At 26.0% G+C, this 72,089-nt stretch overlaps 3 protein-coding genes and 1 pseudogene across 3 annotated transcripts in view; all 4 read left to right on the top strand.

Moving 5' to 3' along the window:
• The first annotated feature begins 31,892 nt into the window (after positions 1-31,892).
• Positions 31,893-32,390, top strand: LOC145839220 (protein cornichon pseudogene; annotated as a pseudogene).
• An 8,379-nt stretch (positions 32,391-40,769) lies between these two features.
• LOC145837877 (serine/threonine-protein kinase RIO1-like) lies at positions 40,770-42,549 on the top strand. The gene has a single exon (XM_082945359.1). The coding sequence runs from the start codon at positions 40,803-40,805 to the stop codon at positions 42,270-42,272; it is 1,470 nt and encodes a 489-aa protein (XP_082801485.1). The 5' UTR covers positions 40,770-40,802; the 3' UTR covers positions 42,273-42,549.
• A 319-nt stretch (positions 42,550-42,868) lies between these two features.
• LOC145838447 (uncharacterized) lies at positions 42,869-55,034 on the top strand. The gene is made up of 5 exons (XM_082946039.1): positions 42,869-42,931; positions 51,867-51,953; positions 53,306-53,382; positions 54,378-54,445; positions 54,516-55,034. The coding sequence occupies exons 1-5, from the start codon at positions 42,884-42,886 to the stop codon at positions 55,013-55,015; spliced, it is 780 nt and encodes a 259-aa protein (XP_082802165.1). The 5' UTR covers positions 42,869-42,883; the 3' UTR covers positions 55,016-55,034.
• Positions 55,035-67,845: 12,811 nt separating this feature from the next.
• The window catches only part of LOC145839443 (MOB kinase activator 1B-like), an 11,496-nt gene continuing 7,252 nt past the window's right edge, over positions 67,846-72,089 (top strand). Inside the window, exons 1-2 of the mRNA XM_082947011.1 lie at positions 67,846-67,993; positions 68,453-68,559. Of these exons, the coding sequence (XP_082803137.1) occupies positions 67,846-67,993; positions 68,453-68,559 (255 nt within the window). The remainder of the gene's footprint in view (positions 67,994-68,452; positions 68,560-72,089) is intronic.

Raw genomic sequence — 72,089 nt, 5'->3', positions numbered from 1 at the left:
ATCATTAATATAAATTAAAAAGAGAAGGGGGCCAACTACACCACCTTGTGGTACTCCACTGTAGATTGTTAAATAGTCAGAAAGCGTATTATTGATGAGTACTCTTTGTGATCTATTATTTAAAAAGTTATCAAACCAATCAATTAAGCTTTCATGTAGCCCATACTGATTTAAAATTTTTAATAATCTTTTGTGTGATACTGAATCAAAGGCTTTTTGAATATCCGTATAAACTTCTTTAGTAAATTCATTTTTGAGATAAGGAACTAACCAAGAATGTAAGCATGTTAACAGTTGAATGGTTGATGAGCGGTTTGGAACAAAACCAAACTGTTTGTTAGTTAATAATTTGTTATCAAAGAGGTGATTTGAACTCATTTTTGATAACTCTCTTAGGTTCATAGTACTTTTTCTTTGATATATTCTAAATCTAAACTGTACCGAAAAAAAAACACCTTTTGATTATTGCTTGACTATAGTTTTTTTATTCAAAATAATTTTTTTTTTTTGTAAAAACTTTGGAGGTCTTGGGGACGAATTTGAATTTGTATTTATTTTATGTATTTAAATTGTTAGCTTGCTATCTTACAGTAGCTTTGCATATCGATATTTTTCTTTCCAAAAAAACATCTTTCTTTCTGAAAATTAAAATGAATTCTAATGTTCTTCATAAATATATCAATTTGTTTTTTTCAATTTCTTTTTAAATGCAATTCTGCTGAGCAAGATAATGTCTTTTGTGCTCATTTGAAAAATACTCGAGTTATTTTTTCTTTATCTCGTTTTAGTTCTTGGAATTCAAGAATTTCAAGTCGGCTTCAAAGGTTTGGTAGATTCTCAATCTTTTTTCCTCTACTAGTTTTATGATAAAATTTTGGCGCTTTATGTTTCGTTATTTTGTTTCTGCATTTAATTTTTATTTATTAACTTTACTTTAACTTTACTGTCGGTCTAGTTTATAATTTTATAGCCTAGTATTTTTATACTAGTTTCAGCAAATCTGTTTTTTTCATTTAAGATTAATATTTTTTGTTTAATTAAACTTTTTTACTTTTAGATAGGTAAAAGTTTTTAAAGTACCTGTTGTTTCTGTCGGAAAAGCTTCTTTTTTAAAGCAAAAGTAATTTTTTTGTCGTTTGGTTTGATTACAGCTTACTTTTACATTTGTCTTCTAAACTCCATACAGAACTTTCTCAAACTTGCTAGCTTTGGTAATTAAGTTGAAATTTCACGAAATATTTCAGATTACACGTTTCTTAAGTTTTTTAAAAATGTTGCTTTTTTTTGTAATTCTAAAGTTGTTATTATTTTTACTTCAAGCATGGACAAAATTACTGTAATTTGTCAACTCACACTTCAAATAAGTAGACTACATTATATATCATTATAATTTTGTTAAGCATATTATTGAAAGCTCACAACAAATTGCATATTAAAACTTTTCCGTTAGAGTATTTAAAGTTCTGTGGTTTTGTTTTTACAGACTGTCCAAATATTTTATTGTTAAAAGTCGCTTACTTCTTTTGATTTTGTTTTTAGTGGGACTTAAAATATCCTAGAAATAGTAAAAAAAAACTTAAACGTTTATTCATACATTTTTCTTACACCTTGCATCGGAAATTCCTTTCGCAAGCAGTAAAACTTAATCTTGTAGTTCTAAAAACATTTATTTCTTAAATACTAAAACGACAAGTAATCAAGTAAAAAAAAATACATTACAATTCCAACTGAAGTGAGTGCATAGTGTGTTTTATTGTATATCAAATACAGATGTTAAAATAAACATTTGTTGATTCAAGGACTGATTAATTGGGAAATGATAAAAATCATAGCCAGACTTTTGAGTTTGTCCTGCTTGATACTAATTCTTATGCATGATTTCAGTGGTTTTGGCTAAAAAAACAGAGAAAAGAAAATGAGTAAGATAAAGAACTCAAAAAGGGAGTGGAAAATATTATTTCAATACCAGTCTAGTTTTTTCTAAATTCAGTTTTTAAAATAGTTGTTTTACTTTTTAATAAGTTCTTATATAACTTAAGGCGTTGAAACTATGTGCTAGGTGTTGTGTTGCATTTCGATGTTACTACTAGAAAATAATAAATTTTACGTGTATATTGCACAATTGTTTTCATTACCGAAACATTTTAGATTTAATCGTTGTAAATAAACAAGCAAGTCTATTTTTAATATGTTGATATGCAACCTTATTTTGTGTTATTAATTTAATCTAACATGAAATAAGTTACTTACAGTACTAAAACAAGTTATTTAGAAACTAAACGATCATTAAACTCGAGATCATATTTTAAGAATATAACTATAATCAAATGTATGTACACTAAATGTAATTTTTGTGAGTAATAACTTAAGTATGTATCTTGAGTTCGTATCTTATTGTTTGCTTTTAAAAAGCCCTGACGATAAGCAAAAAATATATTGGTTTTGTTATTATTAAAATTTTAAAATAACTAGTTTTGTATTGTTTGTACTAAACTGAAAAGATTTACTTTTAATAACTAAATTCTAACAAATCAAAAAACAATTTTTAACAACCTGAAAAGTTGGAGACACTTTAAAAGGTGATTAATTAGCAAGAAGTTGCTAAAAGAAAGTATATGAAAGAACAAGATTCAGGTATTTCTGTAGAACATTTTATAAAGGTGAATTTATCACTACTTTCGTCTGAAGAATTACCAAAACTAAGTATATAAGCACTAACTGTTTTTTTTTAAACTACTTCTTACCATATTATAATAATAAAAAAAAGATAAAAAAAATTGTTCGTTGCACGAATGACAATGAAAAATAAATGTCTTGTCCTTGTTCGATTCTAAATGCAGCATTATCACTTTAAGTTTAAAACAATTGACTGCAAAATAAAACTAATATAAAATGAATAAAATTCTTTTTGAAAAGAAAAACTTTATTTTATAGAATTAAACTAATTCGAACCGGTCACACGAAACTGTTACTTATGTTTACGCGGCCTGGCAATTAACTGACTTAAAGCACTAATAACAATATCGGTGACGGTTACACATGCTAATGTTTAGAATTGACTTAGCTAACTTACTTTGCTAAGTTGATTTATCAAACGCAAATTAAACTTATACTTTCATTTAAACTTAGCCTAATAAAGTAGTAAGATTTTTAGAATGCTTAAACTACTAGTATAAAGAAATCAATCTCAGAACAAATAAGTGTATTTACAATGAATAAAAATACGACAAAATACAACAACTATACTAAAAAACACAACACAAAATAAACGACTTTGACAAAAAAGTCACGCTGAAATACGTAACTCTATAAAAAGACATATCATAAATACATCACGGCGGCTATTAGCGCAACACAACTCAAAACAACTAAAGGACTACAACAAACGACTAACCAGCCATTCGAGCTGGACACAAAGTTCAATAGTCGTATTAATTAAGCCTCGAACTCTCTCGCTTAAGTGACTGCAAGAGTTTAGGATAATAAAAGTTAATCATTCGCATTAAAGCTAACGTACACTGATACTGTGTACTCTGTTGTACGGTAGCAAAACATGGATGTTATGTAGCGTGCAGGAGAAAAAAATCAACACCTTACATTTTCAACTGTAGTTTAATATTTTATTTTACTTGTAGTAGTCGCAATTTTTTGCCACCATGACCGGTCGTGAATAAAATATTTAATTTTTACACCTCTATTTAAAGATAAAACTTAAAAAAATTTACTTTTATGAATTTGGTGGTTGTATTGTTTTTTTTTTTTTCTTTAAAAGTTTAATTATACTATAATAGAACTTAACATATCAAGAATCTAACAAAACCTTTTACATCAAGTAAATTTTTTAAAGTTCAGGATTGTGTTAGATGCTAATTTATAATTTTTCGGAAACTATGTTTTATTCTAAAGTAAAAGTTTCAAGTGAAATTAACTTAAAACTATTTTTTATATTTTAAAATTCCGACATGATAAAAAAGTGTATTCGAAAACAAACAAGTTTAGTTGCTTACATGCCCTTAAAAATTGTGCTTATTTTACATATTAAAAATTCTAAAAAGAAAGACACCAGTATACGTTTTGCAATTTTATTTATAAAAAACAGGAGGCAATACTAAGTTAACAACCTAAGAAGTGCTTACTCAAGCAGAAGATAAGTACTTTATGTTTCACTCCAACTCAAAAACAATTAAGTAGGCTGGGACGAAATCAACGACTTTAATGATATTTCCGTCGTCTTTACAACAAAACAAACCTACAGCGGCCAAACTTCCCCTACTATCTCTGATGACTTTGCTATCTTTAAAATTGATCTTTTGGTACCTTTCTTCTGCACAAGCAGACACGAACACAAAAAGCAACTTTTTAACTTCGTTGTCAACCTGAAAATAACTGGAGTTTGTGTTTATCGAACCTAAGGAAGTGCTAGCTTTTACTAAACTGTAGTCTGCTCTATAGCAGATGTCTGGATCTGAATCTTCGCGGTCTTTGGGATAACCGATTGTCAAAATATCTTTTACTTGATCTCTTTCAACTACATTAAGGTAGAGGTATTTTTGTTTTAAATTGTCAACTTCATTTTCGTCATTTTGGTTAATTCTGTACAATTGTTTTATTTTCAACATATTTTCATTTTTGAATGAACGCAGAATAAAATTGTAATCATCATTATCTTTCTGCAGAAGTTCTGTACTAAATTTCCTTTTTTTGTCTTTCTCCAATTCAAAAATGGTGTTAAACTTAAAAGAGAGCTGTTTCAGGATTGAATCAATTTTATTTCTTAAGTCACCAGTTATTTTACTAAGATTAGCATTAAAGTGTGATTTAATTTCCTTCTTCAACTCTTCCGCTATCATTGTAAATGAAATCTGTGAGACATCATCTTGTATATTGTTTTCGTTGTTTGTTTCCTGACTTGATGTGGGAACATCTTCTTTTTTCAACTTTTTCAATTTTAAACCGGAGTAAAGAGTACCTTCAACAATGTCATCTACATTTGTTTTTTCTTCAATTTCAATTAAATAAGCGGGAACTACTAAACTATGGTGAGCCAAAACTATATTCCCGCCTAACACAGTTTGAAAAGTACCTTGCGTGATATTCCTGTTTCGGCTATCAAGCAAATCATGTGCAGTCTTTTTTGTTTTTTGTGGCCAATCAAAAATTTGTACCGATGACTTAGAATTAAGATAGTCCTGATAAGAAGTTGGTTTAATATGACCATCTCTCGACACATGTTTATTAGATATTTCAACAGCGTTAAGAAGAAAGTATCTGAATTTTTTAATCATACTTCCCTTTGTTGCAAAACTTTTACCAAAATCATATGCATAACTAAATTTATTGGTTAGATAAACTCCTGGACCAAAATATCCGTTTGAGATGGATTAAATCCTGTCTTCAAGATTCCTTCTACACTTGGTGCTTTTGTTCCGTGTAGCAAAAGAGTCTGAGAGCGACTATTGAACTCTGTTGTAATTTTTTAGTTGGCACAACTCTATATATTTTCAATTCTTTAGCATTTTGCTTTATGTCTACTAAATATCTAGAAAGTTCTTTTTCTAAATTATTGTTAATTTCAATTGAGTTTTCAAGAAGTTTGTAGTCTGGATCATTGGTTTTCAACAGCTCAAGTTTGTATTCAAAACCAGGAAGAACAGATTTTTTGAAACTTGCAACATCATATTCGCATAATGCTTTTGCTTTTTCAAATATATTTTTAGCTTGGTAATCACCGGTTTCTTTATTAATCATTTCGTCTTCATTTTCAATGAAATCGTGTAAAAATTTTCTACAGTCAGGATTACTTTTCAAAAATTCTTCAACATTATTCTTTGCAGATTGCATTTTTGTTTTATATAACTTTAAAACTACTAGTGAATAACTCATGTTAGTTATTAATTAGCTTAACAGGTTAATTTAAAACAATTTACATACTGACAGGTTTTATTGTTTATATAAAATATACTTTCTTAATATTTTGTCTAATTAAAGTAAAGTTGGGACATTGATAAGGTAAGCATTTTTAACAAAGAATATAGACCGTAATTTGCGTGAATTGTATTTTTTCAGTTTTGATACTAATTTTAACCTTTTCACGCTTATAAGTAGCTAATATCTACGTACAGATAAAACAGTTTTAACACAATTAGCATAATTAAAAAAAAAGAGTAAAATTTTTATTTGTCATTATTAGTCTTGACTCTCTTACTTTCTCAACTGTTAAATTATCAATGTTTTATGTAATTAGGTATTCCTTCAAGTGCGCACCTTATCAATTTCTCTACTGTATTTGGTAGATTGTAAATTCAATTTTTATGCTCCATATCTTAAGGATGGGCAAAAAAAAGCTTTACAACGTAAAATTAACTCAAGTATTTAGTTGAAAGAATTGTTAATTACACGAGAAATATTTTGTTTTTATTTAAAAAGTTCTATACTTCTTAATTTATAGACATATTCTTAGTTACAGACTGTTTAAATAGAACTAATATTTTTAAAGTTATTTTATATATAAAACTAAGAAAAAAAAACATAAGGTTTAAAAACATGAAATTGCTTTTAATTTTCTTTGCTGTAACTGACTTAATCGAGTGTCTTCTGCTAATATTGAGTTTTATTCGTACAAAATTTTTAGTTAAACGTGCTAATTTGAATTTTTTTATCTTTTAAAGTTGCAAATATTTGAACTTTCATCTCAATTATTTTTATTATATTATTAAGTATCAAAAAATTAAAAAAAACTTGTTAGCTGAGTATTAATGTTTAAAAAACATCATATACAAAAGCAGGTGTTACTCCTGGCTAAATTTATAATCTAGATTGACTTGATTAAATGCCTTTAAATAAAATATTTGTATACAGAATATTTTTGATTGAAGATCCTAATTAGTTCTAATTGATTATAATTTGTTAAATTTTTTTTTTATCATTTCTATCTGAGTTACAACTCTTTAAAGGAAAAAGGCTATGCTGATTATGTAACTGTAAAAATATTATAAAAATTAATAGACTGTTGTTATTTGAGCTTAAATGCTAAAGTAAAAAGTAATCAGTTGTTTTCAATATTAAAAACGACTAAAAGATTTGTAAGAATCAAAAATGAAATTTGTTTTAATTTAAAGTTAAATGTTACTTTTAGATTTTTACTGTTATTGTTCAGATAGAAAAAATAGTTGTAAAGGTAATTAATGTTTGTCTAGTTTTTTTTAAATTGTTAGTTTTAACAACTTTCTCAATTATAGATACGCTACTTATTAGTATCATATCGAAAAAAATTGATAATTTGAATAATAAAAAATAATAAACTTAATTTATTGAAAACAGAACTTTAACTCGATCGTTTTTTAAACATTTATTATTTTTAATATATTTTTGGTAACTTTTAATAGTGATTCTTCGTAAGGTGCCGGACTTAATCGATGCAGACTTTTGTGAAATGCTTTGCTTTTGTACAACCAAGAATTTTTATAAATTTAGTTATGACTATTGAGAGAGTTCTACTTAATTTAGGCAGTTAGTAACAAAGAACTACTTTACAATTAAATGCTTTTCATGCAGTAGACAAATTTAATCGGAAATATTCTTTACAAACACAATCGACAACTATACTCATGCTAAAAATAGAATGTTATTAAATAAATTTTATTTCTAAACATGATGATTGGTTACTTAAAGTTTGTATTTAAAATGCATTTTACTTTAATTAGTATTTATTCGATTTTTAAAATTTACTCATATCTTGGTTGTTTTGAAACATATATGACAAGCTAATCATTTAATAAAAAAAGATACATTTGATGGAAGTGACTTAAAGATTGATACAACACATTAAACATAAAAGAAGTTACATAGTTACAATTATAATTTCTGATCAAATTAGAAAATATATTTGCATATACTTATTGAATCAGATGAGGATTTAAGTGATGTTTTAACGTTTGCAAGCAATAGTTATAATTTTTAATATTACTTAAAATACCGACCCTCCTATTTTTATTTTAATTAAATGTACTATTTCCAATTTACACTATTTTTTTGTAGTATTTTTATTTAAAAATTTGCACTCTAGATACAAGAAAATACTCCACCATAATGATGTTGCGGTGAATAGTTAAAATGAACTACAGAAATAAGAACTTTAAAATTAGATTAAAAATATGGGTTTAAAAAGTAAAGATGAATCTATAGCACAGTTTCCCAAAGTTGGCCTAGTGGCCCCCTTGGGAAACCGTGACAGATATTCAGGGGATAATGAGCAGCAAATGGGCCAAATGGGGGCTATGAGGTCATAACTTGAAACTTACACTAGATATTCTTGAGTTGCAGATGAAGAGCAAAAAATAAAAGAAAAATGGTTTTATGTATTTTATATGGTAGTTTTATAAGTAATAGTGTTGAAAACTGGAGAGGGCCATAGCATTTTGATTTCTTTGAAGGGGAACTTTTGAAAAAAAGTTTGGGAAACTCTGATCTAAATCAATACTACCAAAACTTTTATACCTTTCTTTAAATTTTACACATGGTGATGAGTTTTATTTACATATAACAATTCGTTCAAGTCTTAGTAGTACAGTTTTATTTTGAAAATATGTTTATAAAGATAGACTATACTAAGTTTTTTTTAAAGAGCTATGTTTGGTTGATGAACAAACTAAGCATCAGATAGTTAGTTTTAGTTGAATTTTTTATTTTGTGATTTTGATTTTAAATATACCTGGTGATTTGCCCTAAATAATTTTTTCCAACTTTTTGAGGACTAAGTGAAACCACACTGAATGCTCTACATATAAATTACAGTAAAAAACACTTTAAACAAAATTTAGTAAAAACATTTAGTACCTTAATGCTTATTAAATGATGTTTTTAAATAGAAATATATATAAGTACAAAAACTTTCGTTAAATTTTAAATATCTTTTATGTTTATTTAATTAAACTGTAGATTATACAAAACAAAAACAAGTTTACAAATTTTTTGTGTTGATGGTATATGGTTTTATAAAAACTTTAATTAAAATCAAAAATTTAATGTCAAAAACCTAACCTGAGATTTAAAAAAAATTCAAACTAGCCTGAAACAGCTGAAGCTTTTCAAAAATTTTATTCTATCCTGTGTAGCTTAAATATGTCACAACCCTGTCTTACCCAAAAACACAATAAGTATAAATTTTATGATGGTAGTAAATGTTAATAAATACTGCACTAAATCATTAAGAATGCTTTTTTTTCTGCTTGAAACTTGTTTTCATTATAATAAAATAAAAAGAAAGTAAAGTAATATTAACCAACATAATGCAAGTTTTAATAATGAACTGTCAACGCAATAGTTCATTGCCCGACAAAAAAAGCTCTCCTAAAGATTTGGTCCAAGGGCCTGGTGTACGAAAATATTTGGTCATAGAGTTGTACACCATTAAGATTTCAATATCTTACGCAGATAACTTTAACTGGCGCAAAAGTGATTGTCGCCTTTTCAACCTTGCACGTCAGAGAGCAAAGAATGCTAAAGTTTTAGCCGTACAATAAGTGATAAAAAAACTTAAGACCTAAGTTAAAATCATACGTTCTTCCATTAATCAAGATTAAAAACAAACATATCAAAAATATTTCAAAACACTTTGTACACCTTTGGTAAAATGTTGCGTCAAACACATCGTTGGACACAGAATTCAATAGTCGTATTAGTTAACCTCGAGCTCTCTCGCTTAACTGACTGCAAGAGTTTAGGATAATAAAAGTTGAGCATTCGCATTAAAGCTAACGTAAACTGATACTGTGTACTCTTTTATACGGTAGCAAAACATGGACGTTTTATAGCGTGCAGAAAAAATCAACACCTTAATTTACAGCTGCAGTTTAATATTTTATTTTGCTTGAAGAGGTCGCAATTTTTTGTCACCGAGACCGGTCGTGAATAAAATATTTAATTTGCCTCTATTTAAAGATATAACTTTAAAAAAACTTACTTTTATGAGTTGAGTGGTTGTATTATTTATTTGTTTTTTCTTTCAACATTAAGTTAAACTTTATTGTAATTTAAAAAATTAAGAAATTAGCAAAACCTTTTGCATCAACTTGATTATTTTAAGTTCTGGGTTTTATTAGATGCTAATTTATAACTTTTTGGAAATTATGTTTTATTCTAAAATAAAAGTTTTAATTTTCACAACTCTATTAAAGATGAAACTTTTAAAAAAACTTACTTTGTTAATTGAGTGGTTGTATTATTTTATTTGTTTTTACTTCTAATGTTTGATTAAACTATATTGGAACTTAACAGTTTAAGAAACTAGCAAAACCTTTTAACTTCTGACTTGACTATTTAAAGTTCTGAATTTTATTAGATGCTGATTTATAACTTTTCAGAAACTGTGTTTTATTCTAGAGTAAAAGTTTCAAGTGAAATTAACTTAAAACTATTTTTTACGTTTTAAAATTCCGACATGATAAAAAAGTGTATTCGAAAGAAAACAAACAAATTTAGTTGCTTATATGCCCTTAAAAATTGTGCTTATTTTACATATTAAAAATTCTAAAAAAAAGACACCAGTATACGTTTTGCAATTTTATTTATAAAAATAGGAGACAATGCTAAGTTAAGAACCTAAGAAGTGCCGTCTGAAACAGAAGATAAGTACTTTATGTTTCACTCCAACTCAAAAACAATCAAGTAGGCTGGGACGACATCAACAACTTTAAGGATATTTCCGTTGTCTTTACAACAAAACAAACCTTCAGCGGCCAAACTTCCCCTGCTATCTCTGATGACTTTGCTATCTTTTAAATTTAGCTTTTGGTACCTCACTTCTGCACAAGCAGACACAAACACAAAAAGCAACTTTTTAACTGCGTTGTCAACCTGAAAATAACTGGTGTTTGTGTTTATCAAACCTAAGGAAGTAGTAGCTATAGAAAAACTGTAATCTCTACTATAGCAGATGTCTGGATCTGAATCTTCGGAGTCTTTGGGATAACCGATTGTCAAAATATCTTTTACTTGATCTCTTTTAACTACATTCAGGTAGAGGTATTTTTGTTTTAAATTGTCAACTTCATTTTCGTCATTAGGGTTAATTCTGTACAATTGTTTTATTTTCAACATATTTTCATTTTTGAATGAACGCAAAATAAACTTATAATCATCATTATCTTTCTGCAGAAGTTCTGTACTAAATTTCCTTTTTTTGTCTTTCTCCAATTCAAAAATGCTGTTAAACTTAAAAGAGAGCTGTTTCAAGATTGAGTCAGTTTTATTTCTTAAGTCACCAGTTAACTTACTAAGTTTAGCATTAAAGTGTGATTTAATTTCCTTCGTCAACTCTTCCGCTATCATTGTAAATGAAATCTGTGATACATCATCTTGTATTTTGTTTTCGTTGTTTGTTTCCTGACTTGATGTGGGAGCATCTTCTTTTTTCAACTTTTTCAACTTTAAACCGGAGTAAAGAGTCCCTTTAACAATATCATCTACGTTTGTTTTTTCTTCAATTTCAATTAAATAAGCGGGAACTACTAAACTATGGTGAGCCAAAACTATCTTCTCGCCTAACATAATTTGAAAAGTACCTTGTGTGATTTTCCTGTTTAGGCTATCAAATAAATCTCGTGCAATCTCTTCGTTCTTTCGTGCTACGTCAAAAATTTGTACCGATGGCTTAGAACTAAGGTAGTCTTGATAAGAAATTTTTTTAGAATGACCACCTTTCAACAAATCTTTCTTAGATATTTCCACAGCGTTAATAAACAAGTATCTAAACTTTCTAATGATATTTTCGTTTGTTGCAAAACTTTTACCCAACTTATATGCATATCTAAATTTATTGGTTAGATAAACTCCTGGACCAAAGGATCCCTTTTGAGATGGATTAAATCCTGTCTTCAAGATTCCTTCTACACTTGGTGCTTTTGTTCCGTGTAGCAAAAGTGTCTGAAAGCGACTATTGGACTCTGTTGTAATTTTGTTAGTTGGCACTACTCTATATATTTTCAATTCTTTAGCATTTTGCTTTATGTCTACTAAATATCTAGAGTACTTTTTTTCTAAACTATCGTTAATTTCAATTGAGCTTTCAAGAAGTTCATAGTCTGGATCATTGGTCTTCAACAGCTCAAGTTTGTATTTAAAACCAGGAAGAACAGAATTTTTGAAACTTGCAACATCATATTCGCATAATGCTTTTGCTTTTTGAAATGTATTTTCAACTTGGTAATCACCAGTTTTTTTATTAATCATCTCTTCTTCATTTTCAATGAAATCGTGTAAAAATTTTCTACAGTCAGGATTACTTTTCAAAAATTCTTCAACATTATTCTTTGCAGATTGCATTTTTTGTTTTATATAACTTTAAAATTACTAGAAAATAACTCATGTTAGTTATTAATTAGCTTAACAGGTTAATTTAAAAAAGTTTACATACTGACAGGTTTTATTGTTTATATAAAATATACTTTCTGAATTTTTGTCTAAATAAAGTAAAGTTGAGACATAGATATGGTAAGCATTTTTAACAAAGAATATAGACCGTAATTTGCGTGAATTGTATTTTTTCAGTTTTGATACTAATTTTTACCTCTTCACGCTTATAAGTAGCTAATATCTACGTACAAATAATACAGTTTGAACACATTTGCACAATTTAAAAAATAAGTTAAAACTTTTATTCGTCATTATTTGTCTTGACTCTCTTAAAGTCCGTACTTTGTCAACTGTTAAATTTTCAATGTTTTATGTAATTAGGTAGCCCTTTCAAGTGTGCACCTTATCAATTTCTCTACTGTTTTTGGTAGATTTTAAATTCAATTTTTATGCTCCATATCTTAAGCATGGGCAAAAAAAGCTCTACAACGTAAAATTATCTCAAGTATTCAGTTGAAAGAATTGTTAATTACACAAGAAATAAATAAAACTACTTTGTTTTTGTTACGAAAAGTTAAATACTTTTTAAGTTATAGACATACTCTTAGTTACAGACTGTTTAAGTAGAACTAATATTTTTAAAGTTATTTTATTCAAATTACTAAGAAAAAAAAACATAAGGTTTCAAAACACGAAATTGCTTTTAATTCTCTTTGCTGTAACTGAACTAATTGAATGTCTTAGGCTAATATTCAGTTCTGTTTGTACAAAATTTGTAGTTAAACGTGCTAGCTAATTACAATTAGTAAATGATAAAAATACTTATAATAATTCGAAGTTTTATTTTATCTTTCAAAATTTCAAATCTTTGAACTTTCACCTCAATTCTTTTTATTCTAGTATTAAGCATCATAAAATTAGTAAAATATTGTTAGTTGAGAATTAATGTTTCAAAAACATCATAAGCAAAAACAGGTGTTTACCCTGGCTAGATTTACTTACTATAATTGACTTCATTAAAGACCTTAAAGTATTAGTATACAGAGTCTTTTTGATTGAAGATCTTATTTAGTTCAAACTATTAAACTTGTTCAAAACCTTACGTTTTGTATTATTTTTATCTGAGTTAAAACTCTTTAAAGGAAAAAGGCTACGCTGATTATGTAACTATAAAAATATTATAAAAGTTGATAGACTATTGTTATTTGAACTTAAATGATGAAGTAAAAATTAATCAGTTGCTTTCTATATTTAAATTTGTGTATACTTATTGGAATGGATCATGGTTTAAGTGATGTTTCTAAAATTTTATTTCTGCCTTTATTAATTGTGTAGCCACCCTGTATTACCTAAAAATACAATAAGTATAAATTTTATGATAATATGTAGGTTAATAAATACTGCATTAAATCAATAAAATATGCTTATTTTTTCTGCTTGAAACTTATTTTTAGTCTAGTAAAAGTAACCTGATCTATTAGCAGAGTTTTCACTTTCCTGGATTTTTCATTCATTTTTGTACACAATTGTATTATAACAAACAGTCTTAAAACACATAATTTCCCTGAATTTTACTTTCTTAGCCTAGTGCTAGAAAAATAAATTAATTTGATAAAATTTTTATATTAGTGTTTATTTCTATTGTGAAAGTTTAGATACTGTAAACTATTTAAAGTGCTTATTGAAAATATAAGTTTTGTGAAATAAACTATACTAATAAGTCTTTGCACTGAAGTACAATAATATAAACTAATAAACTAGTGTTAAAAGAAAGTAATAGGTAAAAATTAAGAGTATCTGAAGTCAATGGTTTTTAACTGTTAAGAATTTGTGCTAATTAGATATTTAATGAAGAAGTCTGGGAGCAAACCGGACTGTTTCGTAAATATTTTTTAAACATCATTTGTGATAAATTGTTATTGAAAACCTTAAATGTATCAACAAAAGTAATGAATGATAAAAACCAAAAAACTTTTTTGAAACAACCTCTTATTTTTAATCTTAAAAATTTGTGGTCATCCTCGGTTTCAATTTTTGAAACTATCAAAATTTGTAATTAGAGTGTTACATTAATCATTACTATAGCAAACAATCTTGATAGCTTTGATCTTTTTTTAATGAGAATAATTTCATAACTTTTTAGTGGTTTATTTAATTTAAATTCTAACATAATGAAATGATTGAAACTAAATGAACAAGCTTGGTGAAATAACACAGTTTTAATTAAGTTATGATAAAATTATAAAATAAAGTTTGCACTTAAGTGTTATAATATAAACTCTATTTAGTATATAATATCTAAAGCAGTAATCTTCAGGCTAATCGAAATCTGTGCACCCTAAATTTAAAAATAAAAAACAAGAATATCTAGCATAAGTTTTAAAGTTTTCCGTAACATCTAGCAAGATTATTTCTAATTGGGCTCAAAATCTTATATATTTGAGTACACATGGCATAGTTGCTAATCTTATATTGAAAACTAGTTTACAACTAATCATGCATGTCATTTTTAATTAAAACCAAAAAAGTGTTAGTTCGTTTTTTGAATAAGGTTAGTTCTGTGTTAATAATGGAAAAACTGTATCATATTAATAATATATAGTAGTGTGATAAAAATTTGTTTTAAATAGCTCATTATTTATTATTAAAGCTGTAGTATTTGCCTTGATTTTAATTAATTATTGTAGTACAATAAAGTAACTTATTCATTCAATTGATTCAATACATAACAATATATAAAGTTATGACACCTCTTTTTAACTTTGAAATAAATGCTAATATTCTTTCAAATTTTAATACCACAACTTAATAAATAGTTTTAGTGTTTAACAATTTACTTAAAAAAAGCATATTAGATTTTTTTCCTTTTTTTAATGCCTTCCTTTTATTTGAAAATAATGCCCTGTAAAAAATTTTTTAATGGCTTTTTAAATTTTGATTTTAAAGAAACTCTCTACTAAACTCCTTATTTTTTCTTTGTTTAATTAAGGATGAATATTACAACCATTTTTATTAGTGAATTTTTTCAAAGTATTTTTTTACTATGAAGAAGTTTTAAAGCATTTTATAATGTTTATAATAATGTTTATTACTAGTATACTTAAGGGAAAAAAGTACAATGTTCATAACCTAGACTAGAACCATGGAAAATAAGAATTTAAAAATTTTGAAAATTAACCTGAGAAAAACTATACAATAAACTGAAATAGTTTAAGTTTTTGGCAAAAATTATGGGAAACTCGAAAGTTTTTAATATCTTAAGATAGGGGTGGGCAACATAAATATTTGACGGGCAGGATCCAGAAAAATATAGTCCTCAGCGGGCCGGATCAATTCAAGTTAGTAATCTTTTGGATTAAGCTGAAATCTTCAAATCTTCCTAATACCAATTTGCAGTCGTTACTGAGAATATCTACTTCGAATAAACTTCCAGATTTTAAACAGCTTGCTAAAAACTTTTATGATCCAAAAATGCCTGATTGACTTCTTTTTAAAGTAATTATTCTTGCTAAATTCTTTAAACTTGACATTTAAAGTATAATGTGACAGTTTTATGTTTTAGTTTTTTGTTTAGTAATATTTTCACTAGTGAAATCATTATTAATCTTAAAGTCTATCAAACTAAAAGGTTTGTTATGCTAAAGATACATATTAATTTCTTTTTTGTTTAAATATTTCGTTATTTTATGTTAGTACACTTATTAAAGTATTTTAGGTGCACTGTTTGATAATAATATTTTTAAAGTACAGAACTTGGTTAAATTTTGTAAGTTAATTATAACTATTTGATATTTTGAAAGTAGAAGTGTTAAAATTTCAAGCCAAAGTAATTTGTTATCTAGGCTTAACTGTTTTTTAAATAAGTTAATAAGAAAATTTGAAATCAAACATATAATTTTTGTTGCTTTTATAAAATTTATAGATAGATTTTATGTGTTATTTATCGAGTCAAAGTTTGTAAACTTCTAAAGATGACCATGGAACTAGTTGTGTTGTTCGATACTTCATACATTTGAAAACAAACATTTCCGACCATAAACATTAACAAGGATAAGCTAACTTCAAATGTAATCGGTGTTTTATCGCACTTGCAGATTTTCCAAAACTGTCATGCAACTAGATTTAAACAACTCTAATACATGATTAACCTTAAGTGTTTCATTGAGATCTTTTATTTATTTATTTTTTTGCTTTTTATGGTAAAACTGTTTATTATATCAGAATTATTTTTTTGTTTTGTTTCTTTTATACATGCAAAAAATGTAATGAATCTTCTTTAGCTTAATCAAATTAAATAATAGTAGTTTAATATTGTATTGTTTGTTAATTTTTGAACAAATATTATCAATATAAACTCCAGATAAGGATTTCCAAAATTAATTAATTTCGAATAGTTAGCATTTTTTTATGTTTTAGCTTAAAATGTTAGGCTCGAGTAACTTTTAGTAATCACATTATAAATTTTTAGGACTAACTAGTATTAATTGGGTCCAGAGCTATAATATATATAGAATTATGAATACTTAACTAAATTTAACATAAAATTTCATACTTGGGAACCTTGGTAACTAATATATTGATTCAAAATTCTGAAATACCCGATCAATAAGCATCTAACCGGATCCAAATCTTCTTGAAATTAGCTTCCATTCGGATCTAGATCTTTGTCTAAAATTAGTTTTTAGCCGGATCCGGATAATATGTTTAAAGTGGGATCCGGATCTCAAAAAAGGATTCAGCTGAATCCAAAAGATCACTAACTTGAATTGATCCGGCCCGCTGAGGACTATATTTTTCTGGATCCTGCCCGTCAAATATTTATGTTGCCCACCCCTATCTTAAGATATTAAAAACTTTCGAGTTTCCCATAATTTTTGCCAAAAACTTAAACTATTTCAGTTTATTGTATAGTTTTTCTCAGGTTAATTTTCAAAATTTTTAAATTTTTATTTTCCATGGTTCTAGTCTAGGTTATGAACATTGTACTTTTTTCCCTTAAGTATACTAGTAATAAACATTATTATAAACATTATAAAATGCTTTAAAACTTCTTCATAGTAAAAAAATACTTTGAAAAAATTCACTAATAAAAATGGTTGTAATATTCATCCTTAATTAAACAAAGAAAAAATAAGGAGTTTAGTAGAGAGTTTCTTTAAAACCAAAATTTAAAAAGCCATTAAAAAATTTTTTACAGGGCATTACAGTGCTTCCTCGCTAATCCGGTCCTCGCTAATCCGGTTCCTCGCTAATCCGGCCAGTTTTAGTCGAGAAGTCGACTTATCTACTTTAAAAGTTTTTAGCGTCTAATTTCATTTTACTTCGAAAAAGTATTCAATTTACGTTTTATAAGTATGCAAGCAATATATTGTTACGTCATAATAATGTATCATTTGTATAATCTTAAGTTTTTTTTCATACTTTTCGTGCTCAGTTGTAACAAACTTGTTTATTATTCATTTGCAATTTTTCTGTCTTTGCTAAGCAAGTTACACTTTAATATACTACAATCAACATATCTGGTTAAAAAATGGATAAGACAGCAAAGAAACGAAAACGCGTTCAACTAACAATTGAAAACAAGTTAAAAGTTTGCGAAATAGCAAACAATAATGTGCCTAAAGCTGTTATAATGAGCTGTTATAATAAACACCTGAAAATGTGTCAAACTCATCTAATTTCGTGAGTTTTCTGCTAAGAAACGAGAAAGCACTGTAAAACAATCTTCCATTCTTCCTTTTTTCAAAAAAATCTTAATTTAGTTAAAGTGTTAACAGTGTAGTTTTTTTTCATTTATTTTGAACTTTTAAAACTTCGTTTCGTTTAGTTTTGTCTGTTTTAATTTTTTTTTCTTTGAATAAAGTAAAATAAATTAAGTTAACAGAGAAATTTTATAGTACGTTTTGTTATATACACTCATAATATAACTAAGGTAGTTAATTTGTAAAAATAGCGATATTTTGTTCTTATCCGGCCAAAGGCAAATCCGGCCGTATTTTCAAAAAAATCTTGCCCAACTTGGCCGGATTAGCGAGGAAGCACTGTATTTTCAAATAAAAGGAAGGCATTAAAAAAAGGAAAAAAATCTAATATGCTTTTTTTAAGTAAACTGTTAAACACTAAAACTATTTATTAAGTTATGTTATTAAAATTTGAAAGAATATTAGCATTTATTTCAAAGTTAAAAAGAGGTGTCATAACTTTATATACAGTGCTTCCTCGCTAATCCGGCCAAGTTGGGCAAGATTTTTTTGAAAATACGGCCGGATTTGCCTTTGGCCGGATAAGAACAAAATATCGCTATTTTTACAAATTAACTACCTTAGTTATATTATGAGTGTATATAACAAAACGTACTATAAAATTTCTCTGTTAACTTAATTTATTTTACTTTATTCAAAGAAAAAAAAATTAAAACAGACAAAACTAAACGAAACGAAGTTTTAAAAGTTCAAAATAAATGAAAAAAAACTACACTGTTAACACTTTAACTAAATTAAGATTTTTTTGAAAAAAGGAAGAATGGAAGATTGTTTTACAGTGCTTTCTCGTTTCTTAGCAGAAAACTCACGAAATTAGATGAGTTTGACACATTTTCAGGTGTTTATTATAACAGCTCATTATAATAGCTTTAGGCACATTATTGTTTGCTATTTCGCAAACTTTTAACTTGTTTTCAATTGTTAGTTGAACGCGTTTTCGTTTCTTTGCTGTCTTATCCATTTTTTAACCAGATATGTTGATTGTAGTATATTAAAGTGTAACTTGCTTAGCAAAGACAGAAAAATTGCAAATGAATAATAAACAAGTTTGTTACAACTGAGCACGAAAAGTATGAAAAAAAACTTAAGATTATACAAATGATACATTATTATGACGTAACAATATATTGCTTGCATACTTATAAAACGTAAATTGAATACTTTTTCGAAGTAAAATGAAATTAGACGCTAAAAACTTTTAAAGTAGATAAGTCGACTTCTCGACTAAAACTGGCCGGATTAGCGAGGAACCGGATTAGCGAGGACCGGATTAGCGAGGAAGCACTGTATTGTTATGTATTGAATCAATTGAATGAATAAGTTACTTTATTGTATTACAATAATTAATTAAAATCAAGGCAAATACTACAGCTATAATAATAAATAATGAGCTATTTAAAACAAATTTTTATCACTCTACTATATATTACTAATATGATACAGTTTTTCCATTATTAACACAGAACTAACCTTATTCAAAAAACGAACTAACATTTTTTTTGGTTTTAATTAAAAATGACATGCATGATTAGTTGTAAACTAATTTTCAATATAAGATTAGCAACTATGCCATGTGTACTCAAATATATAAGATTTTGAGCACAATTAGAAATAATCTTGCTAGATGTTACGGAAAATTTTAAAACTTATACTAGATATTCTTGTTTTTTATTTTTAAATTTAGGGTGCACAGATTTCGATTAGCCTGAAGATTACTGCTTTAGATATTATATACTAAATAGAGTTTATATTATAACACTTAAGTGCAAACTTTATTTTATAATTTTATCATAACTTAATTAAAACTGTGTTATTTCACCAAGCTTGTTTACTTAGTTTCAATTATTTCATTATGTTACAATTTAAATTAAATAAACGACTAAAAAAATTATGAAATTATTCTCATTAAAAAAAGATCAAAGCTATCAAAATTGTTTGCTATAGTATTCATTAACGTAACACTTTAAATTATTTAGACACTAGACATTTTTGAGCCTTGACATTTTGGAGCTTGAACCAGATATGTTAGAGTTTGTAATGAAAAGTGAAAAATGGTTAGTTGTCTTATAACTAACAGCAAACTAAATTAAAAGCTTATATTTTTCATTCACAGTTTAAATGTTACCAAATAAAAAACAAACTACTGGACAGATTCTTTATCATGAAGAAAAACATGCTAAATTGGCTTTTCGTAATTTCTGTTCAATATACATATGCTTTAAGAAGACAGATTAAATACGTGGAGAAAATGTTATAAAAGTAATTTTAACAAATCAGTATAAATAAATAAAAAAATACTTTATTTATAGTTTATAAAAAATAAATACATTAAAATACAAAGGATCAGTTTTGCACGGAAGGTCAATTTTGCACAAGTGTCAAATATGCATTGAGTAACTTTTGCATGAGTGACAGTTTTGCATGAGTCGTCAATTTTGCACGAAGCGGTATTTACGCATGGTTAAAAAAGATAGAAATAATGAAATGAAATTATTTAAGCTTAAGAAAATAAACTTAAGTTTTAATACAACCTAAAACATACCTAATGCAAAACAACAAAATTGTAAAAAAAAAAACTATGTCAGTTCAAATTGAGTTCTTGCGAAAAAAATTACTACTTTTGCAAAACTATCTTCATGCAAAAGTGACTACTCGTACAAAAGCGATGACATGCCAAAATCTCAATCCATGCAACAGTGACTTCGTGCAAAAAGACCCTTCAAAAGTGACCCTTTATAATTTATGTGGTTTTTAAAACTATTAGTATATAGTGTAAATTTTAAAAATCCAAGGCTTAAGAATCTCTAATTTCTAAGTTAGTCTTATTTATTTTTGAGCTAAGTCTTTTATTTTGTTCTAGATCTAGAAAATAATTGTTTTATTTTAACAATTTTTTTTATGTATATAGTCTTGAAGAGTCTACTTAAAAAAATTTACTAGCCTACGAGATTTCATTCAGCTAAATGAGTTCGGTACTTTAAAAAAAAAGTGTTTTAAGTCAAGACTGTTTGTTTAACAGTTGGGTTAGTTGTAAATTAAGCAATAAAATTAAAATCTTTGTAACTATTGTTAATACTTAAAATAACCAATTAGTTTTAATAAGTGTAAATTAAAAAAAAAGCTATATATGTTCAATTTAATTTTTTTTTATAAGACTTTACTCAAATAATACTAGACCTAATATTTTAAATGTTTACTTTCTTATACTAATTTTTTGTTTGTAAAATACTGATTAATGGTCGTAAAAATAATATTAAGAAAATAGACTTTTAACATTTTTCTTCAAGAATACAGCAACACTAAGCAAGCAAAAAATAATTATACTAATTAAAAATATATAAAAATTTATAAAAAACTTACAAAAATTTTCTAAAAACAGATAATAAAGATGTTAAGAAATATATTTAAATATAAAAACTTATCAAAAGTTAAATTTTCTTTCTAACAAATATTTTAGTTTGTTTATTATTCAATACATATTATAAATTGTAATTAATTGTGTTAGTAATTTAAGTTTTTTAAACTTAAAGCTGTGCGTGTTAAATGAAACTACACCTTATTTTAATACTTTAATTATTTATTAAGCAAATAACTTTTGCCAGTAACGTATTTATTTAAACTTGTTTATTTATGTAGACTTGTTTATTTATTTTAGTATTTTATTTATTTTATTATTTAATTTATTTTTTTAAATAAACAAATTTGAGTACATTTTATACTAAAAAAGCTTATTAAGTAAAACACTGTCAGTTTTTGTTTATTAATTGGTATGTAGTAAGTTTGGTGAAAGGTTTAAACATTTATTTGTTATATTTCATGTAATAATTAGTCAGCTAAACGTAAGCTACATTTACACAGTTTATAAATCAAGTAAAGACTACAATATACAAAGTAGATAAAATATCAAAGATGATAGTAAGGAATTTCATTTATCAAAATCAAAAGTATTATAAGGGTTTAAAATAATTTTAATTAATTTAATACTTTTTTAAATTGACTTCAATACAATAAACTTTTTTTAAAAGCTTAAACTATTTCAACTTCTTAATTCAAATATTTAATTTTGCTTTGCAAAATTGAAATTTAAGAGTATATTTACAAATGTTGCTGAAGTTTTTCATCACCTTTTTGTTTCTTAAATTGTACAAAATTAGTTTTTTGTTAAGCATTTTAAATAAAAAATTTGCTAATTTAATATTTTGTTTACTAGCAGGTTTCGGTGGAAAAAAAACATTGCGACCTTTTCAAGTATAACAAATAATAGTTGTATAGTTTACTATTTTATTATATTTGAAAAGGTCACAAATTTTTGCCACCGAAACCTAGTAGTAAATAAAGTATTTAACTGGCACATTTTTAACAAAAAAAACTCTTTATATTTCAGTAAATTGAGCAATCTTTTTTAATGAAGACAGATAAGTACATAATAAGTATTAAAAATAACTAAAGTTAAACAACTTTCAAATAAAGGCAGGTTTGTATGTTAAAGTTTTTAAGAGGTGTTAAAAATTTATTTAAGTTTAGTTTAGTGAATTTAACTATTTTAGGTAAGATTTTAATAATGACAACAAAAAAGTAAACTAACTTATAATGTATTTTTTCGTTGCTATATTCTAAGCCATCTGCTGTATAAGTAAAAAGCAGATCATATTTTGATTTGAAACGTCTGAAAGAAAATGTTAAACTAACGCTATTCCAAAACAGTCGGTAATAAAAGTTAAAAAAACAATTCAAGTTTATTTTAGTGTCGTATTTTATTAATGTGTGTCGTAAAATTAGAATAAAATACAATTTTAACAACTATATGTAGTTTGTGTATTTGGTTGAATGTAGCAACTAAAAAAAAAACAGTAATTTTTAAACAATTTAACAAACCTTTTTCCATAAATGAAAGCTGTTTTTACTTTACAACTATTTCTTTTGTAACTTTGGATTAGCCGGAAAACTAAAACCTTAAAGTTATATCGTTGAAATAAAACTACAGCTTAGTTTTCTGTATAGGATACTCGTGTCAATTACGTAACTTCCTAGTTAAATGAGTGGGAGTTTGTTTTAAACGCCACGACTTACAATTTAGTAATACAGCACTTGCAACCAACATTTAATTTATTTATACCAAGTCACATTTAGTTTTTTACAGTTTGTTTTAGCAACAGTTGAGATATTGTGTTTCAAATGCTTTTTAGCTATTACGACAATAATCGAACGATAAAAAAAAATAGACAAGTAGGGAAAGTTATTTAATTTGTTAAGAACTTATACTATAAAGAAAAGTTTTAGCAAGTTCAAGCTATTTTTAGGAAAATTCCTATTAATTTTATAGATTTTAGTCATTCTTTTTTTAAATGATGTTTTTAAATGTAGTTAATGTTTTTGTTTTAAAATTATATATTATTATGTTAAAAACTAAAATAATGACTTTAGTACAAAAAAAAATTCAATTCACAATGTTATATTACATTTTATGCAATAAGTTTAGGTACAAATATTAACTAATTTTTGATATGGTTGTATTCAAAATATAAAAATGAAAAAAAAACATCCACCTTAAAACACGACCAATAGTGAAATTAAGATTTAAAATTGCTTTATGATGAAGTAAGTGAGGGTTTACAATGTAGATGATATGAAAATACTAAAACTTTAAAACTAATTTTAATGTAGCAACTACTACATTCTGCGAGCTGGTTTTTACAAGACAAAAAGAATTTTCTACTTCTAAAGATATCCGTTTAACTCTAACAAAATTTTAGACTGTACGGAATGAATATTACAAATAACATGTCCAGGACTTTAAACTGTTAATACTGTTTATACAGATTTAAGAAATTAACTAAGTTACATATAATAAAACTATTATAAAACTAAAACATATATAAACTAAGAAAATAATTCAAGCAAGTAAGAAAATACTTTTAAAAACCCTAACCACATTCTCTTCAACAGAGTAGTACTGAAAACAACCTGTTTTTTAACTCCTTAACTACTTTAGAAAACAACAGCCAAGATGAGTTGCAAAAGACTCTGTCTGCTACTCATAGCGCAAACCATCGCTGCGCAATTTCAGTGCAAAAAGGGCTACCAATTTGGTCATTCTAGCAAGTACATGCCGGAAGTCGAGGCGTGGAAATCTCGTGGTCTTACGGAGGAGGCTTGCGGGTCCGCATCATCGCTCGAACAGGAATGCTTGCGGTTGGAAATGGAAGAAATAGAACTAAACGGAACCAAAAGTTTGTGGCATATTATTGTGGATAAACCGTAGTAAAATTTATTTTAATCTATTTATTGCGTGTCATAAAAATAAATCACTCTACATTTATTACTTTATAGATAAAAATAATCTAGGAAAGCTATTTTATAATTTTGTTTTTAACGAAGTTTATTCAAAAAGTTCAAAGTATCAGTTTTTTACAATATTTATAGGAAATTATGTTTAAAAACTAGCCTTTATATACCACGAATAGTAAAGTAAGTAAACTAGTAAAGCTTATTAGTTAAGAAAAAATAAAATTACAAAAATTTAACAATGTACTTAACATTGTGATTTATTCACAGTATTATTCTAGTGCTCATCAACACACAAGTTAAAAATGACCCTTTGTTTTACTGTAAAATTTTGAGCGTTTTAATTTGCTTCACAGTAAAAGACGTGACGTATATGGGCTGCCACATATTTTGCAATTTGAAATATGGGAACGCTACCGAAGAAGGGAAAAAAAATAATGCAGCCAGTTTTTTTCCGGCTGCAGGTTCGGGATTTAAAGTGAGCAAGGGGTGAGCTGATAGTTGTTGCCTTATACTACTTATATTGGTTTTAATAATTATTTACGACCTTGCAAACATGCTGTACGATGTTTTCTAGTATTTTATTAAAAATAAATAAAGTTAGTTTCAAGCATTAAAAAAAAGTACAATTTGTTTACGTGAAACGTTTATAGAATAAGAAACTAGCAATTTTTCACTATTGTTAAAGTTTTAAAAAGTGTTTTAAAAATTGATTTGCAAAGTTTACTTTTCAATCAAACATGTAAGATGTTCATTGTTTAAAATATTTTATAGTGTGAAAAAATTTACTAAGTTACAAACCTATTAAATTTAAAAACATGATATCTAAAGTTAAACTTAAAGTGAACAAGTTGTGTTTAACTAGCACTATAGTTTCAAGCATAGCTCCCAAATGAAGTTGCCGTAGAATATTAACGCAACAATTGTTGAAAAGTTCAAATGAAAACAGAAAATAATATTTTTTTGTTACAACGCAGTGACGTCAAAGCTCATTGTTGCACGACCGACAAGTGCAATGACGTGAAGGACAAAAACATCTCAGCCAGCTGCGGTGGAAGAACTTTTGGTGTCAACTTTCTAATGAGCTTTTTTGCGGTGGCCGTTTTCAACGTAGCGTGTATCAACGGGTAGGACTTTTTATGGGTAGTTTTAAATATTGGGTACTTTTAATTGCAGCAATTTTGCAATAAAAAGTAAATATTTTGATGATTTCATTAACTTTACTTTGGGTACTTTTGAAGCTTAGACTTTCTTAACAAAACAAAACTGCTTACCAGGCCTATGGTAAATTCACTTTGTGTATTTTTCTAAATTTTTTGTGTAAGTTACAATTTTAAATTCAAGCACAAATTAAGCTATTGCCTTTCAATTTTTTCTTTTATAGTATATTGATGACTTTAAGTTATTATATTTAATCAAATTTTCATTATTTTACATGTAGAAGTAGTTTAAAAATTACAGATTTTAGGTGATTTTTGTTTTAAATACCAATTTTTTCAATTTTTTAATTTCACAAGTTCAAGGTTTTTCCAGTTTTTGTTTAAACTGTCAAGTTCCTGGATTCCAGGTGTGTTGGCAACTCTGCTCAAATTTTAAGGAAGTATTCCTTTCAATATTTATTAATAAAAAAAAAGTAAAAAGATGACAATTAAAACCTACTGTACTCTCCTATTTTAATGTTACATATCGAAAGTTTGTTTTGGTATTAAAAATCTATATAAAGCTACTTGTAGTTTAGATTAAAATTTATAAAGTGACATCAACTTGTAATAAAATTGATCTACACCCTTCCTGTACCTAAGGTGACTCCTAAAGTTTTTTTGAAATTTTATCAAATTTTTCAAAATTTACTATATTTTTTTAAATGCAAGTCTTAATTACTTTTCTAGACAAAATAAGTGATCAGAATTTCGAGTCATTCTAGGATTTTATACAACATTCCAAGATTTCCATAAGCATCTAGGTTTGGTGGCCACCCTGTTAGCTTTATTTCAAACTAAAATAAGTAGGTTTTATAGAAGTACATAACTAATGTACAACTAGTTCAAATTTTTCTATGACTGAAATTCATCAATTAACTATAAAAGAAAAATTTAAAAAGTCAATAGCTTAATTGTGCTTGAATTTAAAATTGTAACTTATACAAAAAATATCAAGGTTGAAAATTATATTTCTATATTTTTTAACATAGGGAAATATTTAGTTACCTTCTATTGTTTTATTTCAGATATAGTTATTTTCATATTTAGAAAAATACACAAAGTGAATTTATCATAGGCCTGGACAGCAGTTTTGTTTTACGAGCATAAAGTTAATTTTATAGGCAAATTTATAAATTTTTCAAAAAACATAAAACTTTAATGTCAATTATTTTCCTTATCTTAAAAGCTATCTAAAAAATTTTTTTTTATCCTTGAGAACGCACCTTTGTCTTTAATTTAAGAAAAAAAAATTTGGCTTGGGGTTTGAATTATTTCATGGGGTCCCTCCAAAAATAAAGGTTTTTTTTTCGTTTTTCCATTAAAATTGCTTTATAACCAAAAAATTTTTTTTTTTTTTTGATTTCCCTTAGTTTGCATGTTATTTAAATTCTTAAATAGTTATTTTATAAATAATGTTAATATCTTTTACGATTTGGCCTCAAAACAAAATGATGTATATTACACTATCATTTGCCTGGCCATTTCCTAGATAAAAAATTGATAAAAGGAAAAAAACAATTAATGAGAATGTAAATTACAACATATTTAATTAAACTATAATAATTTAATTACATTTGTTGTAATTCACATTCTTATTAATTAAGATAGCTTTTAAGACAAGGAAAATAATTGACATTAAAGTTTTATGTTTTTTGAAAAATTCATAAATTTGTCTATAAAATTAACTTTATGCTCGTTTTTGTTTTGTTAAGAAAGTTTAAGCTTCAAAAAGACCCAAAGTAAAGTTAATGAAATCATCAAAATATTTACTTTTTATCGCAAAATTGCTGCAATTTAAAGTACCCAATATTTAAAACTACCCATAAAAAGTCCTACCGGTATCAACTAAGGTTTTAGTGACGTCATAAAGACTTGATTAGCTTGTTTTGAGTATAATTTTACTTCTAATGAGCACAATAGATTCTGGCTTTTGTTTTTGTTTTAACTGTTGTTTAAGTTTACAAGGGTAATTAATTTTTTTTAACTGAGCAAAAATAACAAATCTGTAAATTTAGTTTCAATTTGTAAAAGAAGTCACTTTATATCTGTACGTATCGTTTCTAAAAAGGTTTGAAATATTTAAAAAAATTATTTCCTTTCTTTTTATTAATGAGCAGTTAACGTTTTTATCTACAATCTAAGCTTTCAAAACAAACTGTATTGACTAAAAAATCATTTATTTAACAAATCTATAAAACTTAGTATGCTTTGTATATTATAAAAAAGTTGTTTTGTTACTATACATTTATATTATTAGTGTATCAATTACCTTTTTACTATATAAAATAAACTACAGTGGTTTTTTTAATTAAAGGTAAAATTTTTAGCTCAGTTTTGAATTGTAAATAAAAAAAAGGTTTAAAGCTTTTATTTATTTAAAATTTAAAAAAAATTTCAACTCTAAAATTCTGTCGTATGCATAAAATATTTTAAATAGATTACATAAAATAATGGCTATAGTTTAGTAAAAACGTTGAAATAAGCACAGATTATGGATAACAATCTCTTTAAAATTGAATGTATTTAAATAATCTCGATAAAACTATTTGCAACAAACTTGAAGTCTTTATTCAACATATTTAGTAAACTCTTAGTCTCTAAATTTTCAATTTATTTATAGTGTATACAAATCTGAGTACAAAAAGTCTTAATTGAATATTTTTCTTAAAACTAATGGTATATATCTAAGTAAGTTTAAAAACTATAAGTTTTTTGTAAATTTGTATAAAAACTTCTTTAAAATTTTTGAAACAGTAAATGTGTTAGATTAAAATAACTCATGGATAAAATAAATAAATTAGTTAGTTTAAATCATTTAAAATATTTTATTGATACTTTTCTTTAAACTTTTACGATTACTTACTAACGTTTCTAGTATTTTTGTTTTAGTTGTCTTTACTCGATTGTTTTATTGTATACAAAAAGTAGCTTACGTTTTGCTGACTAACTACAACGTGTAGCATGACAAATAAATGATTTAAACTAACTATTTTTTTTTATTTTATCCAATAGTCATTACTTTATATCACTTACAAGACTTACTGTATACAAATTATTAAACAGAAACCGTCACTGTTACGTTTAGCATAAGATGTATTATTTTATAGCATAAAATGTATTCCAGTTTGTTCGTTAATAAGTTGAAATTAAAGAATAAATAAATAAATACGTTACTGGCAGAAACTTTAGAAAAAAAAAACAAACATAATATTAAACGACATTAACTGAAAGTTACCAAAAATGTAAAATTGAACAAGTTAAAAAAATGTACTATAAAAAAAAAACAATTTTCCTTTTATAACTTTTTAAAATTAAAAGTATTTTTTAACATTTATATTATCTGTTTTAAAGCAAATTTTGTTTATTATTTTTATTATTTTTATTATCTTTAGCTGCATCTAAAAAGTATAATTGTTTTTTTTCTCTCAATAATATTGTATCGTAAGATAACTATAATTATAACTAATAATAAGATATTTTTATTTTATTAATCAGTACTCTGCAATTAAAATATTCAGTAGAATTAAACTATTTGAAAATATTAGGTCTAATTGAAAAATGTAATCTTATAAAAATCTTTATTTTCAAACACTTCAATCAACTAATTTTTACATCATGTAAACTGATTGCTATATCCAATATCTGCATGTATTTATATTATATGGCTCTGTTAATAACTACCCAAATTAAAAAAAAAATTAAATTATCAACAAACAATGATCTTCAAAATACGGTATTTATTTAGCTGAAATACTGTAGGTTAAAGTTAATTTTATTTTAAAGCACACTCTTTAAAACTAGACACATGAAGTATTCATACAAGAATTCACAGTTATTTTAAGACCGAGATCTAGAAAATTTTATTTAGCATACAAAAAAATTATCTTTAATTTATAGTGTAAATTTTCACTCATCATCACACGGGCCGGATCCGGCCCGCGGGCCGTACGTTGCCCACCCCTATCTCAAGATGACTATGATTCTAAAATATAAAGTTGACATTATAAAAAAAGAAACAACTACTATACATATCAAAAATTATAAATTATTTATAGTGTTATTAATACATTTGTTTAAAATAAAAGTTTTTTTAATAACTACATATTGATATTTTAGATTTTTTTCATTTCCAGTGGTTTTTCATTATTGAAAGAAGAAAGTTTGTACTCAAAAAAAGTTATAAATACCTAACAAAAAATAGTTTTATTTTTTTTTAGAATGAGATAGATAACTGTTAAAGGATTGTTTATTGCAAATTAAAAATATGTGCTGTTGACTATCTTTTTATTTCTTTTACAACTGAAAATAGTATCGACTTATCTATATTTTAGAAAATATCATATATTTTTTACACCTGTGATAAATAAATTATACCTGACTCTAAGTAATTGTTTTTTCATAAAAGCATATGTGCGTCTTAAAAAACATGTTTTTTAGTTTTTTACAAGACCGTTGACAAAAATATACTAAATGATGTTTGTATTACTTTAACAATCAGCATGTTATAGAACAAAGTGTATATAAAAGCAGATTTATAACATCGTATATAAAATCAGATTCCATAATCTGTTATGGGATAAGTATATTGGTATGTTTTTTGAAATGAAATTTGATACATAGTTTTATATAACCACACCATGCATTCAGCATTTAGCTAAATTTTTATTTTTTGAAATCATTATTTTTGTATAATTTGCATTAAGACTCTTGTACTTTCAACTAATAAACTTGATGTAATATTATATTAATCTTAAAAAACCTTTAATTTGTCTTTTTTACTTTTTTTAAAAGATTTATTAATCTGTACTTAATATTTCTTAAAAGTCTTCTCGTATTTAATGTTTCTGTTTGAATTATTCAACTCATGATCTCGTCTGATTTGATTTAAGCGAGTGAAACAACTTTTGTTAATACAATTTAAAATTTTGAATTGAAGAAGTGTTTATTTTTAATTACAGACTTTTGTGTTCACTTAAACTTGATACTAATTGTATATTTAATCCATAAACTAAATTATTATTAAAAAGAAGCATTTGTGTTTTTGTATGATTAAGTTTTGTGTGGTTTTTTTATAACTTTTTATGTATATTAATTGTTAAAATATTCACAGTTTTTTTTTTATTAAGTTTAAAATAAAAATGTTTATTAAAAATTGTATAAAATTCTAAATCTAAATAATGCTAAAAATATAAACAATTCATGAGCTCCAAATAAAATATTTTGTTTTTTTATTTTTTTCATACTATCTATATTATTTTCTGTCAAAACTATAAGACTTTAATTTCCAATTTAAACTGAAAAATTTTAGAATAAAAACAGTATTTCTTAATATGACTTTTAGACATTACTTTATTTTATTTGTATATTAGCCGTACTTGTATATTCAAAACTGTAAGAAAGTAGAAAATAAAGACATCAGTAGATTTTAAGCATAAAAAATCTGTATAAGTGAATAATTAGGGAGATAATGTATACAACTCAGGATCTAAGTGAATGAACATTTAGGTTGTAAAAAAAAAGTTAAATTACATACAGAAGATTTTTAATACAAAATTTATTAACTAGATTTTTAAAACAAGTTAAATATAATAAGAAAACGCATCTACTAATTATTTGCTTATAACTAAATTATATGTGTTCAGGGTTGCCAGACTACTCAAGTTAGTTTGACATCGAAAACTTTAAGCTGTCCTTGTCAAATTTAACATAACTAAATATTTTTGAAAATGTCGGGTTGAAAAAAGTTAGTTTAATTTTATAAATTTTATAAAAAAACTAAGTTAGTTTCAGATATTTCAAAAAACTCAAACAATTTTTTGTTAAAGTTTAAATGATTTTATTTAATTTATTTTTTATTGGTTTTTTATTAAATTGTTATATAGGGTTGTAAATAAACAAAAAAAAAAACAAATATAACGGGACAAATATTATACTAATTTTACTTGTTATCAAAATTTGTGCTCAGGAGTCAGGGTTGTTACGAGTTTAAACTTCTTATGACAGGTAATTTATGCTGTCTCAAAAAATTAAGCTTTTTTAGTGTTTTATTAGGGGTCATAAAAAATAAAAACAGATATTAAAAGAGACTTTAATCATGATAAAATTAGGACATTAATAAAAGTTTAGTATCAGACATTTTTTTAAGTTTTAGTTTATGAGTTAAAATGTTGACCTGAAATCATTATTAATAACTTGAAAATGTTTTATTTGTAATTAAATAGTGAAGTATCAAAATTAGTTTTATACAACTAATTTATATCCAAAATTCAAACAGATTATAAGTTTTATTAAAATGGTGTTCACATTTGCTGCATTCTGCTACATAGTGGCAATTATCACATTAATGTTCCTGATATTCCTGTCAGCATACCAAGCAATCGCCTTTGACGATCTCAATTATTTCTACAAGAACCCGATAGACCACTGCAAGAGCTTGAACTCTCTCGTACTGCCAGAATACGTTGCTCACTCGACCGTTACATTTTTGTTCCTTCTAAGCGGCTGCTGTGTTACTTTCGGACTCAACTGCCCGCTAGTCGCTTACCACTGCTACAGGTACAAGAAGCGATCATCTCGATTGTCGATAGCGACCAAACCCGGCTTGTACGACCCGACCACCGTTATGAACCGTGAGAATTTGAACTACGGTTTCGCGGAGGGTTTCTCGAAAACTTTTGTTTACTTTAGTTCGTTTTTCGGGTACCTGTTTGGGTTAGTGTACACTCTCGCAAGCAGTTTGGCTGCACATTGTTCTGTTGGTGCTTGCATGTTTGTTACTGTAATTTTGTAGCGTTAAAAATAAAATAGATAACAAAAGTTGTAGTAGTTTTTTATATAACTAGATATCTTGAAACTTAAACTTACAAAACTATTTATTGATTTTAACTCTTATTTTATTTTTAGCTATTTCTTTTTAACAAGTTTTTGTTTAAATTATCAGAACAAATGAGTTTGTATTATAATACATAACATTAAATTATGTTATTCATTTTTCTTTACAGAACTGGTTTACATTTAAACATTTAGTTCAGGCTTTGATATTATCATGATTAAATATCTCACTTGAAAAATAGTCCTACTATTTTGTCAATAGTAACTAACATTGTTTTTAGCATTGCAGATACTACATCAGAGTTTGCAGTAAGTACTCCTCTTGCAACATTTTAAATAAGTTGCTGTTTAATTGTAATTAGTTATTAGTTTTTATTTTTTAGTAAATTGTCTTTTATTCAACAGAATTTTGTAATCTAGTTGTAATGTTTCCCTTAATATTTGCTGATTCATCAAAAAAAGAAATCATAGTTCTTAATTGTTAAAAATTAATTTTTCGATAAATTTCTAATATGTTTGGGTAAAAAGGGTTATGGATAAGGTATTAAGACAAAAAATGCCGACTCAGCAAATACTAGGGGAAACACCGTTACATTACAATCGGACCCATTAACTAAAAGAGCGTAACTTTCATTTAAGATAACATTCTTAAGATAATTCAAAACATTACTATTGAGTGCTACTCATCCAAACCTTAAAACATAAAAAAAAAAAAAAAAGAAGTAAAGTTTAAATATAACTATTGTATTAGTTGTAATTTTCAATAATATGACAAAAGGCATATGAACAAGTTTATGTATTATTTTTCTATTGTTATTTACATAATAAAAGTGTCAAAAAAGTCATAAAGTTCATTATATAGTATGTATGATGTATGTATATAGTATGTAACAATTATTGGTTTTACATGTTTCTACACATTCTTTAAGCATCGATTGTTCTTCTGAAAAATCTTAAGACAGAAATATGGCCTATAAAAAATTGTACATGCATTTATCTGAGTGTGAAAATAAACTTTCTAACAATAAACTAGCATTTGTGAATGAAAATGCAGCAGTACTATGAAATATATTTAAATTACTATTTTATGTAAATTTGCATAAAAAATACTAGTACAAGTTTCGCATAGAAAAAATGTGAATAAGAAAAGTTAAGGTTTTATGAACAAGTTAACAACTGTTAATAATTTTGTGATTTTCAAAGTTGCTTATAAAAAATCAAAGTTATAAGTTTGTTAACATTTATTAGTACTTTTTCATTTGTATTTTAATTGTGCAAAACATTAAGCTTATTTAATGTTACTAATGGCAATAGTTAAATTTTTGCTTTTACTCAGATGAGATTAAAACAGCAATAAAAAGTTTAATTTAAAACAACTTAAAAGTATAAATAGTTTTTAAAGAAAAATATTTTATTAAAGTTTATTTTAAAGAATAAAAAAGTTTAAAACAACTGTTAGATTTTTTCAACCATTTCAATTAGTTTTAAATATGTTCGCCAGAACAATAATATATTACAAAAAGTTTAGGAACTAGATACACAGAAAACATATCTTTTTATTTAGAATTTTAATATTGGTTACAAAACTTTTATTTTAAAATAAATATTAGACAATTAATTAAAAATGTTTGCTTTTCTTTATTTTTTACAACGCCATACATTGAAAATGTGTTATATATAGGACATATATGATAAACAAATCAATAAATAAAAAATTATACATTAGATGAAACTGGATTAAAGAATTATATCACACATTAAACATAAAACAAATAACAGAATTACTAATACAATTTCGCTAAAATAAGTAAAATATTTGCATACACTAATTGGATCGAATCAGGAGTTAAGTGAAACTTAGTGTTTGAAAAAAATACTTTTAATTTTTACATTACATAAAAAACAGATGCCTCTGTTATTTTCCTTTACTTTAATATAGGAACTCCAATTTTACGGTATTTTTTGTACCATTTTTTATAAAAATTTGCTTTTTGGATATCGCCATTGAGACGTTAATTTTGTAACTAGTTATATATCTTAATTTTTGAGAGTTTTGAAACCCATTCATGTTTTACAAATAAATGTTTTAGCTTATACGTAACTAAAGCTCTTTTACTAATCCTTTTTGTGAGGCGCTTACCTTTTAACTGGCATATTGATTTTGACAACAAACTTTGACTCTTTGTTTTATCGGTTTTTAATTATTGCTTTTTTGTTGAACTTGGCAATTGCAGACTCTAAAATTGCTTTACATGCGTGTCTGAATTCAACATTACTTTTTTATAGGATATATCAGCTATTTGCTATCTTTTTAGTGCAAAAAGTGAATTTTATAATTCAATCTGTGTTATTGGCAGTCTTTAAAAACTGGTAAGAAAATAAAAGTAATTGTTAGATGAATAAATGTAACATGATCGCCTTAGGTAGGCAGAAAATTAGCATTTAAAAAGCTTTACTCAAAGCTTTTATGTTTTCTATGAGCTTTATTTTATTCGATATTAGCTATACTTTAATATATTATATATTATACACAGTTATATACTGTCTAAATTCTAAAACGTCAAAAACGGCAAATTTAGGACTTATTGATCTATACTTAAACTTATTTTAGTATCAAATAGTAACAGCAACAGTCCAATCATTTTGATTAGCATCAAACTTTTTACAAATTGAATCATTATTTTGTACGAGTTTCTGAAAAAGGCACAAAAGTTTCTTTTAATTTATTTTTTGTTAACAAGTTTAAGTATTGAAAGTTACTCGAGTTTATAATCTCATAGATAAAACAGGCAAGTTTTTATCGAGCTTTTGTGTCGAAAGTTCTTTTTAATAAACAACCCTACACAATTTAGCGAAAGTTTTGTTGTGATTTAGTAATTATTTAATGTATGTAATATAAATGAAAACAAATGACTATATGATTATCTATTTATATTTATTCATACAATTGTTTTTATATACTACCAAAAAAGAATTATTTTATAAGCTTTAAAAATACTTTTGCAAATAATAATAAGAATAATAATAATATTATAAGTTTAATAACTTTTAATAATAATTTAAATCAAAGACACCAAGCTAGTATTGTAGTTTGAAATCTTACACACAAAAATGCCCTATAAGTTTTTTAAGTAAAATAAGTTTTTTTAAGAGATAATGTTACGACTAAATTTTTATGATTGTAATAAATTTATTTATTGTTGCTAATTAAAATCTTTAGCTCTAAAAAGATTATCTGTTTGTAAAATAAACTAAATACTTAAACTAAATGTTTTTCATTAACAAAACTTATCAAATATCAAGATAGCAAAAAATGTTTAATAAAAAGAATTATCTTATGGCCCACTTAGATTTATCAACAAAAAAAAATTAAAAAAAATTCAGATGTTAACTTTCATCTGTTAATAACAATTGTAACTCAATTAGCTAGTATTTTAGGAGCTCTTCAGTATTTTAGAACTAAAAGCATTAAGTTTAGCAAATGTTTTGAATACTTAATCTTAGAGCAACTAGTTCAAGTAAAGCTTAAACTAGAAACATGAATTAAGTAGGACTTGGATTTTTATAAAAAGCTGTTAAAACAACTGACATTTACTTAATCTGCATCTTCAACTAGAAGTTTTGGAAATATTCATCCCTAAAAGAAAATTTCTTTAAACAGTAACTGTGTTTATATAGGATTTCAGTATAAAAAGCCTTGTTAAAATATCAAAAATTAGTGATGTATAAAAAGCTGTAAACCTTGTTTATTTTTGCTATGAAAGTATTTTGAAACTTATGGTGTTTACCATTGTATAAATTGAATCAAAATATTGAAGCCATCTAAAGTTTAAATTTATAATTTTAGCTCAAAAATAGTTTAAGTTAAAACAAATAAAAAATGTTTAGTTTTATTTCAAAAGTTTAACTTTTAACATATTATTAGTTTTAGCCTATTTGAAGTCTTTTAATGTGAGCAGTTTATTAAAAGCCTTTGAATATTAAAAAAATATTATTCTTCCAAGTTTCATCAAAACTGTAAAATTGGAGTTTTCTTATGTTAAGTTTTTTTGGCTAGTATTTTCTTGCTGAAAAATAAACAACAAATTAATACAAGACTAATATTAGGTTGTTAAAAATGTAAATTTCTAGTTTCTTTTAAAAACTTTTAAAACTGTTGTTAGCTTTAAGTAAAAAAAAAGTATAATAAATATAAAAAATATATAGCACACAATGTTATAAATAACTATTAGTGTCCATTTAATTACTACTTATAAGTTTAGAAATCTCTGCTTATTCTGCAATAAATGTCACAACCTAAATTTACAGTTCACATGATAAAACTCGAATTTTACATAACATTTATTGGTAAAGAAGGGACTGTAAGTTGCAGATGTATTTTCATTAAAAAAGCATATTTCATTGTTATTCTCAAGTTCAATTAAAAGTGGTTAAGTCATTTAAACTTTTTGACCACAAAGTTACAAAAGTGAAATTAAAACTTTGTCTATTAAGTTGATGATTTTAAGTTTATTAACATCTAAATACTGTTAGTTAAGTGAGTAGTCTTAAACAAAAGTAGCAATAGTATTTAAAGAAATTGGTTTGACTCTATGGCAACTTATAATAAATTTAGCCCTGGTAGTATTAAAATATCTTTTAGAGATAAAAGGTTTCTATTATTAATTTTAATGTAGGATAATAAGTAGAAACTGCACCATAATAGTGTTGTGGTCAATAGTTAAATTGAAATATAAAATAAGAACTTGAAAATTAATAAAAAAATATGGGTTTAAAGAGTAAACATGGATCTAAATTGATATAACCCAGTTTTAATTTTTACAACTGGAGATGAGTTTTTATTCACATTTAAAAAATATTCAACTCTTAGTAGTACAATTTTATTTTGAAAATGTATTTATGAAGACAGTCTGAACCAAAATTTTTAAAGAGCCATACAATTGATGTATAAATTAAACATCAGATCCTTTCAATTTTAGTTGAGAGTTGTTTTTTGTGTTTTTGATTTGAAAATATGCTTGTTGTTTTGCCTTAATTAAATTTTCACCATTTTTTGACTAATTAAAACCAAAATGATAATTTTACAGATATATTACAGTAAAAAATTAAAACAGAAGGTAGTTAAAGTTTTTTATACCTTAATGCTTATTAGGTACTGTTTCTTTATAAAAAATACACATACAAGTACATAAACCATTTTTAAAGTTTAAGTACCTTTAGTATACAGAGTTGCCACTTTACCTAGAAAAACCTGGAATTTTACAATTTAGACAAAAAAAAAACCTGGAATTTTAACAATTTTCACATGTTCAGTAGTAAAATTTGACTCAATATATGTATCATAAAAATTAAACATTTTTGTCATCATCAAAATTTTTTTTTATTAAAAAACATATTCAAAGTAGCTTCACAGTATCTTTTCAATGTTTTTACTTATTTAACAGTTTTTTTTTTTCCTTGAACTTAAATTTAAACTAAAAATAGACCTAAAAATGTGTACTTTCAAAAACCTGGAAGAAATTTGGAAAACCTGGAAAACATTTTGAAAAAACGAGTGGAACATTGTATATATGTTTAATTATACTGTAGATTAAATAAAACAAGCGCTAGTTTACATATGTTTAAGGCTCAATTATTTATTATTTGATGAAAACTTTAATTTACAAAAATACTTTAAATATAAAAAACTAGCCTGAAATTTGAAAAAAATTCAAACTAGTTTGAATCAGCCTAACTACTTCAACAGTTTTATTCTAGCCTTAAATGTGTGACAACCCTGTCTTAAAAATACCATAAGTACAAATTTTATGTTTTTAAAATTGGTAACTGTTAACACTAAATCAATAAAAAATGTTCTGCTTAAAATTTGTTTATAGTTTAGCAAAAGTAGGCTGAGCTATCAGAGTTTTCACTTTCCTGAGTTTCTTTGATTATTGTACCCAATTTTTTTATTACAAAAAAGACTAGGATTACCTAGATTAAATTTAAAAAACCATAAAAACACCAAGTTTCCCTGGATTGTAATTTTTATCCTAGAGATAGATTAAATTTTAATCATTTATAAAAGTATCCAGGAGGCTAATCTTTAACTTTTATCCTGTTATGTTGATATACTTAAAATTACTCCCGCTTTTAATTTTGAAGTGTTAATAGCATTTTTTTTTCATCATGTTACTTGGAAACTATAAACTTGGTAAAAAATTTATTAGAACTTAATTTTAAAAATTTAAGTTTTAAAATTTTAGTACAAAAAGATTAACTACTGTAAAAAGTAAGTAATATTTAGATATGAATAGTAATAGTTAACTTAAAAGTTAATAAAACAATATCATATACATGTATACAAGCAGGATTGCCACACACTCAAATTAATTCAGGATTTTTTTAAAACTCAGGCTGACACAGGATAGTATTGTTTTTATAAAATACTCAGATTATTTTAAGATTTTAAAAAAATCTCAAGATTGTTTTTTGTAAACTTTGAATGAGTTTAGTTAATTTTGCAACATTTTGTAAATTTATACCCAATTATGTTGAAGATCTTGGTTTTTATTAAGGCTGGAATGTGAAAAAAAAAAGAGAAATCAAAAAAACTCAGGATGACTCAAGACAGTTTTAGGTCACTAAGGATAGTTTTTGACCTAAATAGTGGCAACCCTAATGTAGTTTAAAATTGGTCCATCACAGGGCTAAAGATGTAAAATCCAAAAAAGTTTAATGCTTTTTATGATTTTTCTTATTTATTTGGAAAACCAAGTTTTTTTTTATTATATTGAAATTACCCTGGAAAATGTTGATTGAACTGTTGAAAATTTAAAAAAGATTTATTTAAACAGTTTAACCATGCTATTTTTTAATTGGAATAGATCAAGTTGACTTTAATTTTGTACAACTAACTCAACTCATGAAAGTTGAGGTCAAATTTGAAATATTACTTTTCTAGTTTAAAAACTATGATATAAATGTATAAGAAATTTTAAGTTTTCTGCAAGTGTCATATAAAGTAATTACAATTTATAAAAGTTAGTTCACATGAAACTTAAATTTTATAAATTTTCAAAATTTACTTTACTCAATATTTCAAGCTAACTTTTCATTAAAAACTGGCCAAGTTAGTAATAAAAAAATTCAAGTTAAAAACAAAATATTTAGAAAATTAAAAAAGAAACATTATTATATTATTCTGTAAGTATAATTTGAAATACTTGATGACAAGTATTAAATTAACACTTGTTATTTTTGGTATACTTTTATACAAAAGTTTTATAAAAAGAAAACTTACAATAATAATATGTTTAAGTATATACATATATTTAAAATAAGTATTAATGATGTAAAACCATGATTTTTGCCTCTAATTCTAAATTCTAAAATTTGTTATTGTAAGCATCACATCAAAATAGCTCATAAATTAATGCTTTGCATATAACTAAACATCAGGATTACTTACTTAAAAATAAAATGTGAATTTCAAAGTTTTATAACTATTTTAAAAATTTTATAAAAAATTTCAAACACTAGTAATGATAATTTAGATATTGGGATTTTTTTCTTAAAATGCTTCATTATGTAAAAAGTTAATGAGTTGGTATTTTCAAAGTGTGCTTCAAAAAAAAAAGTCTGACAACTAGAAACTATTTGGAAGGTTTTACACACTCAGGAAAACTCAAAATATCTTTAAGTTTTTGAAAATCTCAGGACAGCTTAGGGTAACTCAAAATATTTTGATTTTATTTCAAACTGAGGTTGACTCAGGATCGTATTTTTTTTCAATCTCAGGAAAGTATTTTTAAAGATGAATAAGATTTATATATTTAATTATAAATACAAATATAACTAAGTTTGTTGAGGAACTTGATTTTATTAACTTTGAAATGTTTAAAAATAGTTTAAACAACTTAATAAAACTCATGTTGTCTCAGAACAGATTTTGTGACTCAAAGAGTGGCAACCCTGCAATTGATTACAACCTTTTACAGAAAAGAGATAATAAATTTTAAGTATACTGTGTCTAGGGTGCTTGAAAAATTTAACCATTATAAGCAGTGTTTTAAAGCAAAACAACTAAAAACTGTTTTATGTTTATTTAAAAGTATATGATTGAAGTTTTTATGTATTTAAGTTTGAAAAATACCTTTAAACTGTTTTAAATTAAAATAATACTGTTATATTTTATTACACTATTTTATTAATTGATGTTTTTAGTTTTGAGCGTTTTAGTATTAAAATTTAACATATCTTTCTATAAAATGAGTGTTATTAATTTTAGTAAAGTAATTATGCATTAAAAATATAAAAAATTCTCATGTTATCAACTATTTCAAATTTCAGTTTGTAATTGTGTAGTTTGTTTAACAAGTATTGTAACATAATGACAACCATGGAAGAGTTTCAGCCCGTGGATGGGCAGTTTTCGGATGCAGAGTCCTCAGAAGAAGAAGCAACCCAACAACAAGTGCCTCAACTAGAAGAAGAGGAAGATTTCTCAGACAACAATGAGGACGAGTTTGACATCCTGGAGGAGGAGTTGCTGAGCAGGTGCGACGAGGGAGTCTCCATGAGCACCAACATCAAGCACTTCCAGCCCAAAGCAAACTCAAAGTACCTGGACAACTTTGAGCTGGGCTACTACAACAAGTCTTCAAAATATGTTGAGAATGAAAAATTCTACAAAAAGGACAAGTCGGACAGGGCAACCGTGGAAAACGTCTTGGACCCAAGGACCAGGACCATCCTGAGCAAGCTGCTGAAGGAGAAGCTGACCACCATGGACGGTGTGATCAGCACGGGGAAGGAGGCCAACGTCTACCACGCCATGGCCGGAGAAAGTCACAAGGCAATAAAGATCTACAAAACATCCATAATGGTTTTCAAAGACAGAGACAGGTACATCACGGGGGAGCACAGGTTCCGCAGCGGTTTTGGGAAAAACCCCAGGAAGATGATCAAGGTGTGGGCGGAGAAGGAGGCCAGGAACCTGGTCAGGTTGCGCAATGGGGGAGTACCCTGCCCTGTGCTGGATTTTCTCAAAGGTCACGTTCTGGTAATGGACTTCATTGGCAAGAACGGGGTTCCTGCACCACTGTTGAAGGATGTGAGCTTGACAGAGTCAAAGTACCGTGAGCTCTATTTGGAATGCATTCTGATTGTGAGGAAGATGTACCACAAGTGCAACCTTGTGCACGCTGATCTCTCAGAGTTTAACTTGCTGTACCACAACGGCAGCATTGTGGTAATTGATGTGTCCCAGTCAGTTGAGCACGACCATCCTTCAGCACTGGAGTTTCTGAGATCAGACTGCACCAACATAAACCACTTCTTTGGCAAGAACAAGGTCTGCGTCCTGTCCCTTCAGGAGCTGTTCAACTTTGTCACCGACATCACCATAGATGAAAACAACATTGAAGCAGAAGTCGACAGGCTGATGACAAACGCTGTTGAGTCGGGCAGGAAGTGGGACCCCAAGGCTTTGAATGTGGAAGAGGAGGTCTTCAAGAAGAGGTTTATCGCCAGGACCCTTCATGACATTGACAACCCGGTCAAGGACATGCGCAAGAGGGCAGAGGGGGAGAAGCTGGACCATGAGTGCGTCACGGGGGTGATGTTCACCAAAAAGTCCCAGGAGGAAGAAGAAAGTGGATCTGAAGAAGATGAAGATGACAAGGAGAATGTCGAGGAGAGGAAGAAGAACGTGGTGATCAGCACAAAGAAGATGACCAAGGAGGAGATGAAGGCGCATAAGAAGAAGGTGAAGGAGGAGAACAGGGAGAGGAGGAAGGAGAAGATGCCCAAGCACGTGAAGAAGAGGAAGGAGAAAGTCACCACAACAAAGAGAAAATAACTTTTTGTTTCGAAACTAGTTTAAGACTGTTTAGGCCAATTGTTGTTAGTTGACTTTTTGTGCTTTTTGAATTGACTTTTTTTAAGTGAAGATTAATTGTTCTTGAAAAATGATTAACATCAAACGTTCCTTAAGCTCTTTAATTAATTTCTATATATGGTACTGACTAAAGTTTCAGTTTTAACATAAATTTAACAAATAAGTTAAATTGCTTTATCCTTTAATATCAAAAAACATTTTAAATTGCATTCTCATGAAAGTTTTTGATATTTTTACATTTTTTATGCTCAATAGTTTGAAAGTTTGATATATTTTTTTACTGATACTAATAAAATAAGTAAAAAACTGCATTGAAGTTTGAATAATAATTAGAATAAGTTTCAAAACAATCTGACTAAGTGCATTATTCAATTATAAGTAAATAAATTTAAAGTCTTTGCCAATATATAAGTTATTTTTTATGTGCTTGTTCTCAATATTTTTCTAATAAAAGTTAGCATGCTTTTAATTGTTTAAATTATTCTTAAACTTAACTTATTGTTTAATTTATATTTAGAATGATTTTAAAAAGAAGCTATTTAACAATATATTTTTGCAGATAATAGTTTAAAATGCTTTTGTCTCATCCACTTTCTGAAAATAACTTGCCACCCGTTGAGGTTAGCTGTTTGTATTAAAAGTTAATTAACTTTTTACTTTAAGTAAAATTCGATTTGCTATAAAATTAAAGTGTTACTATAAGTTTTGGCTTAAATAGTTATGTTATTGCTAAGTATCAGTTTTATGCATTTTAACTTAAGTACGAATTAAATAAAAACATTTTCAATTAGGAATGTATTAAACTTGTCTGATAAGTATTATAAGTGTTTATTAGTACTAATAATTAGTACAAATTATGTATATTTTTAATTTTTAGCATTTTATGTTTTTTTACTGGAAGTTGAGCATTGATTTTTCTGCATAAGTCTTAAAAAAACGTGTTAAGATATAAATGTAAAAATATTTTTTAGTTGTTAATTTACAAGATTTAGCTTTATTTAAAATATTTTTACTTAGTACTAATAAAATATAAGTAAAGTATAGTATACATTTAGTTTATCAAAGTGTTTTTTAATCTTTAATTAACATAACGTTAAAATAGTCAAAGTTTTTTAGGTTTTCAAACATTATATATATTAATTTTCAAATTTTATAATAGCGAAAACCTTTTAACTAAAAATCAGTTTATGATTTTTTTTATTACTATCATTATTCAATTTATGTTTTAAATAATGAGCTGATTCATAGTCGTTAGTTTAAATAGCTTATAATTTTATCTAACTTTTGTAAAAAGTTATGTACATAGTTTAAATCATGTAACTATCACTAAAGTATATAAAATTTATAAACCTTACTTAAATTTTAAATAAAAATGAAAAAAAGTTTAAGCTACTGACCATATGTTTTGATATTTAATTTGATCAAGGTAAATTAAGTTTTTATCCCTAATATAGTGTACAAATTAAACTACTGATAGAGTTTTTTAATTTTGTACTGTTAATAAAACTTATTAGGTTTTGTTTTAATCAGGGTTGCCAAAAAAACAGGAAAACTTCGAATTTCACAATTTACACTAAAAAAAAGAACCTGATAAAGCATAGAGTTTGAGAAATTTGTAAAAACAACCTGGAATTTTGACAGGTTTATAACAAAACCTGGAATCCTATAACAACCTCGAATTTGACAATTTAGGCTAAAGAGACTGGAATTTTGAACAAAAATCACTGAAAAATCCTGGAATTTTTAACTAGTTTTACTTGAAAGTTAGTAAAGTTTCAACTCACACAAAAAATCTATCTTATAGATAAAGTTTTTGTCACCATCGAAAGTTTTTTTTATTAAAAAATACATTTAAAGTAACTTTACAATATCTTTTCAATGTTGTTATACATTGATTCAACACAGATTTTATCTTTAACTTAATTTTAAACTAAAAGTTGACAAAAAAACTATGTACTTTTATTAACTAGGAGGAAATTTTTAAAAACTTAGTGAAAATTTGCCAAAAATCAGTGGCAACCCTGTTTTGAACAAAATAACCAAAAAACATGGAATTTCAAATTATTTTAACATGAAAAGTTATGAAGTTAGATTAGGAACCAACAATATTTCATATACATTATACAATGATTTTTTATTTTTGTTTAATAAAAAAACATTTAAAATTTTTGAAAAGTATCTTATTAACATTTTTACCCTATGTAAACCATTTTTATCCTTGAATTATTTTTTTATTAAAAATGTACAAAAAGCTTTTACTTTCTAAGATAATTATCTTAAAAGAAATTTAGAAAACCTGAAAATAATAAAAAACCTTTAAATTTTAAGTTTTTAAGTAGTAAATATTTTTGATAATTTAATTTGAGTAACTGCAATCCTAAATGTTAGTGATTTGAAAAGTAACTCATATTTATCAACATAAATTTAGTTAACTAAATAATTTTTTTGCTTGGTTTATTGATCCCACTTTAAAGGGAATTTTAAGTGTTTCTTACTAAGAAATTTAAAACGTTTAAATACCTTTTAAGCCATTAGAAAATGTTTTATACTTTAAACAAATGAAATGTTATGAACTTTTTTGATTAATAAACATAAAACAATGATAACAGATGGATATTATATTCGTGGTTGTCTTAAATACTTTTTATTTTATATTTTATAAAATTTTTTTATTTTTTCAAATTCTGCAAAAACCCAAATTTAAAAAAGTTTTATAGCTACGTGAAATCTAAACTTAAGTTAAATAATTCCATACATCTCTTATATGATAATGATAAAAACAAAACAGTAACCTCAGATTTTGAAATAGCAACACTTTTTAACATAAATTTTCAAAAAGTTTTTAAAAAAGACGAGAGTTACCAGTCTTTTAAGCTACCCCAAAAGAATTGTAGTAAGATGCAAAATTTTTTTATAACCTATGAAGACATTATAAGTTCAATTAACCACTTAAAAGACAAAATCATAAGAACGCCAGAAAACATTCCACCCTATTATATCAAGCATGTTATCCAATCAATAATATTTCCACTTTCATTAATATTTAATTGCTCTCTAGAACTATCTGATGTTCCTAAACAATGGAAAACATCTTTTATTATTCCTGTGCACAAGAAAGGTAATATACACGATGCATTAAATTACAGACCAATATCTCTAACAAGTGGCTTTTCAAGAATTTATGAACATATTGTATCTGTAAAAATTCTCAATCACCTCTTTGATAACAAATTATTAACTAACAAACAGTTTGGTTTTGTTCCAAACCGCTCATCAACTATTCAACTGTTAACATGCTTACATTCTTGGTTAGTTCCTTATCTCAAAAATGAATTTACTAAAGTAGTTTATACGGATATTCAAAAAGCCTTTGATTCAGTATCACACAAAAGATTATTAAAAATTTTAAATCAGTATGGGCTACATGAAAGCTTAATTGATTGGTTTGATAACTTTTTAAATAATAGATCACAAAGAGTACTCATCAATAATACGCTTTCTGACTCTTTAACAATCTACAGTGGAGTACCACAAGGTGGTGTAGTTGGTCCCCTTCTCTTTTTAATTTATATTAATGATATTTGTTCAAACATTGATATTAAAAGTGAGTTAAGCTTATTTGCAGATGATGCCAAAATCTTTAGTCAGTCAAATACTTCATTACAACTATCTTTAGATAATATTTACATATGGTTAAAAACAAGAAAACTAAACTTAAATCCTAGCAAATGTAAAATTCTAACCATTAACAAAAAAGAATCTTCTCCAACTGACCTCTTAATCAATAACATCAAGTTACCAGAAATTAAAGTTTTTAAAGATTTAGGAATTTATATTTCCAAAGATTTGAAATGGAATGAACATATCAACTATTTATATAAGATTGCAAAAACTACATGTTATCAAATATTGAAAAGTTTTAAAACTAATTCTGCTTCAATTCTGACAAAACTATTTAAAACATACGTTCGCCCTAAACTTGAGTTTAGTACCCAAATTTGGTCACCCCATTTAAAAAAGGATATTAACAAAATTGAATCTGTGCAAAGGAGTTTTACCTGTCATATTTGTAATCGTTGCAACATATCTTACACGTCATATAATGATAGAATGATTAAATTTGGATTGAAATCACTGGAATATAGAAGATGGGAATTTGATTTATTAATTCTTTACAAAATTATCAATGGCAAATATAAAAGTTTTTTTAACCAGTTTTTTAATTTTACCCAAAATAAATATCAACTAAGAGGAAATAATTTGAAAATAAAATGTAAACATGATTTTCAAAACAGTCAGTGGCAAGGCGCATTTTTTCACAGAGCAAAAGCTATGTGGAACAGACTACCTCAGGATATAGTATCTTGTGAGAGGGTAGAACAATTTCGTTTAAAGCTAAAAAGATTTGACTTAAATACGATAAATACCAGTAAAATTAACTAATTTTCCACTGTAACAAAAGGAAAAATATTCGTTTCCCTACGCCTCCCCCCTACAAACTATTAGTTTACTTATATATTTTGTAGTTATGAATATTGTTTTATAAGCCATGATTTTAGACAAACTTCTTTACTGTGTGTACTAAGTAATATATAAATTTGAATTTTTTGAACTGAATTTTCAATTTAGTTGATTTGTTTATCATATTGTGTTTAACTTTGTGTTTCCATTTAAATTATGTTTGTATATATATATATGTATAATTTATCTTAAAGTTTTGAATATATGTTTATTTTCTTTTTCTCTTTTTGTGTGTCCTGTTTAAGTGGCTCAGGTTTTGATGCCTGAGTCCAACATTGCACAATAAACAATATAATAATAATAATAATAATAATATTTTCTTGACACTAGTATAAGCTTAGTAGGACAAAAACAATGTATAAATTGGGACCGGTCAAAATTTCACAAAGGGTCAATTTTGCACAAAGACAAAATTATACGAAGACATTTTTGCACAAGAGTAAAAACAAAACAGAAAAAAAAATATATAAAAAAAACCTTAGAAATTAAACTAAAAGATAGATTAATTAATAAACAAAAAGAAAGAAAATGTTACTGACCGAGGGTAAGGATTACGGGTAACAGTGATAGTAAAAAAATTAATTAAAAATAATAAATTACTGAGGATAAGGGTTAGGGGTAACAATGATAGTAAAAAATATTGAAATCAATAAAAAAGTTATAAAATAAAGTAAATTAAAAAAATCTACCCATGCAAAAATGTCTCCTTGCAAAAATGACCCTCTGGGCAAAAGTTTCTTTGTGCAATTCAGCCCCCTTTGTGCAAATTTGACACCTACCTGTATAAATTATAGTTATAAATAAAAATCAACATTGGCCCTTTTATTTCATATTAATCGTAGCTTATAGAATGTTTAAAATGAGGTAGTTTTTACCCCATAAGAAAACTTATGAGTTTTAGTTTAGGGATTTAAGTTTGTAATTTTTATAAACTTCTCAATAAAGGAAAACAAAACTTTTTCACTAAAAATCTATCATTTATTTCAATTTTGCTTGAAATATCATTTTAACTTTAACCAATAATATTTTTAAGTCTTTCTATCAAAAAAAATTTTAAGCTTTTAAAAAAATATTTTGTAAAAACCCTTTTTTGTTTTTTACCAAACTTTTACTTTTGCACATTTAAAAACATCTGACCCCAGAAAATGTTTAAATTACTTAATGATTATAGGGGAGGGTCCAACTACTTTTTTTTACAAAAATTAACACTGGCTCTTATTTGAAAGCTTAAAATGTATACTTTAAGATACTTTGTTTAAAAATTTTTTTTTGAGATATAGCAAGAAAAAGAAATTCCAATAGTATGGAATCATAAATTTTAAGTTTCAGTTTTCTCAAAATTAAAAAAAAGCTCACTAAAAATTCATGTTCTCCTTCATTTTTAAGCTATTGACTTCAAATATTCAGGAAACTTACCTTGGTATTAAAAGAAAAAATAATATTGTAACATTTTGAAAAATTAAATAAATAAAAGTTTTATGACCAAAGGAAGAAGAAAACTAAAATAACTTAAAATTAAAAAATATACTGTAGCATTGTTTATTAAAAAGTTAAGTTTAAACTCGAAAAATTTGAGAAATGTTGCTTAAAACTGTAGTAGAATTGAACATAAATTTTTAATAAAATAGTCTTTTTTTGCCTTTTTAGCTTTGCCCTTCCACAAGAGTCCTACTAAACTCACTGAATTTTGCTCTCATAATCTAAGTTCAAAAACTAATTTTCACTTTAAGAAACAGTAAAAGCAACTGTTAGCTGAGTTGAAGATTTTCAAAATAAGATCATCATGTAAAAAAAATTCTTTACCCCCCTTCCCCTATGCATTTTTGTGATTTTAAGTACAAAAAAATGTTTAGTGAATTATTAAAATTGAAGAAAATTGCCAATAAAAACATGTTGTTTATACTTTTGAGGGCTTTTTACAACAAAGACTGTTTTTCAAAAGATTACTTAAGTAATTCTATTTGGATAAGAATTGAAAATGTTTATATAATAAACAAAAAATCTCTTAATCTCTTGTTTTTTATAAGAGTTAAAACAGATTTTTTAATGGTTAATTAAACCTATTTTATTACATGTAGATCACATTATTCAAGCTGTCCAATTTCTACTATAAAAAAGGCAGACTTCTTTCAAACAATTCTTTTTTTCTATACAAAGTTTTCCTATAAAGCTAATTTTTGTAAAACAGTGCAATGACTCCAATGGCATAAAGTATTTATTTTTCAGAAATTTTAGTCTTTTTCAAAATTCATAAAATTTAATTTGTTACAGATAAAACTATTGATTTGATAACCACTTTTTTAAATATACTAATATAAATTTAATTTTCAGTTCTACATTTTATAACTTATAGTTATTGGTGTCAAATCTCAAATTTTTAAACTGAAGAATCAAATATGTTCTTTGGTTTTAGTTTTTACGGTACCCAAAGTTGAAATAATTTGTTTTATAGTTTATAGTTTGAAAACTTAAATTTAACTTAGTTGATTACATTAATAGATTATCATATATATTTTTATGGAGTTTTAGTTTGTGCCTCCCATAAGTAACCTATTGTAGTCTCTGACTTTGACCCGCTTTATCTCAAAAAACATATTGAATTTTAAGGGCATAGGGGGGTAAACACCCTTTTTTGGTTTTTGATCTTATTTTATATAGTTTTTACTAAGCTACAAGATGCTTTTTACAGATTTAAAAAATTCAAAACAATTTTTGAGATATAGCCGGTCAAAGTCCGAGCTGACAATAGGTTCCTTATGGGAGGCGCAAACTAAAACGGCAAATAACTAGAAATCACTAAAAATCTATCTCCTCCTACGTTTTTTAAGATAACTACCTCAAATTTTCAGGAAATGTTCTTTGCAGTATTTAGAAAATTCTGTTGGAAGGAATTTCAAAAAAATTATTAAAAAAAATATTTATAATAAAAAAAAAAAAAAAACTGTTTATTTTTTATATAAATTTTTTAATTTTTTTTTAAATTTCTTCCGACAGAATTTTCTAAATATATCAAGGAACACTTCCTGAAAGTTTGAGGTAGTTATCTCAAAAAACGTAGGAGAAGATAGATTTTTAGTGAAATAGTCTATTTTTGCTGTTTTAGTTTGCGCCTCCCATAAGGAACCTATTGTTGGCTCCAACTTTGACCGGCTATATCTCAAAAGTTGTTTTGAATTCTACAAATCTGTAAAAAGCACCTTGTAGCTTAGTAAAAACTATATAAAATAAGATCAAAAACCAAAAAAGGGTGTTTACCCCCCTATGCCCTTAATAATCTGCAAAAAAGAAACTTTTAGCTTAGTTAAAACTCAATTAAATAAGACTAAATTGTGAAAAAAGTGGTTAATCCCCTTTTGCTCTTAATGGTTTTAATGAAAAGCTAAATACAAAATTGATGTTGCCTTGAAATGAACCAATATATTTTGTGAAGAAAATAGAACATAACATATATTTGAAAAACCACTCTTGATATTATAAAAGGCTTGCCACACACTAAACCAACTCAGGTTAGTTTGATTTATTTTGAAAAACTCAGGCCAATTAACTTTTTTTTAACTGATGCTAATTTGAATACTTTTCCTTAATCTCAGGTTAGTTTTTTTTTATACTTGTTTTTATTTTAAAATAGTGTTTCATTAAATAGATTTTCTTGGTACTTTTAGGTTTTATCAATTGATGAACATTCTTTTTTAAGTTTGTTGCTTAAATTTTAAAAAATCATCATAAACTCAGGCTAGTTTTCGGCCATGTAGGCTGGCTTTTATGACTTAAAAAGTGGCAATCTTGTTATATAACAATATTAAACAAAAGTGAATGTTACATAAGACTGCCTGTGTAGTGTACTAATTAGTAGTAACGCTTACAAATAATTTTATTAACTTGTAAAATGAAAAATAATTTTGTGTTGTGGTTATAAGTGATAATTTTTTTTTGTTGTAATATGTATATACATGATGATAAAAATAAGAAATAAAAAAGAAATAGTTGTTATTTACATGAAACAGTTCAACTCTTTTTACAGTTGCAAAAACAACTAAAGTAATTTAATGTCAATGAAAAAAATCACAGGAAAAAGTTAATTAAGGAATTTGTCAAAATTTTGTAATAAAATATAAAACTAAGGTTAAATTGTACGTATTTTCAAATATTATTATTTTTGTCAGTCTGAGGTTTTGAATCGATCTTATGGCAAGAAATTTGTATAACCTGAATCAAAAAATTAATATTGGCTGCAAAATACATTTAAAGTTGCAATACTTTATCTTTGTAGTAGTTTTTTAGCTATTAAAAACACTTTTTAGTATTAACATTAATTTTTTACAAACTTATCAAAATATTTGGGGTAAAACCATAAATTCTTGAAGTTGATCAGTAAAATTTGAAAGAAGTTTACAAAAAGTCAGTAGCCATTCTTTAAAATTACTTATTTGTGAAAATTAGAAGGTTGTTTATGAAATGAAAGCGATTTTACATTTTTAGTGAAATAACTACAATATAGATTTTAATTTTTTTAATAACTTTTACGTTTGATCTTTCTTTAAGGAATCTGTTGATCTCAACAAATTTGAAAAGTTACTTAAAATTTATTAAGCAGTTTAAAATGCCTGATAACTAAGGTAAAGCTTACAAAGTAGTTTTCCTTTTAGATACAAGGTTTTGTCTTATATGGGATTAATACCAAAGTTTTAATTCTTCATACACTAGTTCTTAAATTATACACTTTTGTATTGTATAAGTTGGAAAATGATAATATATGACTTATATGAAAAGTAGTCTATAAATAATGACTTACTAATATTTTATGAAGTTAATTTACTTAAAAAATATCAAAATTAAAAGAAAAACAGAATATTTGTCATTTGATTTTTACTGTAACTTTTTCTTATACCAGACTGAATCCACTGAAAAAAATTTTTAGAGCTTGTAGGTTTCTTTATCTATTTTTAGTAGTTGACTAATGTTTTAGTCTAATTAGCTTATAGCAACAAGTCATATTGTTTTAACATTATTAACTAATTGTAACAATTTTAAAAGGTGAACTTGATAGGAGAGAAAGTTCTGCATCCAGTAGTTCATTTTTGTGAGTTGTGTAATTTTCCCATCAGACTGTATGGAAGACTGGTTAGTAAAATAAACATTAGTATTTTAATAATTATGTAAAAATTTGTATTGTTTAGTGCCAATTTAGGTATTTACTTTTTTGTTTAAAATAAATTTTTATTCTTATTCTTTTAACACCTTACAAAATAGAAAAATGTGTCCTTAAATATTATTAAAAATGTAATTTTATAAAATTTTACTCATTAATTATCATTTTTGTAACTATAATTTATTCTATAGAGGCTTAATTAGTTAAGTTTTAAAATTCTTCTCAAAGTTTGAATTACAAAATAACTTTAATTTAAAATTTTGTAGATTATGCAAAATGTTTATATGTGGAAATGTTAACTAAAACTGTTATCATTTTTTTAAATTTCTGTAATTGACATTTTCATAAGTAATTTGTTTTTAAATAAGTATTTATAGGACTAAACCCAGCACATTGTCAATGAATTAATTTATTGTTTTGTATAGTTATAAAACTTATATTTTATTTTATGAAACAATTTTTTGAAACGATTATTATAAAACATAACACAAGTTTACATGTGGTTGTTTTATATAATAAATTTTTAATAAGTTTTACTCAAAAAATAAAATCCGTTAAAATAAATTTATCTTACAGTCACTTCTAGTTCTTAAGGCTTAATTATTTTTAAATATATTAATGCAGCTACAGTAAAATTTAGATTATTGCAGTAAAACTTTATTGAATATTAATAGAATCTAAGTTTGTACAGAAATATTGACAACACATATAATATTAAATACAAAATAAAATTAGTAAATTTTGTACAAATTAGTAAATTTTATTTTAGCCTTTGTAGCAATAATAATTGTTAGTTGTTTGATAGAGTATTCAAAAAATCTTATAGATCGAGGGTTTAAGATTAAAAATAATACAATATAAACAGTACGTTATTTTTTCAACCAGTATCACACTATTAAATTTACTCATAATCTTTTCAGCTGGCATATTACCAGCCTGTTTTATATTGTCTATGATAATTCTTATTTATTGACATAAAACATTCCAAACCTGAATAGACTTAAATTAAGCTACTATGTAATGCTTGTTTGTAACTTTGTTGTAGCTTTAGCAAAAACTTTTAGTATAGTTTAACATGTTTAAAACAGTTCTTTAGAAAATAGTCTTAAGCTCAGTTTTATACTACTTAAACAATATAATTTTACTGTTTGCTTCTGTTATACGCCTGCATTTCAAATGAGTTTCCATTTCAATCAGACTATTAAAGCTGTTTAAAAGAATCTCACTAAAATTGTTTTCTTTTATTGTTTAATACTAATTAAAAATTACATTTTATATTTATATACTTTTTTAAATTTAATTAAATAATAAATAAATTTTTCAGATACCCTGCAAACATGTATACTGTTACACTTGTGCTAAGAAATGCGACAATTTCAATGACAATGCAAAGTGCCCAAAGTTTGTTCATATTGATATATCTAACTTGTGTTTTTTTGTACGTTTATATAGTAAATGTGTACAAAATTTGTTTACCATTAAAAATTTCTTGTTAAGTTATCAATATTCACCCAACTAAATGGTCAATGTTTTTTCGTTTTTAAGTTTAAAGACACAAGTTATTATCAGTGCTGTTAGAAACTTAGGCTAACACAGGCTTGTTTTAAATTAAAAAAATCAGAAAACTCAGACTAGTTTGATGTTCTTGGAAAACTCAGGGTTGCTTTATATATTTTTCCTAAATTTCAGACTACGTTTTTATGACTTAAAAACCTTCATATTTTCTTAAAAGTCAATTTTTGGTTAAATCGTTTTGTTATTATTTTGGTGTTTATAGGTATTTAAGCTTCATTAACAATTTTTTTTTCAGTTTTGAGCACATGTTAGTTCTTTTTCAACTTTATAGTAAATTTGGCAAAAACAAGCTAGTTTTTGATCACTCAGGCTTGCGTTTTTGTCTCAAGGCAACCCTATTTTATGCCTATTGCCCAGTTACCACTTAATCAAAACAATCTAAAAAGACAATTAAAACTGTTACTCTTAATCTAGGCTGTTGCAGAATGTGTTTAGTAAAAAATTAGTTTCCATGAAATATAATTGGTTTTTTACTTTAACATGTTATTCAATTTATTCGTTTATCACCTTTACTATATTCTCAATATATATCAAGTCTCACCTAACAGAGCATTTAATTTGATAGGTGAGACTAAAAACGCAAGAATTTTTTGTTAACGTTTCCGCCTTTCCTTAGTTAAAAAGAAAGCTTTCTTGACTAAGGAAGTAGCAAATATACAGTATATGTTTTTATTTCGCTTTCAAGATATATATAAAATAAATCTGTTTCTTCCATGACTACAAATGCAACGCTGATGTGATATACAACACTATTAAAACTTTTTTTTTAAACTAAAGTTACTTTGCAAATATTAAAATATTTTCGTATATTAATTCAACAGATGCAACGGCGAAGTGCAAAGGATCGAGGAACTTTCTCCCGAATCCGTTGTGTGGATGTGCGATGCAGGTATATAAATTATATATATAACAATCAGGTAAATATATAAATATATATATATATAAAATTATAATCACAGGGGGTCCGACTTGCAAGAGAACTTACCTGAGCCAGCGAGACCTGCTGTCACACATCAAAATGCGCCACAAGGACTCCATCAACAACTCCCTGGCGACCAACTCCATGTCAACCAACTCGATTCCGACCAACTCCATGGCAACGATGAGCACCATGGCTGCCACCAGGGTACAGCAGACTTCCATGACGACCACGTTTCCGCCCCAAATACCGATCCCTCCCCCCAACATGCAGGTCCCTCCCCCGAGTTTGGGAATTCCCCCGAACCTAAACATCTCCGTTCCTCCGCCAAACTTCCTTCCCCCTCTTTCCGGAATTCCCCCTATTTCCAGCGGGGTCAACAGCAACCTGATCAGCGTTCCGATTCAGCAGCAGCCGCCCATCATACCGAGGTTGCCGGGAAACCCCCCAATTTTGCCGGGTAATCCCCGGTTCATGCTGCCCCCGCCGAACATGATGCCGCCCCACACGAGACCCCACAACCCGCAGATGAGGTTTTGAAGCAAAACATAAAATTAAATAAAATTGTTTGTAATGATGTCTAATGACCAAATACTATTTAATTTTCAATTGGTAGCTTTTTCTACAACTTTTATTGTCTTAGTTGGATTTAAGCAACTTTTATTTAATTTTTACAAGGACTTTTTTTGAAAAAAGTGTTTAACAGTGATATTTTAAAAAGATATACAAATTTATCAATAAGAAACAGTAATTTTTTTAGTTTTGGAAAACGTTGTAAAATTTGCACACTGTATAATAGTGTGTTTTGGAGTATTAAGTAAATTTTATAAACATTTTCTACAAGCAATAAGATCTTGTGGCTTATAACATAAAAAATGAATTAATTGTTTGAAAACCGTTTAAAAAGTGTTTAAGTTTCTGTTTTACTTCTTAGTTAATCTTAATTTTTAAGAAGTCTTAAGCAAAAAGTGTTTAAAAGTAAGTTTAATTTTATTGCTTTCATAGTTTTTATTTTATTTTTAATCTTCTCCCTATACCTTTTTCGAGAAAATTGCTTGCAATTTTCGTATTTAGATGCCTAAAAAGCTAGGTTTTAGTGTATAAAGGCTGCTAGTTAATTTTATAGTAATGCAGCGAATTTTTATTTTACTGGATTTTGAGATGACTTCAATAAGTTTTAGACCTTAATTTAGTTTTCCATATTTAATTCAAGTTTTACTTGAAAAGTTACATTAAATTTAATGATAAGCTTCTATTAATCCTTGTTTCGTTAAAAAAAATATTCAGTCTTTTATTTGATATAAAATTTAAAACATAGTTTTCAAACTCTTTTAAAGTTATATACCTTTAATTTATTGTTTTTTTATAATTTTGTTAGTTCAAAAAAAAATATTCTAATTAGTATGCTTAATGTATTTTAATAATATAAAATATTTTTTATAATTTATTTCAATTAATTTTTGCAAAATATTTTGTGTCATTTTAAATATTTATATATTTAAAATAGTAACATTTGTTTATATTGTTAGTAAATTTAAATATTCAATACTTGTTTAATAAATAATATTTTTTAATTAATCTATTACTAAATTTTTTTTTTTTTAATGTGTTGAAGGCATTAGATTCAGTCTAGAATAAATTATTTTATTTAAATCTCTTTTTAAAACAATATATAAAAATGAGGTTACCATTAATTATTCAGAGCTTCACAATAATTTAGGATCTTTCATAAATTATAAATACAATTTTTTAGTTAAGTTCTTTTTCAAAACATGTTGAATCTAGGCCGTGAGTCGGCAAGCATTTAGTGATTCGAATCTCGTAAATAAAAATATTCGCGTGCAGTAGTTGTAACCTTGATTTTTAATATTCTTAACTGATCCAAAATATATACTGTAAGTTTATTTTAAACCTCAAAATATTTAGTTTTAGTTCAGAAGTTCTGATAGTTGAACAAAAGACTTTTTTTGCTCTTCATTTCAAACTTCAAAATATCTAATTTAAGTTTCAGAACTTTTTTTTTTCAAATTTGCGGGCTCCGGACCGAAGGTTACCGCCGCATTTCATTTAAAATAAATAATTTTAGAATTTCTTTTTTCCAAAATTTCATGCCTGCAGACTGCTAATTGCCTTTCATGTGCCGCGTTCAACTTAAAAAAACAGACATCCTTGCGGGCTGCAGTTTGTCGGCTCTTACTGCAATTATCAAAGAAATAAGACAGTTTTTACAAAAACATTAATAATAAATAAACTTTTAACATCCACTTTATAAACTTCTTTGTGACTTTTTAATACATATGTAGCTAACCTACTAAAGAAATTTAAATAAAGAATTTTTTAACTAAATACAGCTAGACTAAACGTGTAAAGTCTTTAATTAATCTTGAGAATAGTTTATGAAATTCCAAGATCATGATTATAGCTTTCCAAATTCTATTTTGAAAATTTTTTAATAATGAAATTTTTATTAAAGATAGCTTTATTGATAAAATAATGAATTGTAGATTGAAAACCGCTACATTGTTTTTTTACGGAAAAATTGTTGGTTTGAAAATATCTAATGAACTGAAAACTCGTTTTATAAACAAATTTACCCAAGGTTTGATAATTAAAATGAGTTATATCTTTACATCAGACCAGGAAAACAGTATGTATATACAAATAACGTGAAAAGGTTTCTTATCAACTAAGTTATTTAGGTCAAAATGAAAAATCTTATATAGTTTTGAAATAAAAGCCGAAAGTTATGGAGAATAATTTTTACTTGAAAACTAACACTTTTCAAACGAAGGTGTTTTCAGCTGATCCTTTTCACAAAAACCAGATTTAGAGGGTATGTTTAAAAAGTTTTTTTTTTTTGATACTAGATTTGGTAATAAGTCTTTTACTTTTTCGTATATACAAATAGATATTACGATTGTGCTAAGTTAGAAATGGTTGAATTCTTAAAGATCTATTAAGATTGTAAACTTATTCAAATAGATAGCTGATCAAATTTAAATATACATTTTCAATTATAAAATACTCTAAGCTAAAACTATTGTTTATACTAATAAATCCAATTTTATTATATTAGAACGTCTTTTGAAAAATATATTTTGGGATAAATATGGAAGTTTTTCAAATTTGTAATCTATTATTTCAAAACCAGCAGGCCTTCATTATGTAAAACGTGTATTTAATTTCTAATCAAAAATATTAAGTCTGTTTTTTTAGAAATATTAGTGTTGGAAAAGCTACTTAATATTTATTGAAATTAACGACTTTTCGGTAACTATGAAACTATAAGACTTAATCTTTAAAATATAGCTTTTCAAAAATTAAAAAACGCATACTGTCAACAAAACATTTATAATTACTAACTTTCACGGTTAAGCTCTTACTTAATTTTAGTGTACGATATATGACTTTAAAAAATTTGTTTTGGATGTTTTATGGCTGCTTTAAGTAAAATTTTTGTAAGGCCTGAAAATTACTTTAAATGTAGCTGACTGACGAGTTTCAATAAAAACAAAACTGTGGTTTCATTCTACCGAAATACTGTGGTCTGATGACCAAATTGGTATGATCAAAATTTAATATTAGTTTGAGCTTGTCTCACGGTATACGAAAGTCCAGACCCAGGCTCTGTAGACTTTTGCAGATGTTATCATTGATTGTATTCAATACGAGCGTACTAGCTGTCTTGTTAGTGTATAATAAAAAACCGGATTTTTTATAACAAATAGACTTTTTAATTTTTTTAAACGAGTTGTGTATTGCTAGCTAATAGTAGAATGCTTACTTCTGATTTGTCAAGCACTAAAAAGCCATATTTTAAAGGAATGACTCTGTATATTATATATATATATATTTATTACTTGGTTTTTTTGAAGTCTGTTGATGGTGAGAGAGGCTCTCCACTTTTCGTAGGTGCCAATTATAGAAATAACATACACAAAATAAACTTTTGCTTGGTACAGCTGTTTCTGCGTTTAATACGCGTCCTCAGCCAAGTTTTATTCAATGAAAAGCAAACTTGTAAGTACAGCAATAAAATTATACAAAATTAGGTATTACGTAATAATAGATAGTTGATTTTAGACAAAATTATTAACAGAGTTTTTAGATAAATTGCTTTCGATAATGTATGCAGCCAGTTTGTAATTCGTTTCTTTTGTTTAGAGATTCAGATTTTTTAACTTTTAAAATTTCGATTTTTTCCGCATTGCACAATTTACATCCGTTTTTTAAACTGTATTTATTTTTCGTTCTTGTTAATATTTCCCACTGCATTTTAAAATTAACTTCGTTATTTTTTAGTTTCCAAATGTACTGCGATAAAGTTGTCGTATTTTTATGTTTTTCGTGTTTGAAGCTGTACTTGTGCTTTGTGTAGCGAATCTTTGTGAACCGGTCGCAGTAAATAACCGCCTCCAGAAGATTTCTAGCAGTCAAAGCATTTTTAAGGAAACAACCCAACAATACCAGGAAGCTATAAGAGAAAGTGGATACGATCATGAGTTAGCCTATAGCCACAAAAACGAGAAGGGTAACACAAGAAAAGAAGGAGAAGAAATATTTTATATTTCAACGCTCCATTCTGCAAAAGTGTGGCAACACGGGTTAAGAAGCGCTTCCTAGAGATTGTGGACAATAACTTTACTGAAAACCATCCATATTGTAAAGTTTTTAACAGGAAGACACTAAAAGTGTCCTACTCCTGCATGCCAAACATGAAACAACTTATAATGGCACACAATCGAAAGATGTTAGACACGCAGTACAAAGAGAGGCGAATGTGTGACTGCAAAAAACAAGAATGCCCGGTAAATGGAAGCTGCCTAATGGAAAATATTATATATAAAGCGACAGTCATAACTGATAACCAGACCAAGTTTTATGTAGGCTCGACTGGACTATCGTTCAAGAATCGCTACACAAAGCACAAGTACAGCTTCAAACACGAAAAACATAAAAATACGACAACTTTATCGCAGTACATTTGGAAACTAAAAAATAACGAAGTTAATTTTAAAATTTAGTGGGAAATATTAACAAGAACGAAAAATAAATACAGTTCAAAAAACGGATGTAAATTGTGCAATGCGGAAAAAATCGAAATTTTAAAAGTTAAAAAATCTGAATCTCTAAACAAAAGAAACGAATTACAAACTGGCTGCATACAATATCGAAAGCAATTTATCTAAAAACTCTGTTAATAATTTTGTCTAAAATAAACTATCTATTATTACGTAATACCTAATTTTGTATAATTTTATTGCTGTACTTACAAGTTTGCTTTTCATTGAATAAAACTTGGCTGAGGACGCGTATTAAACGCAGAAACAGCTGTACCAAGCAAAAGTTTATTTTGTGTATGTTATTTCTATGTATATATTTATATATATACAGGAGCAAACTTATGAAATTAGACTATTACTACTTATAAAAATGTTAACATTCTATCGCATCTTTTAAATTCATAACATATAAAAACACTCAAGGTATGTATTTGACTGGACCTTGTTCAATTAAAAATAAAATGCTATAATGTATAAGTAGTTACATGTAATTTCCTAATAAAATTAATTTTTAAATTATTAAACGTTCTAAAAAGAAAAAAAAATATGTTCACCAAACTCAAAATATTATCGATTAAATTTAACAAAAACTGTGTTTTCTTATAAACAAAAATATTTTTTTAACTAGTTTGCTTTCCTCTGAAAAAACTTTAGAAAATAATATTTAAACTGTCTATGTTAAATATATTTGAAAAAATAAACAATTTTTAAACTAATCTAACTATAAGTAATATTTTAATCTTCAGAAAAAAATTCTATAAGTTTATGTCTTTTTAACTTAAAACAAATTTTGAGTAGTTATTTTTAATTTTAACATGGTTTTAATGTTTTTTTTTCTATTCCATAATCTTAAAAACACTAGTCTCAAATTTTTCCCTTTTAGTAATTATTAATAAATTTCTTACTTTACACCAATATAAAAAATAGTTTTTGCACCAAAACCTCAAAAAAAAATTTTATTTTGTCTCCACGTTTTTTAGCAAGTTATATAGACATATTTCTTAGAAAATAATCTTGTTTTATAAAATATATTGTATATATCTTGTCCTAGAAAATACATATAAGGTATTAAAGAGATGTGCGACTCGATAAACGAAAGGTTTTTTCGTACACTGATTCTGAAACTGAATATTTTGAGAGCTTTTATTTTTGTCGTTCAATATACTCTATTAATACAGATTGCATTTGTATTTGAATTTTAAATATATTTTTTAGTTAAGGCTTTACTTATAGCAGTTATTTTTTTTAATAACCACTGTTCAATAACATTAACTTTCTTTTCTTTTTTTTATTTATTGAACGACAAAAAGCGCTCAAAATATTAGTCGTAGAACCTTGTGTCGGTTATCGAATCGCACACCACTTGGATACCTTTTAACGTCATTGTCAAGGACAGGTACGTGTCTAGATATCTTTTCACTGGGGTTGCACAATTTTTTTTATATGTAGTATTTTGAATATTTTGTGTAGTAGCTTTTATTAAGTTTAGAAAATTACATAAGTGTCTACTACATACTTGTCTAGAGTTTCTCATTTACATAAAAGAAAAAATTAAATACCTGAGTTTGAACTATTTTAAAAACAAGTAAGACAGAAGCGAAATCTTAATAAGTAATCCACTTAGTTAACTCTTAGTAAAATAGTTAAGAAACAAAACTGTATTTATTTAAAATTTGTTTTGCTGTAGATCGTGAATTTAACATTGATAACAAAATATTTTAAACAAGAGAAAATAATATTAAATTACTAATCAAAATTGTCTTAATAAAAAAAAATATATTCAATGATATTTAAATAAATCATAGAGTCAAACATACCCAAATAAAATAATTTAGTTAAGATTAAATTGAAATCGAAAACAAATTATATATTCAAAACTAACTTATAGCAGACATGAATAGTAATTTTACAACTTAATAAGAATAAAACAAATTAAAGATACGGTTTTACTAATGTAGTAAAAAAAATGTAACTCAATTAAAAGTCTTCAAAGCTAAAAATGAAACCCTTCGAGGTGTAAAATTATTCTAAAATATTTTTTAAACACTTTTTATCGGCTAATTTTGAATTAAAATTTTGAAATTGTGAATTTTTGTATTTATAAGCTTTTTCTATATTATTACACTTTTTACTACGAAAAAAAAACTTATAAGACACCGTAACTTTTGATGTACTATTTAAAAAAATATTAACTTAACTTTACTTCAGGGGTCAACATCAACAGCCTTTTATAATTCACGGGAAAACTTCCATGGAAAAAGTTGCTCACGGGCTGCATTGAATAAAAAAAGTCTTCCCTTGGCCGCAGTAGTTGCAAAATATTCCTAGCAATCAACATAAAAATAAAACTTTAAACAAAAATATGATAAAGAAAGCGTAGAAGAGCACTGATAATGAGTATTTAAAAATTAGAACTTTATTTTAGCATTTTAACACAAACACTTTTCGTATTACTTATTTTAAGTTAGTTTTTAGCTTATAAGGACCTCGTTGACCCGCAGATTTTGACTTCGAGGTCTGCAATTTACCAATTTAAAATATAACACAAAAGGTATAGACTTTTAGTGAAACATTTAAAAAGATTTCTATTTTCAATCGTTTTTTTATTACGCTTCAACAAATCTTTTTTTCAGGGGTCGCACAGGAAACCAGTCGACGACCCTGGTCCAGTACAACAAGAACTAACAAAATTTAGAGAAGGTTTCGATAGAGAAACCGAACCAACTTAAATAATTAACTATTTTGTAATATGCTGCTCAAGTATAGAAGTCTACCATAAATCATAAAAAACAAAACAACATATAAAATAAATATAACATTTAACTTTTATTTTCATAACCATAAAAGATCATTCGATATAAGATATAACTTTATTAAAAGCTAGCAAAGTAAATTGGATAACGAAGCTATTTTTCAAATTACATTTTATTTAGTAGTTGAAATTGTAAACTTCATTGAAAAATTTAAAGTTAAACTAAGCAGGATTGATTATACATAAATTGTTTATGTTTAAAGCTAATTATTTGTCCACACAGTTATAAAGTTAAAATTTCAACATTAAAAAAAAACAGCAAAAACTATATCAAAATTGAGTTGTAAGGTTCAAAATACCTTTTAATCTAGACTAAAACTTTTATTAAAAAAAAATTAAATGTTAATTATACATAGCAACAAAAATATATTCATTTTATAATAACTGTGATCAAACTAGTAATGACTTTTAAAAAATAATAAACTAAACAAAGTAAGAATTGAAGTTTAATCAGAAACATAACAAAAGTTATAAAACAAAACTACCTTGCAGTTATTATAATTTATGTGGTAGAAAATTTATTTTGTATATTTTGTATTATCATAAATATTAACAAAGGTTTGAGAAAGTTTAAATAGTTTTTGTGCTTTTAGGAAGTTTTCCCATTATTCAATCCTAGCACAACATTTTCGTATTTAATATATTACAATAGGTATGTCGATAAGCTACGCCCTCGCAAAGGTACGCAATAAATTTCAAAACTTGTGGAGTCATAAATCTTTTTAAAAGAAATTTATAGTAACTTAGTAATCAAAAAAACTAAACGTTTCAAAAAATTTCCAAACAAGTTTCTATTTTGACCATTTTAAAAAAGTTGAGATGTTTTGCGCTATCAGCAATAAATAATGTCCTGGACAAGATTTTAGAGGTATCCGTGGAGTGGGACTCGATTACCGTGAGGTTTTAGGGCACCAGATCTTAAGAAAAAATATTTTGGGCTCTTTTTTTGTCGTTCAATAAATTATGATAATTAACTTAACCACACAACCATCAACAACAGCATTCGAGACAACCGACGACTGGTTCCGCCTATTTTAAGAATCATTAGCGACCGTTTGTGGGTAAATTCAGAAAAAGTACTTCAATTATTAGACTTAACCCACAAACGGTAATTTCAGTGCATATGCACTTAAGCCTGCTAGGTTAGATCTCATTTGATGTTTCTTGCGACTATACCTGCCTGATGAGTCTTAATAAGGACGAAGCCAGTCGTAGGTTAAACCATACAGTATACTACTATTTTTTACATAAGTGTATTATTTACAGAGTGTAGTAAATAAATCATGTACTTTTGCTTGTGTTTAAAAAGCTTACCTAATCGATGTCCCTCCCTACTTAAATAAAAAAGTTATGTAAAGTTAGAAGTTTTTAAATTGTTTTACAGTTATAGCTCTGTTTTTATTTTTTCTAATTTAATTACGTATTTAAACAAAATTATACATCTAATTTTATTTTAAACTAAAATAAATCAGCATGTTGTCTTGTTGTGTTCTAATTTCAACTGTTCAGTACAAGCGCTCAAAATGTCTTATAGACTAAATTAATTGAAGATTCAAAAGTTTTTAACAACTCACAATTTACAGGATATTTCTTAAAGATTATATTACAAAAAAAAAATTACATTGTTTTTTATTAATATTTAAACATTAGCCTTGTTTAATCATAAAAAATAAAGACACTAGTTTTCAATTTTGATAAACTTTCAGTTTTTTGGACCTGATTGTTATCTATTATGAATATAAAAACAAATTTGAAAAGGTTGGGTAAAATGCAGATATTACCAAAAATACTATTGCTGTATATTTAAATCATCTAAAATGGAAATGTTAAACAATTATACCACTGAGTTACAAATTATTTTTAGCTGTATTTTAGAGTGAATAAGTCATAAAATTTACATTTTTTTCAACCAGGTTCAATTATTTTTGAAAATTACTCAAATGATGAATATTTATATTCTTGTATATGTGATGGCCATGGGTGTCGAACTCCCAATGTTCAACTCAGAGAGTTTCCAAAGCTGTTAGGCATGAGACCACCACATATAACATCTTTATATATTTTACCTTAACATTTTATGAGTCTACGTCAGGGTTTCCCAAACTTTTTTTTTAAATGGCCCTCTTTAAAAACATCAAAAAGCTATGGCCCTCTTCAACAAAACTACTCAAAAAACTGCCATTAAAATCACCTAATACCTTTTTGTTTTTGCTCCTCATCAACAATGTCAGAAAATTCAGTTTAACATCTAATAACAAAACTGCAAAGGCATTTACATTTTTCTCAAATAGTTTATATTTTGCATATGGCTTAAGTTTGTTTTGTCATTTATATATTTTGTGCTTTTTGTAGTGTTCTATGTATAGTATGACTGAAGTAGCATTATACTCTTCTCTGTATACTGTTTTTTCATTTGTTATTTTTGTGGCTTGATTGTGAAGGGGTCCCAATGATAGCATGAAAATTTCAGAGTAAAATATTAAAATATAAAAACTATTGATAAGCCAATAAATAAAAAAAGACATACAATCTATAAAAAAACAGAGTTCAGGGTTGCCACAAAACCAGAAATCCTAGAATTTGACATAAAACCTAGAAAAGCCTGGAATTTAGGCTAAAAAATCTGGAAAAGCATGTAATTTATGAAATTTTGAAAAATGTTGAGAAAATTCTCAAATTTTGAACCTGAAATGCTAAACACTTTTAACATGTTATAAGATAAAATTTTGATTTGACACAAAAAGTCGATCATATAGACAACATTTTTTTGTCATCATCTAATTTTTTTTGATATAATGTATAAACACATTTAAGGTAGCTTCACAGTATATTTTCAAAGTTGTTTAACTGATTACCTTAAACTTAATTTTAAACCAATAAAAGACCCAAAAACGTGTACTTTTAAACTCCAGGAGAAAATATTCAATACCTGGAAAAAATTTACCAAAATACAGTGGCAACACTCCTAAAGTTTTAGAAAAACCTAGGATTTGAAAATTTAGGCAAAAATCTTTACCTTGAAAAACCTGAATTTGAGAAGTTTTGAAAAAACCACTAAAAATACTAATGTTTTTAACTATTATTACACGTAAAGTAATGAAATTTAGATTACATCCAAAAAAATATCATATTTATTATAGACACATTTTAAGTAACTTTACAGTATCTTTTTTATGTTGTTTTTCTTTTGAAAACAGTTTTGTTAAATTAACAGTTTGGTACAAAAGTCCTATATTTTAAAAACCTGGAAGAATTTTAAAAAACAGGGAAGAAATTTACAAAAAACTTTTTGCAACGCTGAAATGACTATAGCCAATTATTTGAAACCATGTGTTAGTTGCTTGTTTTACTTGGAGTCTGTTAAATAATCTTTTCTGTTCTGAGTTTGACTTTAAGAAAAAGCCAACGAGAAGAGTTTATAGATAACCTTTTCACATGAAAAATTAACTTTACTGTTTTTGACTGTCATGACTTTTAGGCTGTGCCAACGTTTACATTAAGTTAAAAGTTGAAATCCAATGAAGTTTTTTCTGAAATTACGATCTTAAATATTTTAAAGATTTAGAAACATTATACCAAGTTCAGGGTACTGCATGTACATTGTCATGAAAGACAAAGTTTCCTTTTACTAGTAAGTAATTGCTTGTTCAACACAAGAACCAGCAACTAAAAGCCAGTTTGAAGTTGTGGACTTGACACCAGTTGGAATTTTAACTACTTTGATTTTAAAGTAGTGTTTGTTAAATGTATTTTTTAAGCAAAGTTTTTATATCAATTGTTTGCAATGACTAAGTCTGTTATCCAACTTTCTGTGAAAGTTATTTTTTGAGTTTCAGGTAGAAATAAATCAAATCTTAGTTTTAAGTCAAAAAAGGATCTAGTGCATCTTAATAGTTATTGTTTGAACAATATATTTATATATAACTTAGCAAGATATAAACAACTTTAAACTTGAAATTTAGCATATTGCAGACAATATTTATAACTGTTCAAAATATAAATTTAAGTGTTTGTTAACAAAACATCCTAGCAAAACAAGTTCACTGGAATATATGTTAATAAGAAATTATACAGTATCTTCTTTTATTACACTTACATATGCTTCTGTGTGTTAAACGAGTCAAAACACTTTAACTAAGCTCTGTAAAAAGATAAATACTGTAAGGAAAGAATAGAAGCTAAAGTAGGTATATACATGTGTCCATTAAAATTAAAAATAATTGCTATAAGTTTTTATAGGTTAATAATAGATATAATACTTAATATTAAATCCGACTGTTATTTTAAAACTTGTGAAAACCTTAACCAATTATTTTTATTTTTAATGGACACATGTAATTACTTTAGCTTCTGTTCTTTCCTTACAGTATTTATTATTTTACAGAGCTCAGTTGAAGTGTATTGACTTGTTTAACACACAAAACCATATGTCAGTGTAATAAAAGAAGGATACTGTATAGTTTGACAATATATATACATTCTTTAACTTATTGCACATAAAATAGTGTTTCATATTTATTTACAATTAATTTACAAATGTTACTGTGAAATATATTTATAACTTTTTCAGTATTGTAATTTAAAATTTAATAAATTGTATGTTTAAGTTGATAATAATCTTAAGATTTCAATGTGCATTTAAAAAGTTTTACATACATAATAGTTCGAATCTATTAATTCAAGTAATTTTGTAATAACTTATACCATAAGGTCTCAGTTTTTAAAAATTTATAACCTTTTACCACTAAAATTTTTTTCGTTTCCAAAACAGCTTTTTTCACTACTAAGTTATTTATCTGTTTTTCAGTTGGTATACAGTCAGCTAGGTGTTTAATGCATATCTTTGTAGCTTGCATATCGGTTCAAAATAATTTTATTTAATTAACTTTAACCTAAGATAAAACTACTTTTGTTATAGTTTCTGAAAGCATTTTATGTCAGTTAACATAATTTAAACACAATGTTTATATAAACAAACATTAAATAAATTACAGTATTTCAATTACAAGTAGATTATTTTTAAATAAATTAAAATTAGTTTAGATTTTAATTGTGTTAATAAAATTATATGTACTTAAACTTGATAAGTTTGTTTTAAAAGGTGTATAAGTTAGACTTAAAAAAAAATTAAAACTCAGTTAAAATATAAACAGTTAAGACTATAGAAGCTTCAAGACATTTTTTTTAAGAAACAGAATTTGACTTGTGTAGGAGAGCTTTAAGTATTAAAGATTGGGCAACTTTTACATGACTTAAAAGTCAAATCTAAAATTCAAGCATACTCAATTTTTTTTAAGTTTTGAAGAAAAAATATATGCATTAATTTCAAATTTTATATTTGAAGTTAAAAAGTTTACTTATGTTAGTGATAAGTTTTCAATACAGACAATTCTGCAATAAGGTATCAAAATTATTGTTTAAGAATCAAAACTTCTGTAAAACTGATCAACTTCCAAAACAGACTTTATTTTAATTGAAATTAACCCACCAATGCAATGAGTTTCTTCATGAAAAGCAGGCAGAACAAGACATTCAAACCTCACAAGTCACTACCTGAAGGCAGCCATCAGATGCAGTTGTTGCAGCACGCATCTGCTACGCTTGGTAGCGGAAATTTGAGGCTGGCGGTGCAGCTTCCAGAAGGTGAAAATTTTATACTGAAAGCCATTTGCAACTGTAGTTGTAACTATAAGCATTGAAATTATATTTAGTTATATCAAAATATATACATATATATAAGTTTACAACCATAGTAAATTTTAATAATAAGAAATTAACTTTGAATTACATAGACACCAGTTGTTCTTATAGTTTAAAGTAAAATAAAAATATAAAGTTAAACTTGTTGTGGGGAATTGAAAGGTGAATTCAAATTATCATTTACAGTTTTAGTTTATGTCTAAAGAATAAATCTATAGAATATATACTACAATTGTTGTTACACATAGAATAAAAGTAACCTAACTTTGTTATGATTCTACTGAAGGTGAGGATTTGATTAAAATTACAATTTAGAATTAAACAATAAGTTTTAAGAATAATCTAACAAATGCTCTTACACTCATATTCAAATAAAATATCTTAATTTTGATATAATTTCAGGTGAGGACCTGAATGAGTGGGTGGCAGTGAACACTGTTGACTTCTTCAATCAGATCAACATGCTGTATGGAACCATTGTTGAGTCATGCACACCACAATCCTGCAAGGTTTGAGTTGTATAGAGTATAAAATATTTTTTACCAACTATTTATTAGCATCCGTATGGGGCAATCATATAGTCTTGCACCCTACAATCTTTCAAGATTATATAAAAAAATTGGGATTGGATGAGGTTTATACAGGCATGCCATAAAACCTGGAATCCTAGGAAAACCTATAATTTGAAAATTTAGGCAAAAAAAAATTGAAATTTCAAATAATTTTTACATTTTAAGTAGTAAAATTTTGAATTGAAACGAAAAATCAATCATATAGATAATTTTTTTTCTTAATCAACACAACTACAACTTTTTTATATTAAAGAATAAATTTTAAGTAGCTTCATAGTATCTTATCATTGTTGTTATACTATTTAACACATTTTTTTACCTTAAACTTAACTTTAAAATAATTCTAAACTTGAAAGTGTTTGCTTTTAAAAACCTGTAAGAAATTTTTCAAAAACCAGTGGCCACCCTGTTTATAGTAGTATTAGATATAATTTTTATAATTCTTAAATTTATTTCAATTTTGCACAATTTGATTAGTTTTTAAGGTTGCTTAAAATAAACTTTAATTCGTAATTGTTGACATGCAGTTCAAATTTTTTTTTTAAATTACATATAATTTAGAAAGATATTGAGTGAAATTTTAATTTTAATATTAATATTATTTAATATTAAGTATTTAAATCTTTTAAATTATCAAAAACATAAGCCTACTATATTTTTTTTTTCACCTCATAATTAACAATCAATGTTTTTCAATAAAAAATTTTCACTGCAACTCATTAGAAAGTTACTGCAAACATTTGAATTAAAACAATAGTTATTGTAACTAAAAGCAATAAACTTAAGAAAACTACTTCGTGATAATTAGATTGCTGTAAAAAACAATCAACAAAAATAAGTTATTAAATTTTTCTAAATTAATGTAAAATAATAGTTAATGCAAAACAAACATTTCAAATTACTAAACAAAATGTTTAGAACAAACAAAGACACCTTTAAGTAAATAAAATGACCAAATAAACTTCTAAATAAATTAAGGAAATATAACGTTAAAAGTAACCTAATATTTGTTATATTTTTTAATGGAGATTTTAATAAAAGTATTCAGCTAGACTAGGGGTGGGCAACGTAAATAATTGACGGGCCGGATCCAAAAAAAATTAGTCCTCAGCGGGCCGGAGCATTTCGAGTAAGTGATTTACTTGATTCAGTTGGATCCTTTTTTTAGATCCGGATCTTTATTCAAAAATTTTATCCGGATCCGGCTAAATACTAGTTTTAGACAAGGTTTCTTATACGAATAGAACTAATTTCAAAAGACTTGGATCCAGCTGGATGCTAACTGATCTGGTGTTTAAAAATTTAAATCAATTTATTAGTTACCAAGGTAATCAAGTATAAAATTTTAAGTTTTTTTTATAAAGTACTCATAATTCTATACTTATTACAACTCTGGACCGATTTAATACTAGTTGGTTTTATAGAAACCATAATTTACTTACTAAAAGTTACTCGAGCCTGAGATTTTAAACTAAAACATTGAAATTTTTAACAATTTGAAATTATCTAATCCTTGGCTCAAGGCTACATTATTAATATCATTCAGAAGTTCAATAACATTACAATATTAAACTAGTATCTTTTTTTTTTAATTTATGAAGATTCATTCAAAATTTTGTTAGATTGTAAACTGTTATTACAAACATACATAAATAAATTTCCTAATCAAATCATACTTAAAGTTAATGAGATATTGTTTTGAAATATTGTCATCAGTTGGTCATAATTAAACTTAACCATTTAATTGATCAAAATTTCTTAATTAAAATATCAAAAGCAGAAAAGTGTGCAAACTGTAGTCTCAACTTGGAATATTCTACTAAAATGTGAAGTTGAGAAGTTTTACTAAAAGTAGGTGTCAATGTTATTAAAAACAAATTTTCTTAACATTTATAAGAACAACTCACTACACATCTTGGAAATACATCATTTTTTACATGTAATTTTTATGAAAATTACTATTATAGGTAAGATCATCAAAGCTAGTTCAGCAAACAATTTTTTTTTGATAATTTGAGAAAGAGTTAATTCAACTGACTTTAAAAAGGACAAGGTACTATAACAAAGACTGTTTTTTTTACTCCAAAAATTAAAAGCCACTTTGAAAAATGTTTTTGGGTTAGAATCTTATAGTTTTTTTGTGAAAATAATTTAGAAAAGGTTTTGAAGAAATTTTGTAATATTAAGATTTGCTTGTAGGATTTCATATAAATTTTGAAAATGCCTAGCGGGCCGGATTATAGACTTGCGGGCCGGATAAATTTTGTCCGCGGGCCGGATTCCATTTAAATTTAAAAAAGGTTTGGGGGCCGGTCATTTTGACTCCGGGGGCCGGATCCGGCCCGCGGGCCGTACGTTGCCCATCCCTAAGCTAGACTGACTCTAATGCCTTCAATAATTCAAAAAAACTTGAACTATTATTAGATTTATTATAAAACGAGTATTAAATATTTAAAGTTACTAACGTTATAAATTAAATTGATATTAAATTATAATTATTAAAAAAAAAGTTACTATTTTAAAAATAAAATGAATAAAAATATTTTTTAATTATTACCACAAATATAAAATGAAACCAAAGTTATTTTCAAAAATTAATTGTAACAATTAAGAATAAAACATATTCATGAAATTGTGACATATCCAATAAATGTTTCTTGCATGATTAAAAATTTGTGGTACAAAACAAGAGAAAAATTTTGGCAAAAGTAGTCAGTTTTATTTTTTTATAAAAAAAGGAATGCTTACAATTAAAAAAATATCCAAACAAGAATTACCATAGTTCATGTAACAAAACTTAATTGAGAAAATTTTAAAGCATTTGATAAAACTGTGGAAGAAGATATATATATACTAATCAAGAAGTCTTTTTTGCCATTATAGTTTATTAATTTTCTTAATATTTAACTTTGATCCTCTGTGTTTAAGGGCATAGGGGGGTCCAACATTTTTTTTTTACTAAAAATAACATAAGATTTTATATGAAAGCATAAAGTACAAGCCAATTTTCATAGAATTAGAAAATCTTATTTAACTTTTAAAATATTGTAATTTTTATAAAAAGTTTCCAATACAAACGTATGAACCACACATTTTTTGGGGTCATTTTTCTTGGAAATTTAAAAAATCACTAAAAATTTATCTTCTTCTTTATTTTTGAGCTTGAGACCTCAAACTTTCAGGAAACGATCTTTTTATAGTTTATAAGACTTGAAATGTTGAAGTTTTAAAAATATTAAAAAATAAAAATATTAGATAAAATAAACAAAAAAAAAGGTGGTTTTTTTTTAACATAAATTTTATTTATCAAAATTAAAAAAAATCCTGCATTCAATCTTTTTAAAATTTAACAATACACTTTCTGTGAAAATTTGAAGAAGGTTGCTTAAAAAATGAAGGAGGAGATATATTTTTAGTGAAATGGTCTTTCTTTTGCGTTTTTAGTTTCGCCTTCCATTAGAAACCTA

Source organism: Thalia democratica, chromosome 6 (genome assembly GCF_965202585.1).
Source record: "Thalia democratica chromosome 6, ktThaDemo2.hap1.1, whole genome shotgun sequence".
Taxonomy (NCBI): domain Eukaryota; kingdom Metazoa; phylum Chordata; class Thaliacea; order Salpida; family Salpidae; genus Thalia; species Thalia democratica.
Note: the sequence above shows the minus strand (reverse complement) of the source record. Positions and strands in the feature narration are given on the sequence as shown.

What these genes read in the sequence shown, in the direction of transcription:
- LOC145837877 (XM_082945359.1), top strand. Translation starts at nt 40,803, where the DNA reads ATGACAACCATGGAAGAGTTTCAGCCCGTGGATGGGCAGTTTTCGGAT.
- LOC145838447 (XM_082946039.1), top strand. Translation starts at nt 42,884, where the DNA reads ATGCTTTTGTCTCATCCACTTTCTGAAAATAACTTGCCACCCGTTGAG. An exon ending in GACAATGCAAAGTGCCCAAA is followed by an intron (nt 53,383 to 54,377) that starts GTTTGTTCATAT and finishes TTAATTCAACAG; the next exon opens with ATGCAACGGCGAAGTGCAAA. An exon ending in TGTGTGGATGTGCGATGCAG is followed by an intron (nt 54,446 to 54,515) that starts GTATATAAATTA and finishes TTATAATCACAG; the next exon opens with GGGGTCCGACTTGCAAGAGA.